Below are 72,089 nucleotides of genomic sequence, written 5' to 3'. Positions count from 1 at the left end.
GATTTCGTGAATGCAGATACTATGTTTATATGGGGGAAAAAGGAGGTTTCGGGTCCCGTGTCCGACTGAACATATTGGAGAGTAAAAAATATTAAAAACATTAATTCTGTACTGTATACTTAAATAACAACTAAATTGTAATTAAATTGTATAATAATACATGTAGATAACTAAAATGAAACAAGAAGAGAAAGTCAAAGTGTCCTCTCGGGGGTCGTCCACATTGGTGGAAGTGCTGCCACACTTTCCCTAATTGCCTTCGAATTTTTTCTTCATAAATCTGACTGTTGACTCGTTTACCATGTAATGGCGGCCAACAGCAGATGCACAGTAACCACGAGCAAGTCTATAAAACAACTCATCTCTTTTTTCCACCTTTTCCTCTTGCCATCACTTCCTTTACCCACTTGAGGCTGACTCCATTATCTAAATAAATAAAAAACACCACCATGAGACAAAAACAGGGGAGAGAGGCATGGGGAAACAAAGACGGGGAGTCAGACAAATATATATGGAGATGTAGTTCTGGCAGGTATTTATAATTGATTGAAATATTGTATTTGTTTTGGTATGATTGCTTTGTTAACTACAATCACAGAAGCCAAGGTTATTGTCCACATTCTTAGATATATAACATGTGTAATGTAGGATTCTGGAGACAGTAACTGTAGAGGCACCTTTATTTATATTACTCGTACTCACTAGACGACTCACTAAGCATATAATGTAACGCTGACCGTCAAGCTCGACGGCGCTAACTGACTGGATAGCTGGCTGACTATTCAGCAGTGGTGACATCGGGCAAGGACGGCAGCGATGACGGCGGCGGCGAGGACGACTTCCACAGCGAGACGACCCTGATTCCCACGAACATCCCCGAGCTCCCTCTCTCGCCCCCTTTTATGCTTCCAGCGGGGCCTGGCCCTGCCTTGGCCACGGCCCCTTTCTCGACCCTTCTAGCAGGTTCTGGAAGCTCACAGATGGATCCCTTCCATGAACCTGAGCCCAGTTCTTATCCCTTCCATGACCCTTGCCCCAGTTCTTCCTCTTGGGTGAGAACACCCGCAATTGCTACTTCTGGCAGCCAGTCGGTACTGCAACACTACACATGTAACGCATGGATTTGTTACACTGTTCAACCACACACACAGACACATTTTAATCAAAACAAGTCCCTTATTTGTCAAAAAAAATCAGAGTACCAGTCATCAAATATGCAACTGACACTTGGTCCAAAGAATACGTGATACTGTAATAGAAATACATGAATGGCTAAATTCAGAATTTAGGTTAATAAGGCATAACCCAGTGCATAATGACATAAAATACAAACAGTGCAACAAAGGAAATCAGCTTTCAGTCTGTATCAGACGGTCTCTGACGCTAGTGTTGAGAAGGTGACATGGCAGGCGTTTAGAAACCTGCTGTGCCGGTGAATGTAAAGTCGTCACACAGTGTCTTTCGAACAACACAACAGCCAGGTGCTTGGTGCAGCTGGTGACTTGCCAGGTGTGGTGGGGTATTGACGATGCGTAGAACGATGAAATTGTACTTCTTTCTCGAATGTCAGGTGTTGTCGGGCTTTGACGATGGGTAGCACGATTGTTTTCCTTCAGTATCCAACGTATAGAGGTGTCTTCACCATGATAATTATTAACAGGCTTGTTGGTTTACAGTAACTTTTTTAAGCTCATGTGATTCATGGCATGTGACCTTGCAGCTCAGTTTTGAGCAATGCCTTTCCTTCTCCAAGACTTCTTCTGCAACACTCACTTTAAGTCTTCTTAATTTCACTTGCCATATGTATGGGCTCAATATAAATTGACAACTGCAAATGTTAAACTTTGCTTTAAAAATCTCCACTGTTTTTACCACTATACCTCTGAGTGGTTACTCAGCATTTCAGCCATTCTCGTGCATGGAATGACTTCTGTTGAGAGCAACCTCACATGCACGGGAGCACATGCTATCCAGCTAACATAAACATCGGGTTGCCCCTGGCTCTCTGGCCCCTCTCTGGGCTCCGGGCACCCCGGCCCTCCTCTTCTCCTCTCCTCCCTTTATCTTCTCCTTCTCTAACGTAGCCCACTAATATACTAATTGTATGAATGGACCAGTGTATAAGAATTAATAGTGTATTTATTATCCGATTCATGCTCTCTCTTGTGAAACAATGGACATCTTATAAATTTAGCCAGACTTCCACAGCTTGGTCATCAATCCATCTTACTTTTTCGGAGATAAGGGAAGTTTATTTATGTTTGGCCTGGAGTTTCAGACCTCGCAAACTTAATAGGGCCTCCCCAGCCAGCCCATAAATCTAATGAAGTACTTTGGAGGAGGAGGTGTCTCCGGCACATGAGTCAACCTCCAGACCTCCCTACAGTGGTATCATTGTTACATCGGTCTCAAGTAAAGTTAGATTCCTGTCAATGGTACCAAGTTTCTTTACCAAAATAACATACAGGAAATGCGCATGTTTGTGTCCTCTGGTCTAACACCATTTGAGACGAGGCTCAAAATAAAGCTGTCTCTGGTATGGACCAATCAGTTTCAAGGACAATGCATATATTAGAGTATTTTTTTGTTTGCATTCTGACCACAAGCATTGTGGTTAATGCAGACATGATTCCTTGTAAAAGGTATCAGTTTGGTGTTTTAATATCTTAACACCTGTTTTGTTTCCAGAAAAAAGGGCAAAAACCTATTATAATACAGGAAATACTCAAACACCCATTAATTAATCATTTGTGGTGCTGCTCTCTTCTCCCCATGTGACTCCCCAGACCCTGGCTCGAAGAGGCAGCGCAAAAGGATGCTCTGTGCCATAAGACTAGAAGCTGAGCGCCAGATACGGGAGCTTGAGATGATCCTGCTGGATCGTTGTGCACAGCAGCAGGCCAAGTATCAGCAGGAGCTGCTGGAATTCCAGAACAGCACCGAGCTGAAGAGCTTCATCATCCACCACCAGCAGCAAAAGGCAGAAGAGCAGCAGCAGGCAGAAGTCAACGCTAGTAATGAGGATGTGCAGCAGACATGCCAAAATAGCAAGAAGGTTGAGAACGAGATGGAGGAGATGGAGAAAGTGGGGGAGAGAAATTGTATGAAGAGAAAACGTGGGAGTAGGAAGAAACATAAGAACAAGAAGAAAGTTCTGGAGGAGACGGTGAAAGAAGAGGTGGCTGAGAGAGAGGGGAGTGATGGAAAGCCCATGCAGGAAATGGTGGAGGTTGGGATGATTGAGGTAGAGATGATTGAGACAGTGGCTTTGGAGGATGTGATGAAGGAGGTAGAGTTGAATAAGGTAGAGGTGTTAGAAGGAGATGGCAAGCGGGAATTAGCGAATGAGGCAGAGGTAGTGGTGATTGAGGTAGAAGCAATGGCAAAGCAGGAAGTGGTGGAAGAGATAGCGGCCAATGTCATAGATGGGATTGAGAGAGATGCAAAACAGGTATTAGCAGAAGAGATAGAGCCAAATGAGGTAGATGGGAATGAGGGAATAGCCAATCAGGAAGTGGCAAAGAAAGTTGCGAATGTTGTGGAGACAAAGAAAGAGGGAGAGGATTGTGTTCAGAGGAAACGTAGGAATAGGAAGCTACGAAGGACTAAGATTAACGTTCTGGAAGTAGAAGAGATGAAGGAAAACGAGATTGAGAGAGAAGGGAATGATGGAGAGCCCAAGAAGGAAGTGTCGAGTGAGGTAGCGGTGATAGATGCAGTGGCCACGCAGAAATTTGTGAAAGAGGTAGTGGTCAATGTCCTAGAAGGGATTGAGAGAGATGCCAAGGATGACTTAGGGAAAGAGGTAGAGGCAAGTGAGGTAGATGGGAATGAGGGAATAGCCAAACAGGAAGTGGCTAAGAAAGTTGACAATGTTGTGGAGACAAAGAAAGAGGGAGAGGATTGTGTTCAGAGGAAACGTAGGAATAGGAAGCTACGAAGGACTGAGATGGAAGTTCGCGAAGTAGAAGAGATGAAGGAAAACGAGATTGAGGGTGAGGGGAATGATGGAGAGGCCAGGAAGGAAGTGGTGAAAGAGGTAGTGGCCAATGTCGTAGAAGGGATTGGGAGAGATACAAAGCAGGAATTGGTGAAACAGGTAGAGGCAATTCAGGTCGACACGATTGAAGAAAAGGCCTTGCAGGTCTTGATCAATGAGGTAGATACGAATGAGGTAAAGGCCAAACAGGAAATGGCAAAAAAAGTTGAGAACGTGGTGGAGGAGATAAAACAGGAAGGGGCAAAGGAGGTTGAGGCATATGTAGTAGATGCCATCCAGGAAGTGGCAAAAGAGGTAGAGGAAATTGAGGGAGAGTCCAAGCAGGAGGTGGTTACGGAGGTGGAGCCGAATGAGTTAGAGGCGAATGAGGTAGAAGTGACTGAGGTAGAAGTGGAGGTAGGGGCTATTGAGGTGGAGGAGAGTGAGGCGATTTTGGTAGAGGCGAATGGTGTAGAGGCAATAGAGCTAGAGGCAAAAGAAGTAGGAGCTATTGAGTCAGAGGCAAATGAGGTAGAGCTGAAGGAGGTCGACATGATTGAAGACGATACAAAGCAAGTGGTGAATGAGGAAGGGGGATGCGAGCAACCTTGGAGGGCAGACATTGTTCAGGAAGAGAAGAAAGAGATTAAGCACATCCCATCTTCTAAGGGAGAGAGAAAGAACAGTTTCTGGCGTTGGGCAATTTGGAGCTTCCTGGGCTGCACACGGCAGCTGGAGAACGATGAGGAAGAGGAGAATGAACGAGGAGACAGAGGGAAGGAGCGCCAAGACCAGGAGCTGGGAAACAAGAAGAAAGAAAAATGGTGGAGACTCCGCAGAGGGAGAAACTAGCGTGTTCTCCCAGACATAGACATTGAGACGTGGTTGGATGGACATGTATATCTATGTATGTATATATTTTAAGTTGTAATAAAAAGTACTTATGTTTCTTGAACTTGACTTCTGATACAAAAGATGTATTACCGAAGCGATCAACAGAAGGTGTCTACAGGATTAACTGCACTTGTGGCAAATGATATGTTGGGCAAACAGGACGAATGATCAGCACGAGACTAAAAGAACATCAGAGAAATATTAAATACACGCGTGCCAACAAGAACACTCAATTGATTTTGATAATGTTGAAATTCTGTACAAAACTAGCTACTACTGGCCAATACTAATTAGAGAATCTATCGAAATTGAAAGAAATAAAAATAATTTTAACCGTTTGGATAGCTACCGACTTAGTGCTGCGTGTAAGCAAATCGTCAAACAATGCATTGTTTAAATGCATGCCTATACAGGGTACCATACTTCAATAGGGATTACTGTTGGTACTGCTATTTTAATACAATGGACAGGAAGGATACGATCAAAGGGCTCGCATAATGTGCATGCATAATGCACGTTGGCTCATTAATCCCTCACCCCCCCACTTTGCGCAAGAGCGCAGAAGTGTGGTCACCACATCTATGCCTCTTTGTAACGAACGTCGTACTCAGATTGTAAATGTTGTGGCTTGACTCTCCAACACCAGTGTGCTATACTAGTGACGAATTGGCATGTTCTATTTACGTGACAACCCTTACTTGTTGGCTGTGTCGAGTGGTGCCGGGTTTTAACGACATTTATATATTTACGCAATCTAACCCAAAAAAAGACCCTCTTATGGAGCTATTCAGTAATCGATGTATTGATGATGACAATGCACCATGGTCCCCAGTCTCATATTGAACCCGAAACTCACGCAGTCTGTGCACTCCCAGCAGATAGCGACAGCGCAAAAGGGAGCGCGTCACCAGCGGTCAGTAACTCACTGGTTCGTTCATTCAGTGTTTTATCTGTTCATCAATTTATAGGTCAATTAAATGATGTATTTGTCAATTAATTCATTAATTAGGCACTTAATCCATTTACTCATATATTCATTAATTCAGAAAATAATGTATCGCTTCTCTCCGTCTCCTTCCATGCATCAAGTTGACGCTGAGGAGGGGGGAGGAGGCACCTCGCCCCCCTATGTGGAGTGACGTCACCCGCTAATTATTATCAATGGAGGGGGGTGTCCATTTGGAGGACGTCACCTGCTCATGATTATTAATGAGGGGGGGGGGTTCATGTAGAGGATGTAACCTGTTTATGATTATATTATATGGGTCTTTCAGTAAAGCCACGTAGATAGAAATATTATTTAAAATGTCACGACGTTTTGATCGCATCACAAGCAAACGTCTTCTGATGAGAGAGAGAAAGCTGCTGAGACAAGGTCTTATATAGGCCTGAGATGAGTGCATCAAGGTAGGTGGGTGGAGCTAGAGATGGTCCAACCACAGAGGCTGGGGCAGTGGCCTTTGTATTGTGAGAGATTAGCCTGTTCATGATTATTAATGAGGGGGGCTGCTCGACGTGGAGTGACGTCACACACGGGACACATAGACATTCTTGGCTCAGTAGTAAATTTGGCATACAGTACAGCACATATTTATATTGTGATGTGTCTATTTTTGGTTGCCGTGTACGTAATGTCATTATTTAGGTAAAGCTTAAGTATTGAATATAACACTTTTGGCTTTTACTGCACTTTCCAAAAATGTAACCACCTCGATATCCAAGGGACTCCTTATAAAGGCGTCAGGGTCGGGATCAAACCCTCGGCCTCCTCCATACCAGGCGAGGTAGTTAACATCTCCTAGCCACCGAGCTGATTCTGTCTCTGTGGCAATGATTGTCCATGCTTCACACAAGCAAATACTGTAGAAGCATAACTCGCTTTTATGTCTCCACATAAATCAGAATTCGATGTTTTGAATCCATCAGCCTAATGGCTTTTCCCACCAACATTACCCAGCAGCATTAGTTTTAAGCAATATAATTATACCGGCTTCCATTTGGGTTTCATTAGTTAGGCTTGTTAAACTAATGTTGCTTGTTATCCAAAAAGAGAGCCGGCCATTTGCGCCAGTTTCACAGTCTAAATTTATCAGACTTTAAATAATAATTTCCCATTATCCAATTGGTTAAAACCACAGAGCAGCATTGCCCTTGATGTGAAACCATGGCAAACTCTACTACCCGTTTGTGAAACATATTGCCTTCGTGAGAGCCTTGCATTGTAGGAATGGTGCAAATACGTCTGGTAATGATTTCATCTAATTAGATCTGAGGAAGAGTCATTACTATAAATCTTGACTTAAAGCTTTCGTGACTGCAGGAATTCATATTCTTTGGTTCTTTCGGTAAAGTCACGTAGATAGGTTCAAATTAATACAAATAAAATAAACTATGACCTTTTGATCACAACACAAGCAATCGTCATCAGGAGGAAGAAAGAGGGGGAAAACTGTTGAGGCAGACTGTTTTAAAGGTTTAAAATGGGTGTAGCCCAAGGGTCATAAACGATGTGGGCGGGGCTAGTGATGTTAATGTGAAAAATTTGCACATTAATGTAAGATTGGAGAGCGGCCTCCAGAGGGCGCGGAGGTGGCTATGTTAATGTGAGAGATTGGCATGTTAATGTAAGATTGCAGAGCCGCTGCCACTTCGAGGTCAGAATGCGGAGGTGGCTATGTTGGTGTGAAAATTTTTTCACCTGTTAATGTAAAATTGGAGAGCCGAACCCACGGGGAAAATAAAAACTAACATCAGAAGGTGGCAGGATGAGAACATCACAGCCAGTTATGACTTAAACTGGTTGATGACATCCTTCCAATGATTGCTGAGTTTGTAACTCTCGGTTGAAATTGTGTCCGTGTCTGTATATGTGGATGGCTTCATAAACGAATCTTTGTTGATAGCCAGTCGGCTTACAAAGTACCTTCATCTTAGAGAAATTAATTGGCACGTGAGCCAACCGCATTAAAACAATGATCAGCCAAGGCTAACGTGTTGGTCCTACCATGTTTCAAATCTGCCTCATGCTCACGAACACAGTCCAAGACATTGTTGCTTAGTTTCCCCAATGTAACTACTGCCGCAGACACGGCTTAAGTTCGTAGACTCCCGGGTATTGCATATCAGGGAACCTATCCTTCACATATGGAATCAGATCATGAGTTTTATGTACTGTGTTAAATTAAGCTTGGATCTTGTGTTTGTTCAATATTTTGGAAATCTTTTTGGTGACCCCTGCTATGTATAGCAAGATGATAGTTTTGATTGGGTCCTCAGATGGTTCTTTCCCAACGGTTGGGGTGATAGCTTTACGGATGGTGTGGTCCGAATATCCATCTTGAGAGCTTGGTGCACGTGTTTCAGTTCACTGGCTAGGTGATGAATACAAAGCCGTAATTTTCACAGCCCCGATGTTCTATGTAATTTTTGTTGTGACTGAAAGGACGTACATTATATAAGCGATATAGTTTGAAGAGTCGTGATGATTAGAAGGCTCGTGTAGGAGCTAATGTTGACCAAACTGTCGATGAGTTCCCTGCACCCAAGTATACAAACGGGAAAATGTGGAGCTCCATCTGCAGTTGGAGATGATGCGTCGATAGCTCAAGGAGCTGGAGAAAGCCACGGACACAGTCTTCACCAACACCACCACTGCCTCCAACGCCGCACTGGCCGCCACATGCAGCTCTGCCACCACCACCAGGGATGCTGCTGGGAGATGCATCGACACTCCCACCCCGACTGCTTCTGGCGTATCATTCACCCCCACCACCATGGCGCTTGATGTTGGCAGATCCAACGCTGCCACCCCAGCAGCTGCTGGCAGCTTCCTCACTGCCACCACCACCCCGGTTCCTCTCTACAACTGGGCCATCACCACCTACATGAGAGTCGGCGCTGCGCTGTGACGACGTGGCTCCATGCCTGCTTTGCGTTGCCGTGAGGACCGCGTGCCTGTCGACCGTTGTCCCCAGAACTGCCCGCACCGAATGCAAGCTCGTCTTGTTCATATGGCAATGCTTGCTTCCCGCGTTTGTCAAATACAAAGCAGAGCTGACTCCCGGCCACAATCTCTCTCGCATATATATGGAGTTTAATATTTTGACCACTTCGTGGTAAACACGTTACCTGTGTGCGGCGATGCTGGATGCTTTGCCACGGAATGAACACGGTACCATGGTCACGCGCATTACGGGGTGGGGGGGGGGTGCACACAGGATTTGTCCAGGTTCGCCGGCGCTCAGCGGCGGCTGGCGCGGCATCCCGGCCCCATTTATTGGACAATTGCTATTCAAGTATAATAGATCCCTGAACCTAACTGCCAATCAATCTCGGTTAATCAATGGGTTTTTTTCTCCCGTAGTATGTATCAACACTTACATCTTTGTCGGAGGGAGCGCGATGCGGTTTTAAACTGACTCTATTATGCAATATGTAACGAGTGGAGGAATCACGCCTACAATTATCATCGTTTTAAAGACACGCTTAACCCCCAAATCCAATAAACTCCTGCTTTGCACTTTGAACTCTGCGCTTCAATGCCTCCATCGCGTTCACAGAGACCACAATGCGATTTCTGTGGTTTCTGAATCTCGGGCATTCACACAAATCACTAAATATGGTTAAACATCAAAGAGGCTTATCGCGTGTCCAACGACGGTGGGTGTTGACTTTTAGAGGCTGTGTAGGACAAGAGGGCAGTCAATGCGTCAGACTTTCATGCTTATAACGCACTCGCTTAGCAGAAAATCAAGTCAACTAACCACCAGTCCGGAAATCTTTTTAAAAGCACTAATTTAATGGGTTTTGGCTATTTATTTTCTAACTTTCATCATTATTGTGAGCTTAATTACTTGTTATTTCATCAATAGTGAGGAAATAAAATATTTAAGACATTCCAACACACAAGTCTAAAAATATCCAGAAGCCACTGGATAGGGAAGGGGTAGACTGTGCTGCCTTCTGCACCGCACATCCAAGATCTGGGACTCCTCGGGTTTTCCATCTGACCAGCCCTTTGACGAAATGACTTGGTGATAATGCATTGGCAGTGGTGCACAAGCACAAATAAAACAAAACAAAAATAAACTAAAACTAACATTCAACAATACCGCCTTATCATCTTGTTTCACTCAAATGTGGCTAAGAAACTAGGGAATGCAATTCGAATTAAAAAGCATCAATTGATGGCCAAGAGATGCTGCTGCTGTGAGGATGACTGGAGTTTGCGTGATGATGGTTTATTCTCCTTGACACCGGATCAGCAAGGTGTCATGGTTCACTTGTGGCAGTTGCACCGCCTGTACGCGATCACGGCTGGGGGGAGACTCAACCGTCGACACGGCCACCCGGGCCCCACGTTTTCCGTGAGGCACCACGGGGGCCAGAGGGCCTCCCCGACGGCCAGGGCCTCCGCACGGTCAGCGTGGGCAGAGGCCGACTAGTGGCTTGACGAGAACACGAACAAATATTCGAGCACGCGTTTCGCTTTGGCCGCAATTTGCATTAATTTGGCTCCGAGCGGCTCAACCAGCCTGCAAGCTGGCAGATTCAATCACCTCCAAGATCTAAACATGGCAAATCGCATGTTAATCAGGAGCATAATGGCACAGGGATTGAGAATCTAATTTGTATGTTGAATGGCGGTACAGGACTCTCTATACGAGAGCGAGCGAATAACGTGCGGAGGCGCGTTACAAGTGGACATGATTAGTATCATCCAACAAAGACCAGCATGGTGAAGTATGGTCAAACTAAACCTTACGTGCAACAACACAACATGGAGACATTTTCATCCAGCAGTGGAAAACGTAGAACTTACAGTAACCAAGACAACAGAGGATGCATGGAAAATAAATCGGTTTACTTTTGTATATGAATGCGTAGAACTCATGACGTGTATATACAAAGTCTCTAAGACATCAATTCGCTTAAATCTTTGTCACTGCCCCATGAGTTGAGAATTATTGTCCAAGTATATACGTAAGCAAATTTACGACCATTTACAAAATAATTTGCAAACGTGTCAATGTTTTTGTCATAAATTATATTTGCACGTCTAAAGGACAAGAGAAGCTCTAACGAAATTTAATTGTGCATTTAAAAACAAACCTTTCAGTTTGTTGACAAAACCGACATCTTTTTTATTCACATTTAAACCGACCACGATTAAAACAGCAACAGCTCGGGGAATTTCATATTCACTTTGTTCTATGCAGCTGACCCCTGCCCCTTCATAACATAAACGGCTCCTCCCAAGAATAAGTAAACCTAACATGCCTTGCAGGAAATCCTCTCGCGATGAAAACATTACATTGGCTATCTATCACGTGACTCGTGCAGGTATCACCATGTACAATTACACTTTGTGACTGTGAGAGTGGAGAGACAGCCTACGAAGCTGTTGTTTGTATTCCCCACAGAGTTTTGCCTTCCGAGTGGCCGCCCTCATGGCCCATTCCTGCAGGCCAAGTCTGGCACAATTGCAGGTTTTGAACTTTAGATAAGTGGTGGCCGATCGGTAGAGTCACTTAGAAGGGTAATTATAAAACAATAAAATTATCACGACGTTTCGATTGCAACACAACACCTGATATGAATGCTTGTGTTGCAATCGAAACCTCGTGAGAATTTTTTGTTATATTGTTTTATTATTTTATTATTTCCCTTCTACATGACTTTACCGAAAGAACCAAGAAGATGACAAGGAGAGTGTGAAGTAGATGCTCTTGCAATCCAACACTGTCAACAAAAAAAGTACGTTTGACAATGCGAGAGGATGATGAAGATATATGGCATTGTTGCTAATCCTGATGTTGTCGCTGCTTTTGCTGCTAATGATGACGATGTTACTGCTGCTGATGATGATGCTGCTGATGCTACTGCTGTTTTTTTTATCATGTAACTGCTGCTGATGTAACACTAGATGTAGAAATGCATTGTATGCTAAAATTAAGTTTATGCTAAATTTAGGAATAAAAAGAAAAAGGGAAACAGGGAGTTTCGGTTCAATTTTGCGCTAACGTGCAGTCATTAACCCACACAAGGCTCCAGGCTAAAGTGATCTCCAGTGAAGTTCTCTGGCTCTGTGCATGCACAACAACCTTAACTCTCGACAACAAAGTAAGTTTTACCGTACGAGATGATGACCGTCATGATCAGGATACTGTAATGACATTGCTGCTGCTGCTGCTGTTGACATTGATGTTGTTTCTGATGACGATGATGTGGCTGCTGCTATTGCTGCTGTCGCACTAATTGTAGAAATTCAATAAATGCAGTAATCGATTAACGTTTTTATAACTGTATGACAAGTATGAGTTTTAATTCACTTTTGCACAACATTCCTCCGACTAACGTGCAGTCTTTTCCCCACGCAAGGCTCCAGGGTTAAAGCCACTGGTAAAAACAAGTCAACAGTCAAAGTTCTGCTCTCAACAACAAAGTAAGTTTTACAATGCGAGATGATGATTGTGATGATCCGAGTAATGACATTGCTGCGTGTGTGCGTGCACACATGTTATTTGTCCATACTTCACCACACTGGTTGGAGAACGTGGGGAGCACAGACACGAACCCCCTGCATAGCTTATTTGATATTAAGCTCTTGTTTAAAGTTCACGTTATTTAATTGGGCGAGAAACTCAAGAGACCAGGATAGATAAGAGTCTCAATTACAATGGTGACCTGGGAGTCTACCAGTAGCGGGAGATGATTGCTGCTACGTTGCAATCGTGCCACTTGAGTTATATTCGCTGTCATTTTAGAATTTGGAAAAATGTTGACCGTGACGTCGGCACACGATAGCCGTCTCTTGCGAATGATGTCACGGGATCTTTCACGTCTCACTGTCAATCGGACGGCGCACAGCATTATTACTCCGGTTATTGCACCCGCGGTAATAACCAGGGCGGCTGCTGGAGATCGAACCGCGAACCCTCTGCAATGTGTAGCGAGTCCACCGCGTGAGCGCCACCACAGAAGAGATGTTAGCAGTAAAAGAACTGTGACTTTTAGACATCACGTAGGGGGGTAAAACCCGACGGTCCTCCGCACACACCTCTGAGCCGCACTCGAACTTTAGTCCGTTTGCGAAATACCTGTGCACATAACAAGTTGTTTTGTTTAATAAGAGCATCAGAGTCCCGTATATTAAGACCATTACATAACGTGAAGGATATTGCGACCAACGTTACGATTAATAATTAATAAAATATAATAAAATTTTCCATGGCGATGATGTTGGTGCTTTTGCCACTGCTGCCATTTCATGTCCAACTATACCTGTCAACCCATTCGGTTTACTCGTGTTCTTGTACAGGGAAATTTAGTTTTCAGGTCCATACAGCGTTCAGCCATTTCAATACGGGCAAAAAAAAGTGTTTTGTTTATTTGTTTGCGTTTCTCCCTTGTGATAGGATTTTTTAGGATGCACGTTTAGATATATAAGGGCACGGGGTGACCAATAAGGTCTGAATTGGTCTGTAATAATGTAGGCAATGATAAGGAGTTGCAGGTATTTCCGAGTGATATCTGAGCTGGCCCTGACAGCCCCCTCAATCCCCCTTACCAACCCGCACTGATCAGAGTGGTGTCACATGGTCAAACAACTCCCAAGACTGACAACGTGTAGCGATACCTTCATCCAGTAGTGGACTGGCAAAGAACTGAATACTATTTTGATTATTTTATGACCATTGCTACGATTAAATTATAACAGGCTTTGTATAGGATACCGTTTCTGGCAATGATCTTTCTTGTCCGAAACTTGTGTGTGTATTTATATACTGTATAGTGATCCAGCATTGATAGTCAACATGGTGATATATAATTTATTAGTTTACACGTGTGTATCACTGCCAAGGCGATTATTTGTTTATTTTGTATTGTTCACGCAGTGTCTGCAGCAATCAAGACGAGTGCTTCGCTTCGCTTCGGCACCGCTTGGAGAGATGCCGTGGATGCCACAAACAAGTGGCTTGAGGAGAGGGGGGCTACAGTGCTTGAGCTGCAGAATGTCGTGAAGGCATTGAACGAGATGGAGAAAGACGTGACCCTCGTTAAAACCTCAGGCACATCTGTCAGCATTATCGGCGGCGGTTTGGCATTGGCAAGTGCCTTCACCATGGGTGCCACCCCGCTCATTTTTGGCATCGCTGGAGCCGTGATGGGTGTGGCGGGTACGCTAGTCTCGAGTGGAAGTGATTTGAGCAAGCATTTAAAAGAGAAAGCCAACCTTGAGAAAGTGCATGAAGTTGTTCAAAAGGATAGAGAACAACTGATCCGTATGGCACAGTCATTAAACGATTTGAATTCCATGTACGAGGACAGTGGTGTAGATGATTTAAGAGTTAAAGCCTTTAGGAAAGCCTTGCATCAGCTTTTCTTTAACTGTGGAGGGGACCCTCAATCACATAGAGACACCACCAAACTCATTAACTACATCGTCAACGTGACCTGTCCCTCATCTGAAGACTCAAATGTAGTCTCTAAAGACTGCCACGATCCTGCAGCCGGTAAGATACTATCAGTCATGAGTAAAGTGACTAAAAATGCACAAAGCATCAAAAAGAGTTCGACTGAATTGGTCAAAATATCAAGGGGTGGAGCAAATATGGCCAAAGCTGGCGTCAAAGTTGCGAAAGGGGCAAACGTAGGGACTCGGGCAGCTATGGCAGGTGTACGTGCAGCAAAGACTGTAAGGGTTTCAACAAAGGTAGCGACTACCAGCACTCGCGTGGCCGGAGCTGTGACCAAATCTGCGAGCAAAGTTGGAGTTGTATCTTTACTGATGATCGCCTATGATGTCAAAGTCCTGGTCGATTTATGCGATAAGCTGCACAGTGGGAGCGTGTCTGAGTTGGCACAGGAATTAGAGCAAAATATCACGCACTTCACACGGTGTTTGAGAGATGTCACCACTTTTCGAGATGCACTCGTTGAGGCATCAAAACAGGCATCATGGGCACGGTGAATAAAGCCATTCTGATCATCGTCATCATCAGCAGCCACGATACATCTACTGCTGGATAAACAGCTCCCCAAGCTTTCCGCATCCCACAAGGTCCTGGAACAATTAATCTCGCTCCTGCACATGATCTAATTTTTTCGCTCCATGTCTGCAGTGGATGTTCTCTCGGACGTGTGCCCTGCTTTGGCTGAAGGATCTATTTCTCGATCACTGCCCATAAAGTCATTATCATATATTATAAAATCCAGAAAAATTCTGGCTGAAGTTAATAATAAACCCAAAGGTCGATCTGTATTCATAATCTCTCCTCATAGGGCATTTTACATCTCTATTGCTAGTTCCCAACACATTCACCAATAACAATGTGGCCTTAAAAGTAAACAATAGGTGAAGATTCAGGCAATTGTCCTTTTCATAGCACATAAAAAGGGCCCTTTCTAATTAGTTTCGAATTGGAACGTGACGGTAATGTGTGGGTGATGATGATTGTGGCTGTTTAAAATTGATTTATATATGATGATGATGATCAGTGTGGACCAATGCTGGGCTTCCATCTGCACTTGTCATGAGTCTCCATGGCAATGGAAGCTCAGCTTCATGAGCAGGAAACCCACGTGACGCCATTACTTCTCTTTTGCCGAGTATGAGTCATAAGATCACGGGTCAAAACGAAAATTATTCTTAAAAAACGTAAATTTACGTTTTGCAAGGAAAATCAATCACATGTACTGAAAGGAAACGATAGAATTTACAACAATAAAAAAATCATGATAATTCAGTGTAACCATTTTTTTTTGTTCCTGGGTAGTAAGTGTTATTTCCTAATTGCTTATGTCTCAAAAGTATAGAAAACGTCTAATATTCTCCACAAACTTTGCTTTTGTGACCGGGACATTGATATTTAAAAATGTACCTATTTTCAATGAGAAAACGTGTGAATTTGTGTCTTTTATTCACACAAAGTCCTGGTCACAAAAGCAACGTTTGTGGGGAATAATAGCCATTTTCTATACTTTTTAGGCATAAGCAATAAAAAAAATAACACGTAGTACCCAGGAACAAAAATTGTGTTACATAGTGAATTTATAATTTAAAATATATTTCAAAAATCATTATTAAACAAGGACGTGATTTAGTAACCGGAGCATTATTCACATTTACCAAGGCTATGTAGTGTAGTGGGTAGCTTGGTTGTCTCTAAAGCAGCCCAGTAATCATGTAATGTCGGGCAAACGTTGGCGTGTGGATTAAACAACGTTTACTAGGAGGCAAAACCCGGGTTGATGGTTACACCGGTGTCTTCGAAGAACGTTAAAGCCAGGAGGTGCTGCCATGTTTGGATCTCGAATGAGGTGAATATTCCGGACGTCCACGTTGTTCGCAAGCATTCACCTGAGAAAAGAAAAACTGAATGTGCGGTGAAGATGGGACAGGGAACAAGGCGCCTAACGGATGTGCGACAGTACAGAGCCCCATGCGGAAAGCTGGCGATGATTTATCAGAAACCTGGGGAAGGTAGATGGGAGAGACCTGAAGGGGCAAGGAGAAAACTGGCAAAAAGAAATAAAAAGGCAGAGGAAAAATAAAAGAGAGGCACGCTTCTTATAAAATATTATTATCACAAGTAGAGAACCCGTTGCTCTACAACGTGATATAAGAAATCGCTGTTATTTACATACTCACAATCCTGTACTCAGAGCACTCATAGTAATCTGCTTTGAATGTAATAATAAAATGCCAAGGTAATGCGTATTGTGTGTGTGGGTTTTAATATACATATTAAAACTTGATTTGGAGCTTTCGTGACTGCAGGAATTACTCTTTGGTTCTTTCGATAAAGTCACGTAGAAAAATAAATTAATTAAATAATAGCATACGACGTTTCGATTGCAACAAAAGCAATCATGATCGGTACAAATCAATGAGAAAACAAACCTAGTAAACTTAGAAATATAATGCAAAACAGCACGGAGTCGGCTAACATAACAGGAAGGATGTTGACTGTTATGTTAGCCGACTCTCCGTGTTGTTTTGCATTATATTTCTTAATTTACTAGGCTTGTTTTCTCTTTCATTTGTACCTGATGACGATTGCTTGTGTTGCAATCGAAAAGTCGTATGCTATTATTTAATTTCTTTTTTCTTTGTACGTGACTTTACCGAACACATTGGAATGTGTTCGTGACTTTACACACACACACATTGGAATTTTTAGAGCAGGTTGGCAGCAAATGGGTAACTTTGGCACAAAACAAAGAACGCCATCAGGGTGGTATCTTGTGGAGCCAGAGCCTGTGGTTGGTCATTTCCTTCGGTGAAGTAGATGCGTTGACCATTTTGGAGTTGAACTGGCAAATGGAAAACTAAATTTCGATTTAAAGCTTTCGTGACTGCAGGGATTCATCTTCTTGGTTCTTTCGGTAAAGTCACGTAGAAGGGAAGTAATAAAATAATAAAAATAAAACATAATAAAATTATTCTCACGAGGTTTTGGCCACAACGCAAGCAGCCGTCCTCAGGTGAAAACCTCGACGGACCTGGTTTTCACCTGAGGACGGCTGCTTGCGTTGTGGCCGAAACGTCGTGAGAATCATTTTATTATGTTTTATTTTTATTATTTTATTACTTCCCTTCTACGTGATTGTACCGAAAGAACCAAGAAGATAAATGGAAGACTGTGGGGAAACGCTCATGATTGGGGGAGACAAGAATTATCCAAATGGCCTCATTGCTGCTGATTTATCTTCCTTGAACAAAAAGTGTAACCTCCTCCACACTTTGCCCCTCTTTTTGTAAGGCAAAGACAGGCATGTCAGAGCCGTTGTGGATGTATTTGCAAACATTTGATGGCTTGCACAGAATTGCAGAATTCCACATGAATGTGGGGCTCGAAGATCTTGCACAGAAGAGGGCAGTAGGGAACGATCCACTGGTTGTCAACCTTCATGTCAAAGTTAGTGGCAGGTCTGAGCGTTGTTTAAAATCCACCATGCTCAGTATTTCTGCGACAATATGGAGGATAGGCATCATGGCCTGACTGAGTGTCTTTCAAGAAGTTGCGTGGATACTTCTTGGTACACCTGCGGTCTTGCATACATGGCGAAATAGGATTGAACTGCTCACATGGGCCATGGACCATTTGCTTGCAGACCACATCAAATAGGGCAGGGTCTTGATGGGGTCAGGTATCTCAGCACTGACAAATGTGTCATTGTCACTTGCATAAATTATTTCTGTCATCAATAGCAAAATGTGAGCATGAGGAAGAGCATGTTTTTGCCACTCAATGGTGTGCAAGCTACATGTTGTCTTTCCAAAGACACCGCCTTCCTTAGTCGGAATAAGCCTCATGAGTTCATCAACTTTGAGTTTGAAGACCCTTGCAATGATGTCATGTGTGTCTGTTGCCTTTTGGTTTGGAGAACGCTCAACCTGGATCTCCTTTCATTGAGGAATGCAATATTGGCTGATGTACGTCATGGCATCCTGATTCTTCTCATGCATGTATCTTGGTGGAGCTGTGAAGGATGAAGGCAAAATAACTAATCAGCCCACATCCTGAGCGTTTGCATGTACGTCAGCATTGATAGTGTCCCTGGGATGAGCATACTGTTCTATACGCAGGCATTTTTGATTAAGTTGAATGTAAAGAAGGCGCTCACTCTGAAATTTGACATACTCATGGACAACATACTTAGTTGTAGTGGTTGGCGCAACGTAATATGTGGTTTCCTCCTTCTGTGTCCATGATCATGAAGGAATATAAGACTTTAGAGGAGACAGTTTTGTGAGGATGTCTTTGTCGTGTAGTTTTGGTAATTTGAGGAATCAGGACGTGGTATCCATCTTGGACTTGTCACAGTATAATGAGGTATTGTAGGGCATCATATGCTCTGCTTGTGTCAGGAAATCGTTTGATGGTGTTGTCTTGGTATCGAAGCACAATGTCTCATACCGACTGTGGTGGTACCTGCTTTGACTAAAGCAGTGCACACCGACTGTGGTGGTTCCTGCTATCACTACAGCAGTGCATTCAGACTGTGCTGGTACCTGCTATGATTACAGCAGTGAAAACCGACTGTGGTGGTACCTGCTATGATTACAGCAGTGCATACTGTGGCGGTACCTGCTTTCACTACAGCAGTGGATACTGACTGTCATGGTACCTGCTATGATAACAGCAGTGCACAGTGACTGTGCTGGTACCTGCTATGATTACAGCAGTGCATACTGCTGTGGTGGTACCTGCTATGATTACAGCAGTGCATACTGACTGTGGTGATACCTGCTATGATTACAGCAGTGCATATTGTGGTGGTACCTGCTATGATTACAGCAGTGCATACTGCTGTGGTGGTACCTGCTATGATTACAGCAGTGCATACTGACTGTGGTGGTACCTGCTATGATTACAGCAGTGCACAGTGACTGTGCTGGTACCTGCTATGATTACAGCAGTGCATACTGCTGTGGTGGTACCTGCTATGATTACAGCAGTGCAAACTGCTGTGGTGGTACCTGCTATGATTACAGCAGTGCATACTGACTGTGGTGGTACCTGCTATGATTACAGCAGTGCATACTAACTGTGGTGGTACCTGTTATGATTACAGCAGTGCATATTGTGGTGGTACCTGCTATGATTACAGCAGTGCATACTGACTGTGGTGGTACCTGCTATTACAGCAGTGCATACTGCTGTGGTGGTACCTGCTATGATTACAGCAGTGCATACTGACTGTGGTAATACCTGCTATGATTACAGCAGTGCATATTGTGGTGGTACCTGCTATGATTACAGCAGTGCATACTGCTGTGGTGGTACCTGCTATGATTACAGCAGTGCATACTGACTGTGGTGGTACCTGCTATGATTACAGCAGTGCATACTGCTGTGGTGGTACCTGCTATGATTACAGCAGTGCAAACTGCTGTGGTGGTACCTGCTATGATTACAGCAGTGCATACTGACTGTGGTGGTATCTGCTATGATTACAGCAGTGCATACTGTGGTGTGGTACCTGCTATGATTACAGCAGTGCATACTGTAATGGGACCTGCTATCACTACAGCAGTGCATACCAACTGTGGTGGTACCTGCTATTACAGCAGTGTATACTGCTGTGGTGGTACCTGCTATGATTACAGCAGTGCATACTGACTGTGGTGATACCTGCTATGATTACAGCAGTGCATATTGTGGTGGTACCTGCTATGATTACAGCAGTGCATACTGCTGTGGTGGTACCTGCTATGATTACAGCAGTGCATACTGACTGTGGTGGTACCTGCTATGATTACAGCAGTGCATACTGCTGTGGTGGTACCTGCTATGATTACAGCAGTGCATACTGACTGTGGTGGTACCTGCTATGATTACAGCAGTGCATACTGACTGTGGTGGTATCTGCTATGATTACAGCAGTGCATACTGTGGTGTGGTACCTGCTATGATTACAGCAGTGCATACTGTAATGGGACCTGCTATCACTACAGCAGTGCATACCAACTGTGGTGGTACCTGCTATCACTACAGTAGTATATGCTGACTCTATCTATCTTATACTAGCTGTACTACCCGGCTTCGCCCGGGACTTGTATCTACCACGGCCGGCAGCCTTTGTCTCCCCAGTGGCGATGTTAATTCGCTACAGTAGTTAAGTTACTCGTTTGAGGCAGAGTCTACCTAGGGGAGGTTCAAATAATCGTCACCGGTGGTGGCCGTGAGCGGGAATCGAACTGGGTTTGCCGGGTTGGTAGCGCAGCGTAGCGTTAAGCACTACACCCACCGCTCCTCACACACCACACACGCACAGACACACACACAGACACACACACAGACACACGCAGACACACACAGACAGAAACACACACACAGACAGCACGCTAACCACTACACTACCGCTCCCCACACACCACACACGCACACACACAGACACACACACAGACACACACACAGACACACACACACAGACACACACACAGGCAGCACGCTAAGCACTCCACTACCGTTCCCCCTACACAACACACGCGCGCGCGTCCATAGGTACACATACACGCGCTTGCTGCAGACACACACGACTTTCAGGGTGCATACGGCAGTAAACGACTGAAATAATAAAGCGGCAATGCTGTGTAAGGAACGCCTTAGACCCGCATTATACATTTGTGTAATGCGAGCGTAAACACACAAACACACACAAACACATACACAATACACACACACATACATGCAGACACACAGACAGACACATAACACACATACATACACACACATACAAACACAGAAACACATACACACACATACATAGACACACACATACATACACACGAACACATCCACAGACGTACATACACACATACATACAGGCACGCAGACATACACATAAACACATACAAAAAAACCCACATACATACACACACACATACATACACACAAACACATGCACACACATACATACACACATGCATACAGACACACAGACATACACATAAACACATACACACATACACATGACCCGGCTTCGCCCGGGACTTGGATCCACCACGGCGGCAAAACCGACATACATACACACACAGACATACACACAAACACATACACACACATACATACACACATGCATACAGACACACAGACATACACATAAACACATACACATGACCCGGCTTCGCCCGGGACTTGGATCCACCACGGCGGCAAAACCGACATACATACACACACAGACATACACACAAACACATACACACACATACAAACACACATGCATACAGACACACAGACATACACATAAACACATACACATGACCCGGCTTCGCCCGGGACTTGGATCTACCACGCCCAGCCGCCTTTGTCTCCCAAGTGCCGATGTTAATACGCCACACCAGTTACTCGTTTGAGGCTGAGTGGACCTAGGGGAGGTTCAAATAATCGTCACCGGTGGTGGCCGTGAGCGGGAATGGAACTGGGTTCGCCGGGTTGGTAGCGCAGCGTAGCGTTAAGCACTACACCCACCGCTCCTCACACACCACACACGCACAGACACACACACAGACACACGCAGACACACACAGACAGACACAGACACACACACACACAGACACAGACAGCACGCTAAGCACTACACTACCGTTCCCCCTACACAACACACGCGCGCGCGTCCATAGGTACACATACACGCGCTTGCTGCAGACACACACGACTTTCAGGGTGCGTAAGGCAGTAAACGACTGAAATAATAAAGCGGCAATGCTGTGCGAGGAACGCCTTAGACCAGCAACACATTTGTGTAATGCGAGCGTAAACACACAAACACATACAAACACATACACACACATACATACACACACATACACACAAACACATACACACAGACATACACATACACACAAACACACACATACATGCACACAAACACATACACAATACACACACACATACATGCAGACACAGACAGACACATAACACACATACATACACACACATACACACACATACATAGACACACACATACATAGACACACACATACATACACACAAGCACATGCACACACGTACATACACACATACATAGAGACACGCAGACATACACATAAAGACATAAAAAAAAACCCACATACATACACACACACATACACACAAACACATACATACACATACATACACACATACATAGAGACACACAGACATACACATAAACACAAACACACATACACATGACCCGGCTTCGCCCGGGACTTGGATCCACGATGCCCCGCCGCCTTTGTCTCCCCAGTGACGATGTTCACACACGACAGCAGTTACGCTTTTGAGGCTGAGTGGACCTAGGGGAGGGCCAGGTCCGTTTCAAATAATCGTCTGCGGTGGTGGGCGTGAGTTGGAATCGAACTGGGGTCGCTCAAGCAGCTTAATGACTGTTTGTACAAAGAACATATAAAGAATCGATGATAATAACCAGGCAAGAGTCCACATTATAGACTGCCAGTACACGCACTCAGCTTCATAAGCAGGCTAGAGTGTACATGATAGAGTGGCAGTACGCTCACCGAGCTTAATAAGCAGGCTACAGTGTACATGATAGACTTGCAGTACGCTCACCCAGCTTAATGAGTATTTGTACAGTGAACATTAAAGTAATCGATTGTTGGCGCGTTGGGTTTAAAAGTAATATTAATAGCACACATTGTGGTGGGGGTGTAGTGAAGAGTAGGAAAAACTTTGATGAATTTACCTCAGAGTGGCGTGGTGGGTGTCGAGGCCTAGTAGCGTGCAAAGCCTGCGGCCTCGCCTAAAATTGTCGGCTTGGAAGAGGCAGGGTACGGGTGGCGTTCCTTCCCCCCCCCCTAGCGCTCCAACAATACTGTGTAATGGCTATTATTTAATTAAATACGGAGCTTATGAAAGTGGCGAAGGCGTGGCTAGCCGTTGGCAGGGGCAACCGCCGTCCAATGAAACTGCAGCCCTTGACGAAGGCGTGGCTAGCCGTTGCCAGGTCCAATGAAAGCGGCGAAGGCGTGGCTAGCCGTTGCCAGGGGCAACCGCCGTCCAATGAAAGTGCGTATGGGCCAAAGTCCACACACACACACACAGACAGACAGACATGAACGATTTTATATATATAGATATAAAAGGAAAATTTGTGAATATGTGTGTCTGTTCGAAATGTTTAGCATACTTGCCGACATGCAACCAACTTATATAAAACGGGAATAGGCCGATTCTAAAGGAATCTACAACCTTCGATTCCTTTGCGTGGTTTAAAGAATCGAATCTTGGCACGCTTGGGTTTTATTTATTTTTAATTAATGAGTATTCTTTTTATTTGTATGTTATGTTTTTAAGTTTTCAGAGGTATTAAAATATATTTTTCCTCCGGGCAACGCCGGGTATTTCCCGCGAGTAGCAGTATATATCGCCTCTATAGCACAAAGTACTCACCTGACTGATTGACGTGGTGAGGCCCAGTCGCGTGCAGAGCATCGGCCTCGCCTAGATTTTCCAGCTGGCCAAGGCTGGGGGCTGGACCACTACCCCCCACCCCCACCCCCCCACCCCCCCCCGCGCTACGATAATCCAGTCGAAGCGCTATCATTTTAGTATCTACCGACCCTATAATAGTAAGTGCACACATTGGGGTGGGGGGGATAGAAGAGGACGTGACACCATTGATTAATTTATCTCAGCGTTGCGTGTTATTTTTGTTTGCATTTTGAACGTGAATGAGAAATCCCCCCCACCCTCCAGCGACAGTGTGTGTGCATTGCCAGGGGCAACTCCTGTCAGCGTTTTGCGCATGCGCAATAGCGTGCTTTGTCGCGTGCCGGGCGGCAAAAGTAAATAAATAAAAAGAAATCACGCAAAAACGCGATTTTTAACTACTTTAATGTTGACGGATGGGAAAACGGAATAGCCTTTTCCCACCGTGGGGCTTAGGGCGTGCTGCCCGGCAATTTTTTTCGACGTGAATCCCACCGTCCAAGAGCCAAATCCCTCACAAGCGCACGTACACAGACGGACAGACAGAGGGACAGACAGACAAAGAAAGCCTTTTATAGGTAAGACTAGCGGTAAATACCCGGCCTTGCCTGGGCGAAAAAGGCAGACACACACGTGGACTTACACACACACATCGGCTCACACACACAAATGGACGTGTACAGCAATCCACGATGATGGCACAGCTATCAGCATGGCAGTACTACGTATCAGTAAATAGCGTGACGTGAACAATCGAAGCAATGGAAATGCAAAGAAGAAAGAAGCTGAAATAAGTGTAAATTAAAGAGCAGCAGTATGCACAGGTAAGATGACAAGCAGGCTACAGTCTAGATTATAGACTGCCAGTACGCCGACTCAATGACATTAGCATTGCTACAGTCGATATTAAAAGCTGGCAATACGGGCAGCAGCTTAAAAAGCAGGATACAGTCGACATGAAAGGCTGGCAGTACACTGAGTGAGGTAAAGAAGCAGGCACCAGATTATAGACTGGCATACACTCATAATAGGCAAATGCAAAATGAGCAGTGTAGAGAATAGAGTGGCAGTGCACTGACATTAATTAATGAGCAGGCAGCAGGCCACAGCACAGATTGGCAGTAGACCATCGCAGCGTAAAAAAAAAGACAGCTAAAAAAGGGAATATTTAGCAACGTAATATTGACATGTAATATTTCTGCACACAAACATTATTATAGTAATATTTGGCAACTTATTAGTTTCATAATAGTAAACAATGAAGCTGAGTTCTTATCTGCACACAAATATAATTATTGTAAAATTTGCCAACGTATTTGTTTGATAATAGTAAACAATGAACCTGAGTTCTTATCTGCACACAAACATTATTATTGTAATGTTTGGCAACTAATTTGTTTCATAATAGTAAACAATGAAGCTGAGTTCTTATCTGCACGCAAACATTATCTTTGTAATATGTTTAAACTGATTTGTTTAATAATAGTAAACAATAAACCTGAGTTCTTAGCGAAAAATAAAATAAAATTGTAGTTTACATTGCCTTGGTGAGGCCTAGTCCCATGCAGAGCCCGCAGCCTAACGTAGATTGTCCAGCCGGAGAAGGTGAGACATTGGCAGGCTGAGGGCTGGGCCGCTATCACCCCCCACCATCCCCCTGCCTGAGCTATAAGAATACTACAAAAAGACTATGTAAGCGCTAGAATATCAGCATGTAGTGAGCTGATAGTAGTAAGTGCACACATTGGAGTGGGGGGGGGGGAAGAGGACGTGACACTTTGATGAATTAACCGTCAGGGTTGCGTGTATGGTTTGTTGCATTTTGAACGCGAAGGAGAAGGTTTATTTAAAACAGAAATGAATATGCAAAGGAAAACTATTTTTTAAGGGAAAATTAAGTGTGGGTCACAAGACATCTGGACCACCCTGCACAGTTCTGAATTTAAAAAAAATATCTATTTAAAAAAAACTTTTTTTAAAACACGCTTTTTTCTTTTTTATGATAGAATATAATATTGGCATCAGTATGACATAAAACTTAATTTGGAGCTTTCGTGACAGCAGGAATTATTCTTTGGTTCTTTCGATAAAGTCACGTATAAAGATAAAATAATAAATTAAATTAAATACTAGCATACGACGTTTCGATTGCAACACAAGCAATCATCATCAGGTATAAATTAAATAGAAACACAAATCTAGTATACTTAGAAATGTAATGTAATACAACAGAGAGTTGGATAACATAAGTCAACACCCTGTTATGTTATCCGACTCTGTTGTATTACATTACATTTCTAAGTATACTAGATTTGTGTTTCTATTTAATTTATACCTGATGATGATTGCTTGTGTTGCAATCGAAACGTCGTATGCTAGTATTTAATTTAATTTATTATTTTATCTTTATACGTGACTTTACCGAAAGAACCAAATAATAGTATGACATAAGTATATCAAGTTTGCAGTCGATACAACATTGGGAAGTGTGTAAATTTTGAATTACAAGATTTGAGGATACGACAGACAGTGAGTTAAATAAAAGCGTGTAATAAAAAAATAATAAAAAGCTGCTGATAATGTTCAATTACGTAACGCCATTTCTTTCTGTGGAGGTTAGGTTCCGATTTGTTATTTTTGCGTATGTTGGCAGCAATATGTTCAGACGATAAAATGCCAAGCAGTGAGGGAGGTAAGGGGCCGTCCATAAATGACGTCACGCCATTTTAGACGATCTTTGACCCCCCCCCCCATCGTCACACGGTGTCACGAAAAGTCAGACCCCCCCTCAAATATGACGTCACAAAGCTCTGCCCCCCCCCCCCAAACAAAAAATGCTTCAAATCGCTTTAAACTATTGTCATTGTAGTGCGTATTTAATATGCCGCTGCACTCTGATGTTGTAGGGCAAAACATTTATTAAAAAGTCTATTTAATTAAATAGAACGTGTTGTCTATATTTATTTAAAGTTGCGCATTTTGATGTGACGTCACATTTCTCACCCCCCCCCCTCCCCGTCACACATCGTCACAAATGTCTGCCCCCCCCCCCCCCCCAGGTGCGTGACGTCATTTATGGACGGCCCCTAAGCTGTGGGCACGACGGGAGGGCTTCAGGAGAGAATCATTTGTGTGATTGTATATTTGCTGGTTAATACGTTGTTGTTATATGGGTGAGTAAGTGAACCCATAGGGGTTACCCGTATTATTGTACAGGGCGTACAGCCGTTTAAATACATGCAAAAATAAATATTATTTTTGTGTATTCTAGATTTATTTTTGTCTATTCTAGATATATTTTTGTCTATTCTAGATTTATTTTTGTCTATTCTAGATTTATTTTTGTCTGTTTTTGTTTCTGCCTTGTGATGGAACTTTGTAGGATGAACGTTGAGATTTATAAGGGCACCGGGTGACCAATAATGTCTGAGTTGGTCTATAATAAGGTAGGGCACTGATAGGGGCTTGACATGTATGTTATTATGGATTAATAAAGCAGACAAACAAATGTCTACATTTTTTAAATAACTCATTAAATAAATAATTATTTTAGGTTATCAAATCGATTCCCCGAATCTACTGTTATTATATCTGCGCTTCGATTCCCGTAGGGCTCTGAAGCAGAATCGATGACGCTGCGATTCCTTCACTGAATCGATTCCTCCACCCACCACCACCACCACACACACGAGGTCGTTTTGTGTGGCCCCGCAAAAACCTCGATGCTCAAGTCCAGGACTTTCGTGAAGAAGAACCGCTCCGGCGGGGTCATGAAGGTGGTGAGGGAGCACTACCTGAGGGACGACATCGGCTGTGGCTGGGCCCTTTGCGTCGAGTGCGCGGCCTTAGCCGCCAAGGCCGCGCCGCGGGCCCAGGAGCCGGCGGAGGGAGCAGGCCCCGCCGGGCTGTTGCAGGCCCGGCCCGGGGCGCGCAGCGGCCTCTGTGACGGTGGCGCCCACGTCGTGATCCCGGACAGCAACGTGGTGCTGCACCAGGTGAGGGCGAGGTGGCAGCGGGCGCTAAACGCTCGCCCGTTCACTCACCCGTTCACTTACTCGTTCACTCACCTGTTAATTCACCCGTTCACTCACCCACTCAACGCATAGGGAAGAGTTGATTCACTCGCGCGCCCAACTCATTCACTTAATTCCAACTCGCTGCACTTACTGACTCGTTTACAAACTCGCCACCAACTCGCTCGCTCACCAACGTATTCGCTCAACCACCAAACTCACCCACTCACCCGAATGAGCGACTCGCCAATCAATTAACTCAATCCATTCACAAACTTGCTCCCCAACTGGCTCGCTCACAAACTCACCCCTTCGCTCAGTTCAGTCAACCACCAACTCACTCAAATCACCCAAACCACCAACTCACTCAAACCACCAAATCGCTCAAACCACCAACTCACTCAAACCACCATCTCACTCAAACCACCAACTCACTCAAACCACCATCTCACTCAAACCACCAACTCACTCAAACCACCAATTCACTCAAACCACCAAATCGCTCAAACCACCAACTCACTCAAACCACCATCTCACTCAAACCACCAACTCACTCAAACCACCAAATCGCTCAAACCACCAACTCACTCAAACCACCATCTCACTCAAACCACCATCTCACTCAAACCACCAACTCACTCAAACCACCAACTCACTCAAACCACCAACTCACTCAAACCACCAACTCACTCAAACACCACTCACTCAAACCACCATCTCACTCAACCACCATCTCACTCAAACCACCAACTCACTCAAATCACCATCTCACTCAAACCACCATCTCACTCAAACCACCAACTCACTCAAACCACCAATTCACTCAAACCACCAAATCGCTCAAACCACCAACTCACTCAAACCACCATCTCACTCAAACCACCATCTCACTCAAACCACCAACTCACTCAAACCACCAACTCACTCAAACCACCAACTCACTCAAACCACCAACTCACTCAAACCACCAACTCACTCAAACCACCAACTCACTCAAACCACCAACTCACTCAAACCACCAACTCACTCAAACCACCAACTCACTCAAACCACCAACTCACTCAAACCACCAACTCACTCAAACCACCATCTCACTCAAACCACCATCTCACTCAAACCACCAACTCACTCAAATCACCATCTCACTCAAACCACCATCTCACTCAAACCACCAACTCACTCAAACCACCAATTCACTCAAACCACCAAATCGCTCAAACCACCAACTCACTCAAACCACCATCTCACTCAAACGACCATCTCACTCAAACCACCAACTCACTCAAACCACCAACTCACTCAAACCACCAACTCACTCAAACCACCAACTCACTCAAACCACCAACTCACTCAAACCACCAACTCACTCAAACCACCAACTCACTCAAACCACCAACTCACTCAAACCACCATCTCACTCAAACCACCATCTCACTCAAACCACCAACTCACTCAAATCACCATCTCACTCAAACCACCATCTCACTCAAACCACCAACTCACTCAAACCACCATCTCACTCAAACCACCAACTCACTCAAACCACCATCTCACTCAAACCACCAACTCACTCAAACCACCAACTCACTCAAACCACCAACTCACTCAAACCACCAACTCACTCACACCATCTCACTCAAACCACCATCTCACTCTCAAACCACCAACTCACTCAAACCACCATCTCACTCAAACCACCAACTCACTCAAACCACCAACTCACTCAAACCACCAACTCACTCAAACCACCACTCACTCACACCATCTCACTCAAACCACCAACTCACTCTCAAACCACCAACTCACTCAAACCACCATCTCACTCAAACCACCAACTCACTCAAACCACCAACTCACTCAAACCACCATCTCACTCAAACCACCATCTCACTCAAACCACCAACTCACTCAAACCACCATCTCACTCAAACCACCAACTCACTCAAACCACCATCTCACTCAAACCACCAACTCACTCAAACCACCATCTCACTCAAACCACCATCTCACTCAAACCACCAACTCACTCACACCATCTCACTCAAACCACCATCTCACTCAAACCACCAACTCACTCACACCATCTCACTCAAACCACCATCTCACTCAAACCACCAACTCACTCACACCATCTCACTCAAACCACCATCTCACTCAAACCACCAACTCACTCAAACCACCAACTCACTCAAACCACCATCTCAAGCCACCAACTCATCAAACCACCACTCAAACCACCAACTCACTCAAACCACCAACTCACTCACAAACCACCACCTCACTCAAACCACCAACTCACTCAAACCACCAACTCACTCAAACCACCAACTCACTCAAACCACCAACTCACTCAAACCACCAACTCACTCAAACCACCAACTCACTCAAACCACCATCTCACTCAAACCACCAACTCACTCAAACCACCAACTCACTCAAACCACCATCTCACTCAAACCACCATCTCATTCAAACCACCATCTCACTCAAACCACCAACTCACTCAAACCACCAACTCACTCAAACCACCAACTCACTCTCAAACCACCATCTCACTCAAACCACCAACTCACTCAAACCACCATCTCACTCTAACCACCACTCACTCAAACCACCAACTCACTCAAACCACCAACTCACTCAAACCACCAACTCACTCAAACCACCACTCACTCAAACCACTATCTCACTCAAACCACCAACTCACTCAAACCATCATCTCACTCAAACCACCAACTCACTCAAACCACCATCTCACTCAAACCACCAACTCACTCAAACCACCAACTCACTCAAACCACCATCTTACTCAAACCACCAACTCACTCAAACCACCAAATCACTCAAACCACCATCTCACTCAAACCACCAACTCACTCAAACCACCATCTCAATCAAACCACCAACTCACTCAAACCACCAACTCACTCAAACCACCAAATCACTCAAACCAACATCTCACTCAAACCACCAACTCACTCAAACCACCAGCTCACTCAAACCACCATCTCAATCAAACCACCAACTCACTCAAACCACCAACTCACTCAAACCACCATCTCACTCAAACCACCAACTCACTCAAACCACCATCTCACTCAAACCACCATTTCACTCAAACCACCATCTCACGCACTCACCCGATGAGCGACTCACTCGGCTGAGTGCACTTGCACACTCACCAGGGGTTTACTCATCAGATGTAAAAGGTTGAAGGTTAAGGTCCAGACAGTCCTGAAAATGTCTTGGCTCACGCCACTGCAAGTGGAAGGGACTCCAACTAGAGGGAAGCTCCCTTCTGGTGGATATGTTGTTGAGCCGGACGTTTGGATAATGTGGGAGTAACCCACATTTTACCCCACCACACGAACTGCCGATGGACTACCCATTGACACTGCTGAGTGGACAATGGCAGGGCCTGTAAGGGGGGGATTTAAGAAACGTTTTAATCACCTGCCGCGCTTGGAGGACGAACCGGCGGCATTAGGGTTGCAAGCCCAGTATGATAACCGTCACATTCTGGCAGCATCATTATCTGAATATTTATCCTGGATCAATCCGATGAGCTATAAAGCTCTTTTTCACAGATGTCCAGCACTACTTAATTCATCATTTGGATGAGGGGTTCCTGAACCAGGTGAGAGACAGATTTTTCCTCCTCTACCAGGTGAGGTCGGGCAATTTTACTTCTCACTTCACCTACCTCACCTCAACAGGTAAGGTAGGAAAATCATTGCTCCTGAACTCGGTGAGAGCCCAACCAGGTGTGACCTGTGGTGCATAAGGGGACCACACCAATGATAAAAAAAATACTAAACTATTTTTATTTATTTACCAAGGCTACATCTATAAAAGCAGCCACTATGCCTGACCAGTGTTACTCATTTCCACTGTTACCTATTATTATGTTCAGTGTGCGGAACCACCACAATGTGATATACCCCTGCTACAACTTTATCACCTTAGTTCTCATCTGATCTCCGATGCTAAGCAGAGTTAAGCCTGGGCTTGCCCCGAGCTACAGACGTGTGACTGTCAGGTGACCAGGGGATGGCAGTGCTGAGTGTTATCTTCAACTGCAAGCCGAATGTGACGAGTTGTCGACTGACAGGCAAAGCGGTACCAGCTCAGTGCTCAGACCTCTTGAGACACACACCCACATTACGACCATATGATATAATAATGTTTAGTTTTAGGTGGAGCGACGTTCATGCAAATTGCATGAACAATATCACTGCAGCCAAGCGGTAAGCCAGCACCAACAATTGCCCAAGCTCTATATACCAATATATATCGGCCAATTTATGCGTGTTTATTCATGTGGGGGGGGGCAACACTTTATCCCATACAGAAGGGACAGATAATATTAGTCCACATTTTGCTCTACTGCCATCTGGCATAACTAGGGTATGGCACTTCCTGCATGCTCACGAGAAGGAAGTTTCGCAACATTTGTGTGATCCACGAACCCTCGCCTCAACGGTGCTGGATTACAGGCGTGCACCACCGCCGCCCGGCTAATGAATGCGCCCCTCGTGTGTACGTTTGCGTGTGTGCCTGCTTCTCAGATTGACCTGCTGGAGGACCCGTGCCTGCTTAACGTGGTGATTCTGCAGACCGTGTTGCAGGAGATCCGCCATCGTTCCGCTCCCGTCTACAAGAGACTCCGCGACATCATCTCAACTCCGCAGAAACACTTCTACGCCTTCACCAATGAGCACCATCGGTAGGCGCAGCTCTCCCACCGGTCCTAGGCATCTCGCCAATCCAGTGTGCACGGCACACAAATTGACGCCTCCTTACTTCTGAACTGTGGCACTTGGTGGCGCAAAGTCTTGGTGGGACGGTTTCCCGATGGCACCAGGGCCAGCGGAGTTGGTGGCATAGTGGCGTTGTGCATAAGGCTGCCCCTGTCCAGATGGCCAAGGATTGGTAGCTGATTTTTTGGCCAGGGCTGAAATTAATTGCACTCCTTTCATTGAATTGTGGCACTCCGTGGGTGGGGTTTGAATTGTATGTTTGTTGAACTTCCTTCACACAGTACATAGCCAACTGTGCTACGTACAGTTGAGATAATAAACTGTGCATCTGATTTGGCTGGTGGGACTGAACACCCCCGTGGCTTGAGTTACTTAGCGGAAAGGCGTTTTGTAAATGTAATTTATAATTATTAAATACATTTTTTGTCATTAAAACTGGATTCCTGAAGGTGTTTCCAGCACTCGGAAGGAAACCTCAGACATAATGCTTAACAACTCACGGATCTACATGCTTTACACTTCTCGCACAGCTGTGCTCATTTTACTGCCCCAGAAGAGGTACGATTTTCCTAGTCGACCTCTTAAGCGCCATTTCAACTCCACAACTTTGTTACTTTGACTCGCGTGCAAGTGATTACACAGCAACGCCCAGTGTGATTGTCTAACAGCGCTGTAACTTGATTGTCGTGTGTCTCAGAGACACGTACGTGGAGCAGGAGAAGGGGGAGTCTTCCAATGACCGTAACGACCGAGCCATCCGCGTGGCCGCCCGCTGGTACAACCAGCACCTGGCCAAGACATCGGAGGAGTCCGGGCGCAATGAAAATGGCGATCCGCCCACAGTGCTGCTCGTGACGAATGACCGCGAGAACCGGGAGAAGGCGCGTGCTGAGGGGTTGCAAGCGTACACCGGTATGTGAGCAGTTCCGGCGCCGCCGCTTTATACGACGGGAACATGCAGTGGTTTTCTCAAGAGATGAGAGGGCTCATTTCGGGCCAAGTAAACCTAGAAGAGGGCCAAACTACAGTATCACCATTCATATCTTACTGGCCACCAATGCTAACTCTTGTCACTCTGCTTTGCACATGTAACAGCCCTCTTTGTCAATCCGCTGCTGGGTGTCGGCCTCGTTCTGTGCGAGGTTGTGCGAGGTTGTTTGACTGTACGAATGTGCGTTCACACTTCGCGTTTTGGCTTTAACACGGTTTTACCTTTTTATGGAAAGTTTTTAGATTTTAACGTTCAACCGCGCTCGCTACATTGCAAGTGTGCAGTGAACATGCAGTGGTTTTCTCAAGAGATGAGAGGGCTCATTTCGGGCCAAGTAAACCTAGAAGAGGGCCAAACTACAGTATCACCATTCATATCTTACTGGCCACCAATGCTAACTCTTGTCACTCTGCTTTGCACATGTAACAGCCCTCTTTGTCAATCCGCTGCTGGGTGTCGGCCTCGTTCTGTGCGAGGTTGTGCGAGGTTGTTTGACTGTACGAATGTGCGTTCACACTTCGCGTTTTGGCTTTAACACGGTTTTACCTTTTTATGGAAAGTTTTTAGATTTTAACGTTCAACCGCGCTCGCTACATTGCAAGTGTAGCGCGTGGTCACGGACTACTTTTTTGAGCGGCGTCGGTGTTAGCAGTGTTGTTGGATGATGCTTGAAGCTGTCGTACTGATGTATGCTGTGATACCCGGCGTGCCTTCCTCTTCCTCAGTATTTGTTCCAGCAGGATCTTTGTGCGGAGCGTCATCTCGCTCCCTTATCTTTTTCGCTCACCATATCTCTCACTTGAGATTTAAATAAGGGAGTGCCATACTTAGCATGTTGATAGAGATATTATATAAACACAACACATTTAAAAATCAACATGTAAAACAGTGTACTATACTATCAAAAACAATTAAATTACGGGCTGGAACGGCACCCCCACCTTTACCGTTATTAGTTATGGGAAAATTACTCCCGCTGAACGCGAATTAGTTTCACTTGGCAATTGTCAGGAACGCAACCCCCGTGTTAAGCGAGGACTTGCTGTATTTCACCACTCTGGTCAGTGCGGGTTGGTGACAACGATAGCACGGAACAAAACAATGGATATTGCTTCACCACCCTATGCTGCCCACCATAGCCTATAACAATCTGCTGCGGTTGACTTTACCAAAGGCTCCTTTATAATACTCCAATGGCATGAAAACAATACAATGATAATATCCGAGTGGATGGGTGCCTCGGAAAGAACGATTTGCCCCCCACCTTCGCGATTAAATGAATACCATGGCTCGGGGCCGTGATCCCATTTAAGGATCCCTCTCTTTAACAGTGGTAAATGTAGTGCCTCTTGTTAAACAGTGCTTCAGTTAAACAGGAAAATGAATAAATCCAGCAGGCGTGACTTGAAAAATAATAAATTTACATTTTTGGTGGCACTCTAAATCGTCCAGTAAACCGTGTCGCTGATTATAATTTCTGCGTTTATCTGCGCGTGTCTGTGTACCCCCAGTGGAGGAATATGTGCGCAGCTTGCTGGACAACCCTGAGTTGATTGACCGTCTGGCACTGGCCTCGGAGCAGGTGAGACTCCGTATGCGTGCATCAGCACTGCCCCCCCTTATTTTAATGGTGCGGGCCTGTACCCTTGTCCGACCCCTCACGTCCGCGCTGCATCCAGCTGCCTCATTGAAGAAAGGAACACTTGCCTTGCGCCGAGTACGACGTTTCGCTGGTTGTAATCGCCAGCGAAACGGCATACTCGAATTGTAAGTGTTGTGGGTTTACTCTCCAATACACTGGCATGCTGCAGTAGTAACTAATTGACACGTTTTGTTTTACGTAACAAACCTTTCTAATTGGCTGTACCGGGTTAACGACACACATTTACGCGATCTTACCCAAAAAACCTTTATTATGGATAATATTGGTCGCGAAAGAATACGTATTAAACAGCTCCCTTTTAGAACGTCTCATCCTCACCAGCCATGGTCAATCAATAAAATAAATCCTAGATTTATTACGTGGCATATTTAGCAAAAAGCAGAGACGGAAGCGTGGAACTTTAGATGTAGCTCTATGATATCCGCTTTTGTGGAACGTTCTCTAACATGGATGGCCGTACTGCTCTGAGATAAATCAGACTGGATCCTTCGTCTCGTTACGTGATGGCGGTTGCAAAATTGCTGTTGACGCGTGCATGTGCCGTGCGTGTGCTGTGTACGCGCGCAGGATGTGGTGGAGTCCCGGGTAATCTTCCCCGAACATCTCCCGCTGTCCCAGCTGCAGCAAGGTGTGCGCTCCGGCCGGTTTGTCCAGGGAACCTTCCTTGCGAGTCGGGAGAATTACCTGGAGGGGACTCTGAGGGTGCGAGGGGACGGTGACAGTGATAAAGAGGTACGAGTTTCACAAGCCTGCATCTGGTGGGAACAATGCTGTTTGATCGTATCTGTGTGAGTTTTAAAAACTAATTTATAATGAAGCAGTGGCATAGCGTTCTTGGCATGAGCAGTAGCTCTTAACCTTTACTGCAAGGCTGCAGTAAAGGTTAAGAGCTACTGGGCTAAAATATTTGTACAGTAGTACCTCAGTATACGTCGATAATTCGTTTCAGAAGGTAGGACTTATACTGAAAATGACATATACCAAAATATTTTTTCCCTTAAGAAATAAAGGGAAAGGAAATAATCCGTTCCAGAGTATAGAAATGTTATTTTATATGGCATATTATACATTAATGGGGTTGTATAAAATAATTTAGACACTACTTATTACTAAAATGCATACATAAATTAAAATAAATGCATAAGTAAATTAAAATAAATTGAAATCAAAATCAAATTTTACATCAATTTACCTTGCTCAGAGGAGTTGAATGAATTCGCAAAAAATTCACGTTAAAATGACACAAAACTCGTGAAAATTCACAGAGTTATTGCAAGGGTTGTGCACTGAACGAGATCTACAGGCAGACTGAGGAGCGGCGCTTTGTTTCAGTCGTGAATAGGATATACGCGGGTACGCGGTGACTCATCCCGACCCATACAAGTTCTAGCAAGCGCGTCGTATCCCAAGCAAGACGTCGTATCCCAAGACATTTTTCTCTCTCGTCAAAACACGACGTATACCAAATTCGACGTATTCCAAAGCGGTCGTATACCGAGGTATGACTATGTTGAACGTCTTTTGCACCCCACGTAGCCTACCGTGCTAATTGGGTCCTGGTGCATTTGCACTGCCTGCACACTCGATAGCTACGCCACCACAACCACAGTATATATGTGAATTGTGACTACTTTGTTAACAAAATGAATGGTCTGTTAATTAACGTTACAAAATGTAACGTTAATTAACAATTAGGTACAGTCCAGAAATTGCCTGCTTGAACATATGTTCCTGAAAAACATTGGTTTCAGAAGTTTCATGGGCCCATAGTCCTACATTTTTAATTGTTTATTCGTGGTATTAAAACTCTTGTATATGTTCCTCTCTAACAGCACTTGGCCCAGCAGTCTGTAAAAGCTATACGGGGGATCTTTTTTTGTCTGCGTGCAGGTGTTGATCCAGGGGCTGCAGCATTTAAACCGCGCGATGCATGACGACGTCGTGTGCGTGGAGATGTTCCCCGAGGAGCGCTGGGTGGCCCCCTCCTCGCTGGTCCTGCACGATGAGGGCATCTCAGGGGACGTTGCAGAAGAGAAGGAGGAAGATGTGGTGGTGAGTGGAGCGTCAACACTGCCGAACCAGAATCAAACTCTGACACCTGCGTTGTGCGTGTCTCTCTCCCCGTGGTCGCATGGATTTTTCTCTAGGTCCTCTGGTTTTTCCCTCCACAGTTACAATCGGACATGCATTTAGAGTATTTGGCTGCTATCAATTTCAAATGTGATAAGACACTTAATTGAACGATTATTTTGTGGCCAGGTCACTTAAAAAGAGCTATATAGCTCAGGGTCCTTACCTGGTAAAGTTAAAATAGTTTATAGTTTTTAAATAGTTTTGGTATAGTTTAAACAAAGAATAACAACAAAGACTCAACCACTTCAAGAGAGACCTTAAACATAATGAACACCGTGTGACCGGACCGCAATCCACATTAGAGATGCTGTTAGCTTGATTTTGCGTTTCTTAAATGACATTACATTACTTCAAAATCAAGTCAGGAGTGCTAATCATTTCGTATTATTTTTGTACATATGTACGTAGGGATTATTTGACCATACTTCGGTGCGGGTTGGTGAGGGGGGCATAGAAGGACAGGACAACAGTTCATTTTTCTGTACTGCGCTCTGCTGCCGGCCATTTTGGCGCAGAGCCTATACCACCTGTTATGCATATCCAGGTTCAAACACAGCTTCGCTTCCACGGTCTGAGCACCCTTTTGATGTTTATTTTATTTAACTTAATGAGAAACCAAGAGATCAGGACACATTATTTGCGAGAGTGACCTGGGTCACAGGGTGGCCTCTATATTGAAAACTAATTTCTTCAGAACTGCTTTTTGTATTTAGATTGGTGTCCTTGCCTCGCACCTCTAATTATCATGGTTGGCTGTGTACGGTGCGAAATAAGTTCTACATGCATACATACCACAGTGACAAAAAGCGAAACATAAATAAAGTGCAGCAATGAAGTTAATTGAAATTGGCACAAAAAACAACCGTGGTTTGTGAAAAGTCGACAATATTGCACAAACATAAACAAGTGTTAGATAATAAATTGCTTGTAGTGCAAGTTGGCTTGGGCAGATTATTTATAGACTGATCATTGCATAGTTATACTTATAAAAACGTTACGTTAACATTAAACACATATAGGGTGACTGATGTGCTAAGTAGGTAAGAGAAAATGTCAATCACAATTGCAAGTGAAATCATAAAGAATCGAGAGATTAAGCATCAAATTGTGAATTCGATGGGAGGGTAACTTTTGTAGATAATATTGGTCGCGAAAGTCTCCGCGTTTTTTTTTTAAACGTGTGGTGTCTGATGGGCGTGTTTCGGTTGATTCTATCAATCGCCAGAACTCTTTTAACTTATCAGTATTTACTGTGATCTTTTGTCATTTTAACAAAGTGTCAGTCTCATTGACACTCATGAGACACAGCATGAAACCACATCTGCAGGTTAAGCGCTATTGTTTTGGATTGCTCCTTCCCCTTCAAGCCAAATTGTATTGTGTTACTCAGTGAGCTGGTAAGAAAATATTTCTTTCATTATTTCAGTGTGTGAGAGAGACGCTACTGTGGTGAGTGCTCATTTGAGTTTGAGTTGTCATCTCCCGGTGCTATCCCAGCTGCTGCTGTCGTCGCTCTTGCTTAGATTACGCAACACGATGTTTGTCCTTTGTTTTGGTTTCCAGCTGCAAGCCGGAAGTGGGAAGATGCGTCGGCCCACTGGCAAAGTGGTCGGGATCATCAAGCGGAACTCGAGGCCGCTGTGCGGCATGCTCATGCCCAGCCCAATCAAGGAGGTGGGCTTATCTGCATATGTGTGTGTACGTGTGGGGAGCGGTGATGTAGCGGTTAGCGTGCTGCGCTGCGAATCCTGGGACCCGAGTTCGATTATATTTATCGCTCAACCAATAAACAGTGGCAAATGTCTGAACCTGTCTTGAGGCCTTCCCTAGGTCGACTCGGCCATAAATGAGTATCTGATGTGGCATGTAAATATCAGCACTTTGGAGACAAAGGCGGTCGGGCATGGTTCTGGCCGTACCCACCCCGTCGTTTGCCATACCAGCTTTAATAGGTGTGTGCTGACGGCAGTCGCCCAAACAGTTTGTTGAATGCCTTACTGGGGGCTCTTTGTGCGTGCTGCAGGCCACCCGCCACCTGTTCACGCCCGCGGACCGCCGCATGCCACGAGTGCGGGTGGAGACAAGACAAGCGGCGGCCCTGCAGGCCCACCGCATCGTGGTGGCCATCGATGGCTGGCTGCGACACTCCCGCTACCCGAACGTACGACTGCACCGTGACGCCCCGCACGCCGTGACACCTCACCCGTCCGTCCCATGGTCGGCATCTTGGGGCCCATCCCTCTGTCACTTGACGCGCGGCCACGCAGCTCTGTATGCAATACAGCCATCGAAACCAAAACACGAACGGTGACATGGTGAATTGGAAGTCAAGGTGGATGAGCTGGCACCACTGTGATTCTTAGTTTGAAAGCATGGCAAACTCACCTGTGATTCAACCTAGGTTATTAAGGTGTTGTAAGTTGATAGTCTCAGCCCAGTCACCAATAACTGCACCAAAAACGATATTAAATTTGGTTGTGCACTTGGATTGTTTAATTTCCATCTCTGAGAAAATTACTGTTTTTGACTGCCATGTGATGAACATTACTTTGATTGGCAGAGTCGTTGGAAAAGCACTGTCCCCCTACAATTTGGACCGCATTTCACTTCAATGGATCTTAGACGTAGCTCTGTTATGTCTGCTCCTGTTCGTCGTCCTTGACCACGAAGGGTGGTATAGATTGCGTGTCTTGTGTGATACCATTAACACAATGAGAAAAAAACTGGGGAAAAGTAAAATTTATTCAATCTTGATTTGAAGCTTTCGTGACTACCTGAATCCATACTCTTTGGTTCTTTCGGTAAAGTCACGTAGGTAGAAAATAAAATAAATCACGACGTTTCGATCGCAACACAAGCGGTCGTCATTAGGCGGAAAAAGTATAATCCAGCAGTGGAACTGCTGAACTAACGAGAGAGCTGCTACAACAAGGCTATATATGTGGCAATGGGCAAGCAAGCGGGGTCTGAGCTGTTCCACTGCTGTATTATATTTTTTTCGCCTGAGGACGACCGCTTGTGTTGCGATCGAAACGTCGCGATTTATTTTATTTTATACCTACGTGACTTTACCTAAAGAACCAAAGAGTATGTAAATATATTGTTAAGATGTATTCTTTGGGTTGTATCTTTGTTTAAACAGATGCCGGTTAATATTCTACATCATGAACATTAGGTACAAGGTTGGCATTGTGGTTGTGCTCTTCATACCTATTTGCCACTGCACAACCGAGCGGCACCATGACTGGCACGGTTTAGTAGGCTGCAGGTTGTTTATCCACTGCAGAAGCGGATCCATGCCACGGACGTCAATGCTTTGAACAAGTCTAGGCACGTGCAGATGACGCTGTGGCGCCACGTCCTCGTGGCGTATCGACTGCCGTCACACAATTAACGCGTCGTTAGCACCGCCCCTGGCCCTGCTCGGCCCCCGGATAGATTTGGATGCCTTGTGGGGTCAGCATACCCTGGTTTGGTTCCGGTTCGACACCGCAAAAAGCCAGTGGGTGACCACAGACACCTCGAGAGCTCTGCGCTGTCTGAGCTCCAATGTACCAGTGGAAAAGGGATACCGGTGACCATTGGCCACGTATGTACATATGCATGTTGAACTTCTTTGGCACCTTACGTAGACAACCATACTAATCGTAGGTGTGCTTGTGCAGGGCCATTTTGTGCGGTCTCTGGGCGAATGTGGGGATAAGGAGACGGAGACCGAGGTGCTGCTGCTGGAGCACGACGTGCCACACCAGCCCTTCAGCCAGGCCGTACTTGCCTGCCTGCCCTCTCCCACATTCAGCATCACAGCAGAGGTACGCATGAGACGAGTTAAATTCTTACGCCTGCGGTGCGTTGGTGTGTTTGGTCGTGCATGTGAGAATCCTTTACTTCTTTATTACAAGGCCCGCAGGCCACTGATGGCCCCTGGTGGCCTTTGGTGTGGCCCATGATGTGCGGCCCCCGACGTATAGGCCCTCGACAATAGACAAATGTGAAAACATCATCGTGCTGTCAAACCTCAATGGTTTCAAGATGTTTGGCTTGCGTAGAATACCTTCTAGAGGGCCTCTCTGGAGCTCCCTCGAGTCGAGGACCTGCCGCTGCACTGGGATGAACGAGAAGCCACAGGGCTCACTTTTACCGCAGACCGTATATAGAAAAGCTGTCGACCTGAAAGTTAAGTCGATGGCTCAGACACATCATCGTAAGAAGAGAGGAAATTCACATCCGGTGGAAGGAAGGCGACGGACTTATGGAAGCACCAGGGCGGAGACCCGAGAGGCAGGCCTTGAGTGATGCGGATCAAAGTGGTGAGCCAGGATGTGGAGGACTCTGCAGTGGCTTTGGAGATGGTCCAGTACAGAAATGAATGGAGCAAGGGGACTACAGACTTTTCTCCTATAACGCTGTACTTGCGTTCCTGAAGAACACCGAATTGTGAAAAAATCGCATATTAAATAATATAATATAGGGTAAAGCACAGTCCGCGATAACACGTGAGATGCGTACGCAGGTACGTGAGTAGCATCTAGAAGCATCCAGCAGCATCCCGCCTTGTGTGATGCTACACCGAGGCAACCGTACAACTGCTTATTCTGCCTCGCACAACGCAGTTCTGTTCACTCAATCACCTTTTATCCAATTCGCATCCATGTTATGAAAAAAATGTGTTCCCTAATGCTTTCATCGCATTATATCTAATTCACGATATGAAAACATGCGGAGTTATAGGAGAACGGACTGTACTTTCAAAATATTCAGTCGCCTATTGAGAAGATAGAACGTCATTAGAATGAAGTTGGTTTATCCATGTATGTTTGTTGTAAGGCAGCGTTTTGTTGAACCTGGTGCTGTGTGTGTCCCGTACAAGGACCAGGCTGGCAGGGAGGACCTTCGTGCGTTGTCTATCTGCAGTGTGGATCCTCCAGGCTGCACAGACATCGACGATGCCCTACACTGCAGACCGCTCGACAATGGGAACACCGAGGTATTCCTTTGGTGGTGGTTATCGTGGTCGCAGTCGCGGTAATTCGTGCCTATTCCTTTCATGGTTTTGTCAGTGCTAGCGGAGGTGACAAGGGGAGTTTAGTGGCACGATGATAAGTGCACTGCACATTCATCCTTTCAAGCTGGGTTAGATTCCCAGTCATGGCTAACACCGGTACAGAGTGATATCTAAAAAACTGCCCAAGTTCTCCCCTTCACCACCTGCATTGACCATCGTAATAAAGCAAGGTCAAATGACAATCGCGACCCATTACGGCATTGAGAAGTCCTCATTCTGCAGTGGATTGACAAAGTGGTGGACAATATTCCTGTTATTAAGTTTCCAAACATTGTTGCCTTAGTGGCCGTATTCTTGGTCTCGGCTTCGCTCAGGACTGACTTCAACACGGCTCGGTTCTGGCTTGATCTGCTCCGTTGCCTCCAAAGATGCATGAGTGGCTCAGCTATGCCATGACTCGGGCTCAGCTCACGGAAATTTTTAGCGTGGCTGGGAGCATGCAGAGAGATACGAGGAGACACAAGGAACACACACAGAGGCTCAGGGCTGGAACCATGCTCGGAGGCGGCTCGAGTTTTAAGCGTTGCTTCGATGTGGCTTATTTAGAATTAGAATCAGAATATTTATACTGGATGAATCCGATGAGCTATAAAGCTATTTTTCACATGTCCAGTAGAGGCGGGTAAGAACGTTACAACAACAAACAGGACAAAAACATAATAGTAGTGCAAAGTACAAGAAAGTGAAACACATTACCCATACACATACAAATAAATCTAAACCATCCCCATCCTACCAAGCAAAGCCCACTGAGGTATTAATTTATTTTTGAAAAGTGACCTGGCCACAAATGAATAGCTCAACATAGTGACCCATCATTTGGACATTTATAGCAACCAAAATAATAGAAATAATCTCAATGCATGTTGCGCTAAAGCCAAACCTGAGCCAAGCCATGGCTAAGACCCCACTTCACTGGCCGAATGCCTGGCTCACAATGAATGCACCAGGTAGTAATGGGTGTGCATTTCATTTCACATTCTTGTGCTTTGGTTGGAGTGGCTATGGTGGAGGTTTTGCATGCATGCATGTGTAGTGAGCGACTTCCGACACACGTCTATTTGAAGGCTTCTTATTTATTCAGAGCACACAGGGCGATACACTTCATAATTCGGCTACACCCAGGCTGTCCAAACACGCAGCCCATCTCCGTCCTACGCTATGCTGGCTGGTTGATGATCGTAGCGGCGGCGACGGAGCTGGTCTTGCAGAAGAACAGCCATGTGGTCGAAAACGAAGAGATGACGACGGTAGCGACGCAACCGGGACCCAGACCCCACACTAAGGAGCCCCGAAGCTCTGGTTTGGTGCTCCTTATATCTGCCTGGAGTGGCCAAGCTCCACCTCTGGCCATGCCCCCTGTTCTAGACCCTTCAGGATGGTTCTCGGAGCTTCTCGACTGACTCCGCCCTTGACCTTTACCCCTGATACGCCCCTTCATAATAAGGCATTATGTAATGCAGCTATAACCGTAATTACCCTTACAGGCCAGCAGGTATCATCCTGTCATTACACATGCATGCATGGGAGGGTGGTGACGGTGCATGAACGTGTGTTCTAGGTCGGGGTACACATCGCCGATGTGAGCTACTTTATCCGGCCGGGGAATGCCTTGGACGAGGAGGCATCTCTGCGTGGTACCACAGTTTACCTGTGTGAGAAGGTGAGATGTGGATTTCATCTTACCACAATATAAAGTGTTTTACGACCCGCCGATTTTTCTCCTTTCATTCTTAACTTTATGACATGATGTAAAATATTACGATGTAACGATTATCGCGGTACCAGTTTCACCACAACTTTGTAATTGTATTTCACATTTTCACTCTATTTTTTTGTGTGCTTTTCAGTACTTCCCGTATGAATAAAGATAACTTAAAAATGAATTAGAATTAAAAAAAATGTTCAACAATGCTAAATATCTCTCATGATGTTTTAAATTAGGTGATTTTTGTGGATTTCTTATCATATGATGTACCGTGACCTCATGAGCGGCAGGCTATCGGTGCATTGGTAACACTCGTGCCTCGCAGCAAGGAGACGCTGGGTTTGATTACTCAACTCGTGTGCCTTTTCGCTTGCAGTTTGTTTGTTCTCCCCACTGTTAGTGAATGGGTTGCCTCTGGAATCACCAGGTTTCCTCTAAATAAAACCCATACAATCTTAACTGGCATTCGCGAAAACATCCCCTTACTGAACAGTTACCTGCAGGTGACTTAATCATGTGTGGGTTTGGTTGCAAAACACTCGTTGAGTTGGTGCATATGTATTTGCCAGATTGTGTTTATTGACAGAGAAGTGGTTGCGTTTATGTGTTTGTGCACCTGCAGAGGATTGATATGGTGCCAGAGTTATTGAGCTCAAACCTGTGTTCCTTGAGATCCAACGTCGACCGGTGAGATGCACCAACAACCGTGAACACGCGAGTTCGCACATTGCAACCCATACGCAGCAGCTAACGTGCGTTGTTGCCAGGTGCACATGTAATCCCATGATGCTTGGCACTGTTAAAGTGTCATTGTACAGATCCACACAAGCATGTGTACATACATAAGCAGCCAAACCAGGATGGCGCAATGGTAACACTTGTGTCTCACAGAAAGAATGGCCTAGGATTGATGCCCAACTCTGTTGCCTTTCCATGTAGATTTTGTATGTTCTCGCCCTATTCTGCATGGGTTGACTCCAGGTTATCAGGTTTCCTCTCATCGCTAAGATAAACGTGTTATTATTACTATGATCCTTAACCAAGGAATGCCTCACTGAATCTCATAACTTGGGAAGGGTACTGCAAAGCTTTTGCAGTCGGGAACAATGGTTGCTACGTATATATTCCAGTTGAGTAATTTGTAACAACCTAAACCGGTATTTGGCCAAACATCCCGCTGCTGAAAGAATGACTTGACTACCAAAAACTTGGCAAGACCCTCCTGAAAAAGAGTCTCGAGACTTTGCGAGGCTTTCCTGAGTGAACACCCTGCACCGCTCCAATGTCGACGACTCCGCAACTCGTCGGTGAATGGCGACGGTGCATGTGCTGTGCGCGTGCAGGCTGGCGTTCTCCTGCATATGGGAGATGACTCCAAAGGCTGAGATCGTGAGCACACGTTTTACCAAGAGCATCATCAATTCCAAGGTGATTTCCCCCCCCACAGACGTTCAGTTTTTGTAAAACTCTCGTTTGCTGTGTATTGTATCGGTGCTTTGCTATGTTAGTGCAGTTGAGGTTTCTGGATGGCTGAGAGGTCAGAGCATTGAGCTTGCACCTCTGGGTTCACAAGTGTAGCAAGATGAACAGGGTTCACAAGTGGTAGTATGTATGTTGAACTTCTTTCGCACCGTACGTAGCCAACAGTGCTAATAGGAGGTGCGAGGAAGGACATGAAAGTAGTGAGTTGATGGTCTCTCCCCAGTCAACAATCGCTTCAGAAAACACAGGTTTTTAGGTTAGATCGTGTAAATATGTAAATGTATCATTAAACCCACCCCCACCCGACACAGCCAACTAGTAAGGGTTGTCACGTAAACATAAGATGCCAATTCGTCACGAGTACAGCACACCGGTGTGTTTGAGAGCCAAGCCACAACATTTACAATCCGAGTATGACGTATTATTTGTTGCGGTTGCACCCGAATCAAGAGCTGAATGGCTCACAGGATTATTCTAAATAAATGAAACTGAAAACGTTTCGCGAGTTATTACAACTAGCTTCATCAGGCGACAGCCAGATTCATCAATCCTCCCCCAACTTTGCACAAGAAGAGTGCACAAGTGTTGTCATCATATCTACGCCTCTATATAAGGAACGAAACAGGTGGACTTCTCCACAAATCTGGCTGTCGCCTGAGGAAGCTAGTTGTAATTACTGGCAAAACATCATACTCCGATTGTAAATGTTGTGGCTTGGATCTCCAACACACCGGTGTGCTGTACCAGTGACGAATTGGCATGTTCTGTTTATGTGACAACCCTTACTAATCGACTGTGTCGGGTGGTGGCGGGTTTAACGACACAATTATATATTTACGTGATCAAACCCAAAAAACCTATATTATCGATGATATTGGTCGCGAAAGCCTACGTGTTAAACTCGCACAAAAGACCACCAAATTACATTGCACTAAATTTGGTTAAATTCCAGCTTTGAGAATTAAAAATATATAAATTCTACTGTCTGTGGGTGAGCGTAACCCTCTGGTCATCGGGAGACACATAGACATCTGTTGAGTTCTGGCTTTGTCTTGGATCAGGCGTGGGCATTGTGTGATTGCGAGGACCCCACGGTTCACCCATTGTCTGTTCATCGTATCCCCGCAGGCGTCTCTGACGTACGCAGAGGCCCAGCTGATGATGGACGACGCTGGGCGGAAGGACGCGGTCACCAGCAGCCTGCGTGGCCTCAACTCCCTTGCCAAGATCCTCAAGCAGAGGCGCATTCAAAACGGGTAACTCATTATAATAATAGGTTTTTTACCCTTTTTTTGGCAACACAACTGACACCTTTTTACAAGGAATCATTTTTGCATTAACCACAATACGTGGGGTCAAAATGTAAAAAAAACACAACTCTGAAAATGTATGCACTGTCCTTGAAATTTATTGGTCCACACCAGAGACAGCTTTTCTTAGAGCCCAGTCTTACATGGTGTTGGACCAGATGATGCCAAAAGGCGCACAATTCAAAGACAACGCACCATCTGAGTATGAGGGCTCGGGGTAAGCATTTACATCATGAGGCCTCCTTTGCCAGTAGCAAAATATAATAATAGGATTTTTACCCTTTTTTCTGGCAACAAAACTGACACCTTTTTACAAGGAATCATGTTTGCATTAACCACAATACCTGCGGTCAGAATGCAAACTCATTGTCAAGATCCTCATCCGCTCCACCGCCTTTGGAGCGCTGAGCAGTATTAACGGGTGCCCCACATTTAGTCAATCGGCAGGTCGCGTGTGGCGCGGTAAAGTGTGGTTACTCCCGTGTCATCTAAGACATCCGGCCAGCATGGAAGAGGAGGGAAAATACATTGAGAGGGACTGTAGAAGGGTGTCTCTCGAGGGCCCCCTCTTATGGGAGCCCCCTTCTTCTAGCAGTGGCTTGAGCAAACAATCACAAGGCTGCACCTGTAGCTTTTTTTGACCCCATGATGCATGAGGCTTTTGGTGAATACCATGCACAAACAAGTGTTACAGGCATACTCTTTGGTTCTTTCGGTAAAGTCACGTAGGTATAAATTAAACTAAATTAAATCACGACGTTTCGGGCGCAACACAAGCGTCCGTCATCAGGTGGGACAACCACAGCAAGAAACAATTGCTGATGTGGGCAAAAAGGGCTGCTGTAACAAGAGGCTATATAGTTAAGAGAGGGGGGAGGAGCAATGGGGGGAGAGATAGAGAGGGGGGGGTGTGGGGTAGGGGGAGGGGATTGCTGCGAGCAAAAACGTTTAGAGGACGAGCAGACAAAATGCCAGGGGTGGGGGGGGGAGTGGACGGGGCTGGGAGTGGGAGGCTGTAGAAACTGGAGATGCAGAAATGCAGGTAACACCATAAAGCAGTTAAGGTTTTACCTGGTTAATAACATCCTTCTAGATTGAAGTGTTACAGGCTGCTGCGGGGCTGCATTGTGGGCAAGAGAGGACAATGCAGTAACATCAATTGTCTTACTCTACATTATGCTCCCATGCGTGTGCTCCCCCACCTTTGCCAACGCGTACTGACCACCACTGTTAAGTACGGTAAAACCACCCCACGACCCGCATGACATGGGGCGGCCCTCATCCAGCAGTGGATTGACTAACGAGCTGTACATGTACAACTCAAATATCTGAGTTTGTGAAGTGTCTTATATTAAGATTCTGTGTTGTTTTGGCTGGACATGCATAATCGCTGATGGCCCTTCTCCTCCCGTAGGGCGTTGACTCTGGCATCCCCTGAGGTCCGATTCCACATGGACAGCGAAACCCACGACCCGATCGACCTGCAGACCAAGGAACTCAAGTGAGTCTCGTCTGCAATCCGACTGCAATCTGACTTGTGCAGATCTCTCTATTAGAATCAGAATATATATTTCTACTGGAAGAATCCGATGAGCTTTCGAGCTCTTTTTTTCACAGATGTCCAGTTGGGGCATGTCACAACGTTACAACAACAAACAATACAAGCACACGTTAGGATTGAAAAGTATTGGAAGGTTAAAAAAAGAACTTAAACAAATATACAAAAAAAACTAAACTTTTTATTTACCAAGTAAAACCCTGACCACAAATGATAGCTGAACAAAGTGGCTTATCACGTGGGAAGTTTATTATCAGCAAAATAATATAAGATAAAGATACTTGACCCTTGTGGTTGATGTGCTGTGGTGGCGGAAACTGGTGCGTGTACACAGGGAGACCAACTCGATGGTGGAGGAGTTCATGTTGCTCGCCAACATCTCCGTGGCGGAGCGCATCGTAGACGAATTCCCCGAGTGTGCGCTGCTCCGACGCCACCCGGCGCCTCCGCCTTCCAACTACGACATCTTGGTGAAGGCGGCGAAATCAAAGGTAGAGTAGAACCTCTTTTAACGACCACCCCTGTTAACTAATCACTTAACGACGGGCCTCCATAGAGCCCAATGTGTAGTGTATGGTTGTGTAGGGTTTCCATAGCGCCCAATGCGTTCTGCGTTCGCTTACTGACCATTCCCCTGTTAACGACAGGCTGTTGTAGGTATAGTAAATATAAATTAATGCATATATTAACCGGTTTTTAAAATGTGTTTATAATGTCGTTAGTATTAATATCCATTGTTTAAATATTAGAAAGTACGTTTTTTGGGTGAAAAAGGGAAACTTTAGATGCTATCAGAACGAATTAAGCATTTAACACGCATTTCCTTTCCTTGCTTAATGGCCAAATCACTTAATGCTCGGTTTCGTGGAACCAATTACCGTCTTTAATAGGGGTTCTACTGTATCTAGATTGCTATTAACTTTTCTTTAATATCATCCTCCTCGTAAGGAATTTCAGAGGTCGCCGGGTGGATCAAATTTGTTTTCAGGTTTTTTGGTTTAACCGGGTGAGAACTCAAGAGACCATGATAGTCTCATTTGCAAGGGTCACCTGGGTCACCCTATGGCTCAGAGATTACAGCTGGGATCCCGGCTTCAAAATTCAGCAGCCGCATTGAACAAACTGCGTTATCAAATATAGGGAGTTGAAGGACTCGGCTCGTTTCCTAGCCACTCCACAGAAATAAGCAAAAAACCATGTAGTACTGTATTTAATTTTAGATCAATTCCAGCACTGAAATGTTGAAATATCAGGTTGACTTATTGTGATGAACATTATGCTCAAAATGGGTGGGAATGTGCTACCCACGACTGTGAAGCAGAGGTGTCTTGAAGCGATCTCAGTATTGGTCTGAGTGAGCAATTGCAGGGCTGCACCTGTACATTTGTCTTGAGATGTAGCCGTATAGTTTTCACTCGCCCTTCGAAGCAGAACAACTCAAAGGTGTGATGAACCACAAACAAAGCTGGAAGGCAGCCAGGCACTGTGCCAGCGCGAACATTTGCCCAAGCTCCACAGTGCTCTATGTATTAAGATATTTTCAGCCAATGAAAAAGCATTTATACATATGGGAGGAAACCAGAGCACTCTGAGAACATCCACATCAGGCGGGTGGGTGAGCAACTCACTGTCCCCGTACAGATGTAGATTAATCCACTTGCTGTACTGCCTTCTCCTGGCAAGCCAGGATATGGAAACCTTAATGCCCACAGGAAGTGCGCTGAATAACATTTTCTTTCCAATCCACCACAACCCTTGCTGCTTCTCCAGCACTGAACGACAAGCCACGTGCGGGAAAGTCACCTCACAAACAACGGTGTGCCCGATTTTTTGCGCAGGACATCGAGATTCAGGTGGACTCGGCGAAGGCGTTGGCCGAGTCCCTGGACCGGGCGGCGGTGCCGGGTGCGCCACCATACCTCAACACTTTGCTGCGCATCCTGGCCACACGCTGCATGATGCAGGCCATCTACTTCTGCTCCGGCATGGAGCCCGACACCCACCACTACGGGCTCGCCACCGCCATCTACACCCACTTCACGTCGCCCATTCGCCGGTGACGTGCTCTGGCACCAGGCACACGCTTGAAATCGACCTTCGCGATTATTGAGGGGACTATGTTGTTGTCTTGCTGTGGTCTGGGACTGTGCTGCCTTTCCCAAGTTTAGGAATTTATTTATTATTGAAATACTTATGCAATGTTAACTTGCGAATGAAGTTCAACATACAACTTATATATCTTTTTTCTATTATTTACTTTTAGTGATTTGTTTACCTTTCCTATTCTTAGCACTCCTATCATCTACCTACTGGGCATCTGTCAAAAAGAGCTTTTATCGCGAATCGGATTTCTCCAGGATAAAGATTCAGATTTTGACTTATTTTTCTAAAAGGTCCTATAAACGGGAAGTTTGGCCAACTCCTTAAATGGTTGTTTGGCTTGTGTTGGAGAAAAACTAGAGGATCCGGAGAACGCATACAAGGAGGGTGACAGTGTTCCACGTACAGAATCAAGAATCCATTGCCGTGTTGCAGCGGCGGCCAAAAGTGAATCGCAATCCTGCCATGGATCACTAACGATTTAATAAGAACACAGATATGAGCAGGCAGCAATTTGCGTCACATCTGATAACAAATAAAAAAATAAACAAAGAATTAAATTCATGCATTAACAAAGATAACTTCCACCAACAGATGGTGCTAGAACGTGGTATGTCCAGAGTACTGTATTCTATCACAGCGTTAAATCCATCTGAGTCATTGTTTGCGTAGCTTTCTAGTGGATCGCGAAGCCCGCTGAGATCCATCAGAATGAATCGCGGTGCTTGGTGGATTAATACCGCTGCTCCGTTGGCATCTCGTGGCCATACCGCAGCCTGTATCTACTGTAAACAATTGCATTTTCAGATTAAATCATCAGATTAAATAGAGGATACTACAAATGTGAATATTGTTGTTGTCTTCCTGTACCGTTGCAGATATTCGGATGTGATTGTGCACCGGCTGCTGGCCGTGTGCGTGGGCGCCGACCCCACGTACCCGGCGCTCACTGACAAGCAGAAGCAGCAGCAGCTCTGCAACAACCTCAACTACCGCCACAAGATGGCGCAGTACGCCCAACGCTCGTCTGTGGCTTTCCACACGCAGGTGGGAGGCGGAAGTGTGGTCCACGTGGAGCTTGCACGGCATGTGCTTAGGCACCTGACGATGCGTCTATTCGGCTCTTGAAAACCATTTTTAAGGTCACGAAAGCAGGCATCATATTATGCGTGTAGTAAGAATCAATTGTTTTCTATTCGCATGCTTACTTGTGGTGACGTGGCTGTACTGGTTCGCTACACTTTACATTGCTTTTCAGCATTCTTCTGGGTTTGCTGAAAAACCTAGTCACTTGGCACATTTGCCCATGATGTGACAACTTTATTTGATTTTCTCCGTCAGGTGATGGAGGATTATAGTCAATTCAATTGACATTGTACCTTCACGATTGAACCCAAAATAATCCCCATGACATGATGCCAATAGCACAACTGGAATAAATTAGCGGGGGGATGCAGAAAAATACCTTTAATTTAGTTTAGTAATAATGGGCTTCGTAAGTGATGCACGTGTGCGCGTGTGTCTGCTCTCGGCCACGTAGCGGTGATTAACGGCTGTTGTTTTTGTGGTCTCAGTTGTTCTTCAAGAGCAAGGGAGTGGTGAGCGAAGAGGGCTTCGTGCTGTTTGTGCGCAAGAACGCCGTGGTGGTGCTCATTCCCAAGTACGGCTTGGAGGGGACGGTTTTCTTTGAATCCAAAGATCTGAAGCTCAACGTTACCTTCGACGAGGAGGTGGGGCACGTGTTCACTTAACCGGGAGGCATTGGCATTCCCCGAACGGCTGAATTCTGCATTTAAACCCAGGACTGCATGTGGTACTGGCTTAATGCACTGGGACACAAGCCCCCTGACCATCTCTCTACGATTCGGTTTCTATCAGACACACAGACACTTGGTTTAAGGTGGAAGAACGCAGTGAGATACGAAGCTCCGTTTTTTTTGCCGTTTGGCAGTGTGGACTATTACAGAGGAAGTTACACCAGTGGATACATTAAATGATGTAAATGCATTTCAAATATAAAATGGTCACAATTAAATATGCTTTGGAAATAACTGCCAAGACGTAGCCCGTAATTGTCGCGGCGAGGGCATCACATTAAAAAAATACAGTAAAATCCCTCAGATCCCGAAGAATTATAGAGAAAATCTAACGCTGTAAACAATGAGAAACTGAAATGGCAGAAAAGTACTTGCAGAATAAAAGCAAATGAGGGAAATAGTAGTTGATGCAAAAAGTGACCTCCTAGATGGCAAAAAGCACATTTGTGACCATTGGATCCGGTCATTCTCAGCATGCCTTGCAATGCCGCATGACGTTGTAACTCTACGTGGATATATGCACACAGCCTAATTTGGACCAGAAGCTCAAACGGGTCAACATTTGCAGCCATATTTTAGGTATGTTCTTAGCTGCAATTGTACACTCCATATAACCTAAGTGTGGTTGCATCTACTCCTTAATGACTGCCAAATAAGGCTTTAAAATTCCTTGGCTGGCCCGCAAATCACGATCCCTCGGTTGGTTTGGTCATTGCAGCCATCGGTTTCTCACGCCTGGTTTTAAGGTCGCGGTGAGGTGGCCCAGCGGTATTGCATTTGCCGTGTGTTGTGGAGGTTTGCGTTTCAAACTCGGTGGCCGCTCCGGTTAATACTGTGGTGTGTATTAAGCGTAAAATATGTACAGGCCGTCCGCTTTGACGGTGGACGTTTAAAGATCCTGTAACGTTATTCGTGTGCCAGCGTCATGGTCCAAGGTTGGCACGTAGCAGTGACCTTGAATGCAAACGTTTTGAGAATCAGTGAGGCTTTTCTGAGTGACCCATGTAATTGTATGCATAATAACGTTGGGTTTACGTCAATCCGTGCTTGTGTGCGTGTGCAGGGCACTTAGCAGAGAGCAGTCAGCGGTAGTGTAGCGGTTAGCGCCCTGCGCTATGATCCCGCCGACTTGGATTCGATTCCTTCGCACGGTCAACACCAGTGATGATTATCTGAACTGGTCCTGGGCCTCCCCTAGGTCGACTCGGAACTCAATTGAGTACCTGGTGCGGTGTGTAAACATCGGCACTGGGGAGACAAAGGCGGCCGGGCATGGCGCTGGCGACCCACCCCCTTGTGTGCCGTGCTGGCCTTCATCGGTACTCCTCGCCAACAGCACTTGCCCCAACAGTCTGTTAAGGCTACGCGGGAGATATTTGTCTTTGTGTTTTGTGTAGGGTCCCACGCTGTGCGTGCAGGGCATCGTGCTGAACATGTTCGACCGCGTGTGCGTGCGCGTGTCGCTGGATTCGTCCAACCTGCAGCACCAGCGGATCCGCATGCACCTCGTCCGCCCGGAGGTACTCACCGCGTGGCGCGACACGCAACCTTGGAATACCACACCATGCTGCTGCTGCTGCTGCGGCAGCAATAGTGCACAAAAAACAAACGCTCGCCGCATCGGAACGTCAGCGGGCCGATACGCACGCTTCCTTCCTAAATGGAAAATTAATGACACAAGCCACAGCATTTCGATTGTTGCCATGCAACCCAAACTGTGGAACCGTATAGTAAGCCCATAGAGAGACATGAGAGATACATAGGCGATACAGAGAGACCCATTATGATGCCTAGAGATTCAGAGACTCGTACAGATACATAGCGGTGCATTAAAGACAAGCTACTGTACGATTGTGGCCATGCAACCCAAACTATGGACCACATTGTCTACCACTGTAGTCTGCGTTCCTTCAATGGAGGGGTGGCATGATGACACAAAATCACTCCTGAGGCTCTCCTGTGGCTATCAGACCCATAAATTGGCATGTAGCTCCTGAACGTAATACCCTTATAACACAGAAATTAAAAAGAAACTCCGGTCTTGGATGGAAAAATTATATGTATAGCTTGCATTTTGGGCTGCAGTCTGTTGTCCTATAACTCCTATAACTGGCATATTGGATATAACGCGATGATGATGAATGTATGAGGGAACACATTTTTTGTATAACGCGGATGCGAATTAGATATAACTCGGTTGAATGAATGGAACTAAATCGCGCGAGCAGGAATAAGCGGTTGTAACGGCTGCCTCGGCGTAGCATCACACAAGGCTGGATGCTGCTGGATGCTTTTAGATGCTACCCACGTTCCTTAGTCTTTGTTCATTATGATTAGCTTTTATTGCATTTTGCATGCTGTGTAAAGTGTCAGTATAGCTGTCATTATTGTTATTATCGGCTTTTACTGTATTTCGATTTTTTTGTATCTATACTTGAGTATAGTTATTTACGTCCAGTGCTTTTTGAGATATTTCGATATGCAAGGTGCTGTATAAAATACAGATTTTTATTATGGCCCTAGTTCATTGCACAAGAAAGACTTATTTAAATGATCGTTTGGGGCGGTGTTATTGATGAATGCGAGTTCTCAAAATACCAAGCTAAGTCAGGGTGTGGTGCCTTGGTATATATCAGATTTCTTAACAAAATTCCATGAGTCTGTTGTGCGTGGGTTTTCTCTGGATTCTCTGGTTTCCTCCCATATCTAAAAATAAGCATGTGTTGAAACTGGTATTGAGGTAGTTTATGTATCGCCATGGGCGGCAGAGTGGCACATTGGTAACCCCTTACGCCTTGCAGCAAGAAAACTGGGTCTGATTCCTAACTAGGATGTGTTTCCGCGTGGAGTTATCTTCTCTTCCCCTGTTCATCAAGAGTGCGAGTGTGATGGAGTGTGTGAGTGAGTTAGTGTGAGTGTGTGAAGATTGTATGTTTTCCCCCTGTTCTGGGTCTCCTCCGCTTCCTCTAGTTTCTTACAATAAAAAAAACCCAATGCAATGTATCTGGTATTGGGCAAAACATCCCAATACTGAAAAATCACCTGCAAATTACTCAATTGGGACTACACAGCGACGGCAAAAATTTCGCAAGACCCTTCTGAAGAAGAGTCTTGAGACTTGGCGACGTTTTTCAGTGTTAATAAGTGTAATAATAACGTATCACTTGTGTTGTAAATACTCGCATGTGTGTGTGAGAGTGGTGGTGTAGCGGTTAGCACGCTGCGCTATGAACCCGGTAACCCAATTCTCGCTCACCGCCAACACCAGTGAGGATTATCTGAACTGCTGTTTTGTCTACCCTAGGTCAACTTTTTCTTAAATGAGTACATGGTGCAGTGTGTAAACATCAGCACTGGGGAGAGGTGCTGGCCAACTTACCCCCACGTGGGCCATGCCGGCTAACAGCAGCACAGTCTGTTAAAGGCTTATTTGGGTGACCATGTTTGTTGTCCGTTTGTGCCGTCTGTGTGTCCGTTGTCACAGATTCCAGGCTACAACCCTCCGGAGTCCACCCCATGGGGCTCGCCTTCTCCCCGGCCTAAAAAACCCAGGCAGCACTAGTGCATCGTGGATGCGTGTGCACTGCGGTGTCAACAAGATGTAGGAGGAGGTGCATGAGTGGGCATACACTCTGGGTTTTACATCTGCAGAGTTAATTAAGTGTACATTGTGCTCGCAAGCAGAGGTGAACAATTGATAAAAAATCAGTGGCGGTTATGAGAAACGCTACCCTGAAGTAATGGACGATTTGCACTCTGAACTTGCAATCCAGAGGTCGCCGGTTCGTTCTCCTGTCGCAGCGGTTGAAATAATAGCGCAATTTTTTAAAATTTACAATTTTTACCTTGCCAACCAGTACAAACAGCCAATTCAGGTGTGTAAGCATCAAGATGTATGAATAGTTTAGGACTGCTTATGCCCCACTTTTTTGCCAGCCAAGACACTGTGACCCCCTTGTGATGAAGGTGATTTCACAAAAATATTGGTTACTGAATCAGTGGTGTTTATTGACTAATGCAGCAGTGTCCGACCCACAAAGCATTGTGATCCATTCTGGTATATCTCAACATGTTCCGTGATCCACCGGCAAGATATGACCAACAGTTACTGACTAATAGAACACTATATACATGCCAAGTGCTAGTGCGATCTATTGGTTTACAATATATTGTTAATCTATTAATTCTATGAGATCTCTTTTACCAGTGGCAAAATATAATAGTAGGTTTTTACCCTTTTAACTGGTACAAAAAAGGTGTCAGTTTTGTACCAGTTAAAAGGGTAAAAACCTACTATTAATCTATTAATTCTTAGACGGGGATTTTGTTTTGCCATCTGCTATAACAAGAATTGCTTCATATTAGAGGTGTTTATGCTTATTTCCTGAGATCAACAAACAATCTTTTGCGATCATCCACCCATGGATCGTGATTCACATATCGACTTCCACTGATCTAACAGTTGAAAACCAGTTTAACACGTAGGCTTTCACGACCAATATCATCCATAACACAGGTTTTTTGGGTTAGATCGCGTAAATATATATGTCTGTAAACCCGCCACCACCCGACACAGCCAATTCCTAAGATTTGTCACATTAACAGAACATGCCAATTCGTTACTAGTGAAAAGGAGTCGGAGAATGGTTAAAGCACTTCTTTATGTCTCCAACGCACAGCAACACTCGTTCCAAAACCAACCCCGAACCCACGTCTCACAGCCCCTTTTAACCCCTCCATCTCCGCCCTGGTTCCCAATACACATCCGCGTCGGGCACGCCTGGTCCGGGTGACGTCACTGCCCTTTAACCCCTGACCCCTGTCCAGCGCATTCCCGTGCGTGTTATAGTGAGAGCGGAGATGTCGTGTCTGCGTGGTGCGTGTCCGTGAGGGTGGCTCGCAGATCCCTTACACTAGTAACAGAGCAAAGCCACAATATTTACAATCCGAGTACGATGTTTCGCCAGTAATTACAACTAGATTCATCAGGCGACAGCCAGATTCGTGGAGAATCTTTGTTCATTAATGCGCATGCATAATGTATGTTGATTAACATATAAATAACCCAATCGGCAATGGATACCCATAATCTTAAGCTTTCATTAATCCCCCCCCCCCCCCCAATTCACGAAAGAAGTGCTCACAAGTGATGCCATCACATCTACCTCTCTTTAAGGAACGAAAAAAATCTGGCTGTCGCCTGATGAAGCTAGTTATTGGCGAAACGTACTTAGATTGTAAATGTTGTGGCTTTGCTCTCCAACAAACTGGTGTACTGTACTAGTAACGAATTGACATGTTACATGACAAACCTTAATAATTGGCTGTCGGGTGGTGGTGGGTTTAACAACACATTTAAACGATCTAACCCATAAACCTGTATTATAGTTGAAAACCTACAATTGTGCCAGGTTTGGCCTGTCGGAGTGGGCCATTAGGGCGGCCACTCGGAGGGCAAAGCTCTGGGGAATCCGAGCAAGAGCTACGAAGTATGATTGTGCATGGTGATACCCGCACAGGTCACGTGATGGATGGCAAATGGAATTTTTTTTTTATCGCGAGAGGATTCCCTGCAAGGGATGTTAGGTTACTTATTCTTATGTGGAGCCATTTACTGTATGAAGGGGCAGCGGTCAGCCACATAGAACAGAGTATAAAATTCCCCGAGCTGTCGCTGTTTAAATCGTCGGTTTAACAGAGAATTTCACTTCAGGTTTTTTACACAGCTGCCCCCCCCCCCCAATTGGACTCTGTGCAACCACACAAGGAATGTTTTTGGAAAAAAAAATGTCGGTGTCAGAAAATGTAAAAGTTTAATCGTTTACAAATGCACATTTCGTTAGAGCTGTTATTGTCTTTTAGACATGCAAAATTAATTTATGACAAAATATTGACACGTTTTCAAATTGTTTCATAAATGGTCGTAACCTTGCTCACGTATATACTTGGGCAATAATTCTGAGCTCCTGGAGTAGTTTCAGTTTTTTCAGTTTTTTTCAGTTTTATTGTGTATAGCTCTGTGAGCCATTCGGCTCTTGAATCGGGTGCAACCGCAACAAACAAAAACATGAACAAAAAAACATCTTGAAGCGACTATGTGCAAACAGAAAATCCAAGAAAAGACAGCAAAATATTGCAGAAAAATTACCGTACACCAACGCTGTGTGCAAAAATCCCAGTGGGATGCAAGTCAAACAACAACAACCACAAGACAACTTGATAAAGATTTAAGCGAGTTGATGTCTTGGCGACTTTGTGTAAATGTGTTTAACATTTTTTAGCTGAATCGTATATTTACAAGCATGTACACGTCATGAGTTATACGCGTTTATATACAAAATGAAACCGATTTATTTTCCAAGCATCCTTTGTTGTTTTGGTTACTATAAGTTACGTTTTCGACTGCTGGATGAACATCTCGCCACGTGTTGGACGTCAGGTTTAGTTTGACTATACTTCACCATGCTGGTCATTGTTGGATGATACTAATAATATCCACTTGTAAGGCACAGCACCAAGCCCAGGCGGTGAGCCAGCTCCAAAATCCCGAAGGCACTGAAGTTCTCGATTTATTACATAAAAAACACATTAGGTGAAACAACGTAAATCGAAATCAATTTTGCCATTAAATTAAGGGGCCGTCCATAAATGACGTCACACTATTTTTGACCCCTCGTCACACGGCGTCACAAAAAGTCAGACCTCTCCCCAAATACGACGTTATAAGAATTCAATATTTATTTAAAGTTGCGCATTTTGATGTGACGTCACATTTCTCCCCCCCCCCCTTCCCTCGTCACATCGTCACAAATGTCTGACCCCCCCCCCCCCCCAGGTGCGTGACATCATTTATGGACGGCCCCAAAACTACACCACCACTACCTACAATAACCCAATTTTTCATTTCAAAGTATCAAGGCTATGTCCACATTTGTAATTGCTGTAAATAAGATAAGATAGTACTCTTTAAAACGCGCATAGATCTTTCTGGTCTTGGTTACTGGTGGGTCCTTCCTGCAACGGATATATGCGATGAAGTAACGATGCCGACAGGATTTAATCATCCCTGTCAGCAATCTCGCGGTAGTAGAGGAAAGATGGTGGAAGAGCAGCCAGGCTCTCCTGAATAACTGTCTAGCTTGGTCAATCAATAGCCTTTCTGGTTTCATTTTCACGCCGTCTATTTAGTAAAACAATCCTGAGGATTGCGAGGATTTAAACTTCTCATGAAGGTTAGCTAAGCTCCCCTCCAGCCCATGTTATTATGTGGGGGGGAAGATCAGCGACGGAGTTAATCCGGATAAATTCCTCTATCTCTTTCCTCATCTCAATCGTATATTCCACATCCAGAAGCTGCCTATCTAGGGACCAGAATCATCTTCTTGGTTTTTTTCGGTAAAGTCACGTAGAAGGGAAGTAATAAAATAATAAAAATAAATTTTTTATTACGTAGAAGGGAAGTAATAAAATAATAAAAATAACATTTTTATTATTTTATTACTTCCCTTCTACGTGACTTTACCGAAAAAACCAAGAAGATGAATCCCTGCAGTCACGAAAGCTTTAAATCGAAATTTAGGGACCAGAAGTTACTCGCTCCCTCATTGGGGTTTAAGATGTGCCGAATTATTATTGGGGCACGGTCGAAAAGCTGCATGTCCAGGATCTTTACCTTCATGAGCTTAGAAATGAAGTCGATTATGGATAGCGTCCTGTGCACCTGAGAGATATGGGTAATGTACTTTTTCGTCGGGTTTAGGTGTTGGGACAATTTCAGCCAGGAGAAGTCTGCGTGCCGTTTTGATCCGAGGTAGTTGCATGTGATTTTTCAAAAGCAGGGTCCAGGACCAAATTCCAGTCCCCTCCCATAATAACCTCCCCTACTCTTCTCGATCAGGGAAATCGCAATTGCGGTGTTGATGGGGGTGGGTTATACACAATCAGTCGTGTGATAGCTCTGCCCTGTAATTTTTTCGCAAGAAAAACATTTAATGCTCTTATTTTACAAAGATGGCTACACCTCTGCTGCCCGAAGTATTTGTGGCATGGAATACCTCACTGGCCCTGGGCATCCCCCCCCCACCTCCGGGTTGTGGCCGGGACGCCTCACCAGCCTCTGCTGTGCGCCAGCGAACCTGGACAAGCCCTGTGTGCAACTATTCACCGCCCCCCCCCCCCCCCCCCCCCATAATGCTCATGACCGCAGTGCCGTGTTCATTCTGTGAAGGGATGAGGAAGAGGGAAAAGCATCCAGCGTCGCCACACGCAGGCAACGTGTTTATCACACCGGTCAAAATATAAAAATCCATGTATATGTAGTGGGTTCCACATAGACTGGAGACGTCTTTAGAGACAACACGGTGTATTTGTAACTACGAACATAACTCCCCTTAGCTCCCACTATCTATGGAGGTACAGCCTCTGGGGTAGCGTGCCCTCGCATTTGTCAAACCTGGCTCTCAGCCCTCCGGCTATCTGTGCCCTAGGGGAGGCTAACTGACCCGACCCAGCCAAGGTATGGGTCCTGACCACTGGTCCGAGCTCGGCCCGGCCCTGACAAGGACGTCGGGCTCGAGGTCCCAGGGTCCTAGCTAGGGAGGCTACTCTGACCCGACCCAGCCAAGGTACGGGTCCTGACCACTGGTCCGTGCTCGGCCCCGGCCCTTATAAGGACGTCGGTCCGAGCTAGGCTGGTCTTCTGTTTTTCGTCTTCGGAGCACTGCCCTGAGTTGTCCCAGAGGTGCCCCTTTTATACACCTCTCGGGCGCTCTTTACCCCAGGTACCGCCCCCTCTCTGGAACCTTCCAGGGGGCTCTGGAAGAACCCCCCAACCCCTTACCTGGGGTCTGGGGGGGAGAACCCGGCCGCTCAATAGTCCGGCTTTCTCTGTCCTTCCCCAGCTCAGGGTGGCACCCCCTGTGCCCGCAACTACAGGTAAGTATATATACCGACGGTATACGATGTGCATTGACGACGCTACATCTATGCCAGAGAGGTTGGTTTTGAAAAACGTGGGAAGCAAGCATTGCCATACGAATGAGTTGAGCTCGCGTTCGATGCGGGCAGTCGTGAGGACGACCGTCGACAGGCACGCGTGGAGCCACGCCATGGTCACAGCACAGCACCGACTTTCGTGTAGGTGATGATGGCCCAGTTGTAGAAAGGAATGCCAGAGGTTCGAGCAGAGGTAGCCGAATGTAGGATAGAGCATCTTGAGGAGTGTTGCCCTCGACCCCCTCCGGGAGGCCGTATGGTTTACTTGGCATGCCCGTCCCTTAGAGTCCAGTCTGATGTAAGCCTCCTCTGGTTCCAGCAGCCTGGCTTCGTGGATCTTCATTGCACCGCTCTGCTCGTCTAGCATAGTCTGAAGGGTCATATGTGGCTGCCTCCTGATTTTCCACTCTCCTGCAAACCTTACTCGACACAGATACAGGCAGAAAGTCCCCTTGGCCTAGCCATGAGGTCAGGCTCGAGTTGCTTACTGAGGACCCTACAACTAAGCAGGCTGCGGATCGCCCTAAGAAGCTCCAAAGTAGAAAACCAGCCTTCCACAGCCCCCTATAAAGTTCCCGAGGCCAGGTAGAAAAATAAGAAAACTATCAAACAGGTAAGCGAGTGGTTATGTTGGGTCGAAAAAGGTAATTTTCTAATGTAGGGGTTGGAGCAGTCATTGCTGCTGACTCGGCCATGAGGTCACTGGAACTCGTTTGATTAACACTTTTAAAATAAAAAATCACGACGCGTACTGAACATATTTTTCCGAATGGGTTTTACCACCACCATGATGACACAGTGGCAAGGTTGGCAAATCGCAGTGCAGCTGCTGGCTGAATCATATGAATAAATATAATCAAATCTTGAAATATCCTGTATGTACCCAGGAGAGCCATATTGAGTCTCGAGACTCTTATTAGCTCCGTGCTGCATTAAGATGTTTGGACAATTTCAAGCATCAGGGTTCGGCACGTAGGAGGAAACCGGAGAAACGCACAAATATTGGGAAGCAGGCTTGGCGGTAGAAGTCAGTGCAGAAAATTTGGCCCCACACCTATCACTGTAACGAATCAATGTTCTACGGGGGCATTCTAAGCGAGGACTGATTGTATTAAAATATACTTTGATCTACGAATCGTAATGTATCAATAACGTTAACGTGGAGCATAACCCATGGAGAGAACTGATTATCTGTGTGCTGATGATGGTAGTGATGATCTCGTAATGGCTGTTCACTTCGAGGAGTGGGAGAGTCTGATGGTGAACTTGGATCGTGCCAATGAGAGGTAGGGCCTTACCATTCGCCCTACCAAATCAAAGCAGTACCTGCCTTGATATTTTGTATATCTTCAAGTACTCCACCCCCCTCAACTCCGCATGCTAGGTAGTTGTGGAAAGAGTGGAGGTGTTCCCATACCTGGGCAGTTTGACCAGCTCCGATTTCAGAGCAGAGGTCTTACTCTGAATTAGTTCAGTTGGATAACCTTTTTTTCAGCTGCATAGCGCTGTATAAAAGTTACATGGCCTATCACTTCATACGAAGCTCTGGTTCTTTTCTTCCAAACTTGTCCTCTCCCTCCCAGCTATGCCCTCTCGAAAGCAACATGTGACCTTTGTTTTGGCGTGACAAACACCATTGAAAGCAAAACACCGAAAGTGTAATGACTACACGTAATGCAATAATCTCAATAAATTTCTCAACGGGTATTGACTATGAAGTCCCAGGAATGGTGGAGGTGGATCAGCCTGCAGACCCACAGGTGGCAGCGGTGGATTGGCCTGCAGACGCAGGGGTGGTGGTGGTGGATCGGCCTGCAGACGAAGGGGTGTCGGCGGTGGGTCGGCCTACTATAATGAGCCAAGCATGTCTATGTGTCCCGCGTGTGACGTCACTCCACGTCGAGCTGCCCCCCTTATTAATAATCATGAACAGGCTAATCTCTCACAATACAAAGGCCACTACCCCAGCCTCTGTGGTTGGATCATCTCTAGCTCCACCCACCTACCTTGAGGCACTCATCTCAGGCCTATATAAGACCTTGTCTCAGCAGCTTTTTCTCTCACCTGAAGACGATTGCTTGTGTTGCGATTGAAACGCCGTGATTTTTTTTCTATCTACGTGGCTTTACCGAAAGACCCATATTATATAATCATGAACAGGTTACGTCCTCTACATGAACCCCCCTCATTAATAATCATGAGCAGGTGACGTCCTCCAAATGGACACCCCCCTCCATTGATGATTAGCGGGTGACGTCACTTCACATGGGGGGACGAAGTGCCTCCTCCCCCCTCCTCAGCGTCAACTTATCACTACAAAGGCAGAACCCTCACGTCACGCGATCTCCATAACGCTTTTGAGACATCGAAGTAAAATGGATGTCATGATGAACAATGGATTATAACCTTTAAATGAAATAAGTCTGTGTCACCGCGGCCTTACAAATTTCACACGAATGGATGCAATGAATATCACTTCGCAGTCTGCTTTTCGCTTTCCAGTTTCAGATTTACAGCAATACACCTGTCCTTGGATGAGCAAAAGCTAGTAAGCAAATACTCGTCAAAAGCGGGTGTGTGTTTTGTAAGCAGGTTAGTGCGGTGTGCTACGAACCTGGCGAACCGAGTTCAATTCCCGTTCAGTGCCTACACAAGTGACGATTATGCAAACTGGTCATGGGCCTTCCCTATGTCGATTCAGCCTAAAATGAGTACCTGATGCAATGTGTAGACATCGCCACTCGGGAGATAAAGGCACCCGGGCTTGGTGCTGGCCATCCACTCGTGCCGTGCCGGAATTCATAGGTGCTTGCAAACAGCAGTTCCCCCAAAAGTCTGTTGATAGGCTATACGGGAAGTCTATATCCGCGAGATTCTTGCCTTAGAAAAGTGCGAGGTGCGACTATCTCGCATCCCTCGCCCGCTACCCACCACGATATCACAATGATACGGTACTTGTACAGTCTACCCGCTAAAGGCCAAAACTAATACCCATGATAAGTAAATTGATATATAGAGCTTGCCGGCGATAGGTCTAAACCACGAACTATGAACTCGCGATATTCAAGGGTCTCCCATATTTGGAGTTTGCATGTTCTCCCCGTGGTCACGTATCCTTTTCTCCTTCTCCAGGTGCTCCGGTTTTATTCTCCACATTTAAAAACATGCGTTGAGATATTGACTGCTATAAGTTTTCACATAAGCCACCTCGTTGAGCAATCATATGTGGCCAGGCTGCTTCTGGAAAAGAGCTATATAGCTCAGTGGGCCTTATCTGTTCAAATCAAAATAGGTCGCTTACAGGAGCTGAATGGATTTTAACATCACAGGGACGCGAGGAATCGCAGCATGGCTTTATCCAGCAGTGGATTGATCCTGATTTATGTTTTGCAAATAGTGCAATTTAGCGTGCACTTCCAAATGGTGTTTAGAGTGTCTGTTTAATCAAATACACTTGTTTACATACGAGAGAAAAAAATGTGTGTACTAGTGTGTCACGAAGCACCTCTCTTACTCCCCAAATGCATTACAATTTTATGAAAAGCATATTTGAGCAATTTTCAATCCACAGCTGGACGAAGGCCTTTCCACATCATGTCCGTCGGTGTTTTATAACCATGTATCACCACGCTGCTCAGTGCAGGTTAGTGGAGAGAAGGGAGGACACGATATCACTCACAACTGATGTTAGCCATGGCTTGGAACAGCCATCCCTGGTAATGGAGAATCGGGCCAACTTCGCCGGGCCCTATGCTGTGGGTGGACCCTGTGCTTTGATGTTGCGGTGTCAAATATAATACTTCCGGTTTAAATCTTGACTTAAAGCTTTTGTGACTAGTAATTCATATTATTTGGGTCTTTTGGTAAAGTCACGTAGATAGGTTCAAAGAAAATAACAAAAAACTACGACGTTTCGATCACAACAAACGCGATCGTTATCAGAAGGAAAGAGGAAAGCTGCTGAATGCAGACTGTTTTATAAGGTGTTGTTCTAATGTCATAAACGAAGTGGGCGGGGCTAGGGATGTTAATGTGAGAAATTAGCATGTTAATGTAAGATCGCAGAGCCACCGCGATGTAAAGGTCGGCATCCGTATTTAGTCACGTTGGTGCGAGAAATTCAACCTGTTAATGTGAAATCGGAGAGCCGAAGCCACGGGAAAAAATAAAATTTACATCGAAAGGTGGCAGGAAGCATCACAGCCAGTTATGACTTAAGCTGGTTGATTCCAATGATTGCTAAGTTTGTACCCATATTCTCGGTTGAAATTGTGTGCGTCTGTATATATGGATGGCTTCATGAACGGATCTTTGTTGATAACCAGTGGGTTTGCAAGTACTTTCGTCTTAGAGAAATCTATTTCGTGAGCCCACCGCATTAAAAGAATGATCAGCCATGACCGAGGTATTGGTCCTTCCGTGTTTCAGATCTGCCTCATGTTCACGAACACGGTTTGAGACATATAGCTTAGTTTCCCCAATGTAACTACTGCCACAGACACAGATTAGTTTGTAGGCGCCGGGGTATTGCATATCAGGGATCACATCCTTCACAGATTTGATCAGATCACGAATTTTACGTACTGTGTTCAATCGACCTGGATCTTGCGTTTGATCATGATTTTGGAAATCTTTTTGGTGACCCCTGCTATGTATGAACCTATCTACGTGATTCCCGGTTTAGTTTGAAGGCTTCAGGAAGCTCACACGGTGAGATTTGCCCCAGGCCCCACACTCCCTATGGATGGCTGACTGGTTTATAGTACAGTGCACCAAATCAACGTTCCACCACCGTGGACATCGTTTTGTGTGTAGAGCTGCTGAACACGAATGAGAACTGAGCTGTGACTTCACGTACGACTTGATGCATGGAAGGAGACGGAGAGAAGCGATAGTTATTTTCTGAATTAATTAATATGAGTAAATGGATTAAGTGCCTAATTAATTGACAAATTAATAATTTAATTAATTTATAAATTGATGAACAGATGAAAGACGAAATGAACGAACCAGTGAGTTACTGAATGCTAGTGACACGCTCCCATTTGCGCTGTCGCTATCTGCTGGGAGTGCACAGACTGTGAGTTTTGGGTTCAATATGAGACTGGGGACCATGGTGCATTGTCATCATCAATACATCGATTACTGAATAGCTCCATAAGAGGGTATTTTTAATGGGGAAAATGTCAAAACTGGGTGGTTTTTAACTTTTGCCGACAAAACTGGATCCCAAATGTCAAACTGGGTGGTCTTGGAAAACGACAGGCAAAACAGGGTGGTGCTTTTTGATATGACAAAACTGGGTGATGTTCAATGTGGACAAATGTCAAAACTGGGTGAAGGTGTACGATTTAATGTATCATTTTGTACACGTTTAGGTCCTTGCGTTATTCATCCATATGTCGCCACAGATTTAGAGCGTTCCAAATGATGTTTCTCGTGGCTCATGTTCCATACCTTGCACCACAAACTTCCCGTTTGCATACTGGCACAGTGTGCCAGCTCGCTTACTTGCCGTTTGTATACTGGCACAGTGTGCCAGCTCGCTACTACAGTAACACTTACTTGCCATATGTATACTGGCACAGTGTGCCAGCTTGCAACTACAGTAACACTTTCAGCTCGCGAACATACACGAACTTGCCATTTGTATACTGGTACAGTGTGCCAGCTTGCATGCTACACCTACTACAGTAGAACAACGGTAGATAGTGTTTGCGTCGAGAAGTATGGTGCTGCACACTTAGAACAAAACATGTTTGTTACATATATATAACTACTTCGACGGGCAAGAGCGCTTGTTGTGGCCCTTGGCGCGACAGAAGGAGCACCGCGTGAGGCCCAATGGGCCACCTTCGCCACGGTTGCGAATCCGACGCTTCTTCGGGCGGCCAGCCTTCTTCTGGCGAGGAGGTGGCATCATGGTGTTGTCGCGTTGCAGCTCCTCGGCAATGGGCAGCTCGATACCAGCAACCGAGGTCCATGTCGTGTTGATGGCAGAGACTTGGTAACACACCGCACATGCGTCGTAGAGCTCGGGCATCCGCCCAAACGCCATGAGGGCACGAATGTAGTGCCGACACGGCAAGCCCATCTGCTTCATGTACCCGCACGTGCACGACCGAGAGCTGAGATCGACTCGGCGCTTGGCAGAGGCGTAGGCGTCTGGATCCTTGACGTATGCACGCGTCGAGGTACTCTCGTAGACCTTGTACCTCGGGGCCAACGCCTGCTGAGCGTCGATGAGTCCTTGAGCGTACGGCGTAATGACACGCCCTTCAGCGGCCCACTTCTCGGCGTCGCTACGGTGGGCAAAGGCCGTCGTCATCATGTCTTCCATGTGGTGCATGAGGAAGTGGAAGGGGTCCATCTCGCGAGCCGGCAGGGCCTCGCTGTTCGTGGACTCCACAAAGTTCGTCGTGCGCCAGCCGTACAATGGCATCGTGTGCAGGTGCGGGTAGAGCGCCCACGTGTGGGGGTCGATCTTGTTGTAGTACGTGGCCGCCGCAGGCAGAGCTACGCCCAAGCAGCCCAAGGAGCTGCGGAACGCGGCCTCGGAGGCGCACCCTTGGGCATCGTAGATGATGCCTTGGAGGTCGGGCGTGAACGCGGAGCCGATGTTGTCCACGCCGTTGCAGATCAAATGCCGCGTGCAGTGGATGAGCATGAGGTCCTTCCAGTCGGAGGCTAGGATGCCCGTGCCACGATCGCAGAAGACCGGCGTGCCGTCGAGCTCGATGTCGTTGGTCGTGCAGCAGTTGAGAAACCAGTCGTAGGCCGCTGCCGTCTCGGACGGCACCAGCGCCACGGCGAGAAGGACGTTGCGGTTGTTGCCGTCGCGCCCAACGAGGACGAGCATGGTTCCGTTGTAGGCGCGCGCCTTCATGTGCGACCCGTCGATGCCGACGACGCGTTGAAGACTTGGCTGCAACGAGCGTGCGATCGGGTTGCAGATGAACGCACCCCAGAAGATGCCCGCGTCTTCTCGCACACTGCAGGTCGTCGCGTTGAGCTTGCCGAACGTCTCCACCAGCGAGTTGATGAACCTGAAGCCTGCATGGGCCGCACTCTCGTTCGCCGCGATGCACGTGTCCTTGGCGCGGTACATCATCCGGGTCGGGACAATGAAGCGAGCAACGTCGGCGACCTGGGCAATGACAGTCGGTGCGGAGGTACGGGGGTTGGCGCGAAAGGCCGAACGGGCTGTCGTGTTCGCCTCCACTTGGCGCTGCGTGATCTTGGTAGTGCCCGTGCAGCCGTGGTGATCCGTGCACAGCGCCGAGACGCGGAAGCCACGTCGTTCCCCCGTGAGCTTCGTCAGCTTCACCTTGAAGGAACAAGGTGTTGAACTAGAGCAGACGATGGCAACGTGCCGTCCGCCGCTTCGCTTGAGGTCAAGGACCGCGCGCTTGCCTTGTTGCAAAGCAAAGTCTTGGATGCCGTGGATGGCCTCGCGGCGCGTGGTAAAAGTCTTCTTGGGGTGGAGGGTTGCCATTCGAATGTGAGCCGCTCCTCCACCTGTTTCGTGAAAAATGCTTGTGAAAAATCACGTTTCTACGTCTACTTTCAATTTTTCACGAGACAATATGTCTATTTTCATTGCCAGCAATTTGATTTTTCACACAATATTTCCGCCAATCACCGTAACGGTGGGCCAAAAGATTGACCAATCAACGAGATGCGCATTCGTTGGTTTGTTCCGCACCATTGGGACCATGGTCAGGAGCGTCAAGCAGGCTGGTCCATCTCCCAAGGACGTCGCCTTTGTCTCTGTCCTTGGTCGTTTGGCGGGCTATGGTCGAATGCATGGCAAATTTAAGGGTGTACAGTAGCGCGTAGCATCAACCAACAATCCAAAAGTTTGGTATTGACGCGAGTCACTAGTCTAGGTCATCACGCAAGGTGGCAGTGCGCCCGCCTGGTCGCAAGCCCGCCCCGAGCTCACTTCCGAGTCCGAGCCGTAGCTTGAAATGTTGGTCGTTGGGGTGCTGGCACACTGTGCCAGCGTACAAATATCAAGTGTGTGTAGTTATATGGTGCTGGCACACTGTGCCAGCATACTAATACCAAGTGTTTAGATGAATGGGGTGCTGGCACAGTGTGCCAGTATACAAATACCAAGTGTTTGGATGAATGGGGTGCTGGCACACTGTGCTAGTATACAATTATCAAGTGTATTTGACAAATGTCAAAACTGGGTGCACCCTGAGTGTCCAAAACTCAAGTTTTTGGCCACCCAGGGTGCACCCAGTTTTGACATTTGGGATCCAGTTTTGTCGGCAAAAGTTAAAAACCACCCAGTTTTGACATTTTCCCATTTTTAATGGGTTAGATCGCGTAAATATATAAATGTCGTTAAAACCTGGCACCACTTGACACAGCCAACTAGTAACGGTTGCCACATAAACAGAACATGCCAATTCGTCACTAGTACAGCAAACTGGTGTGTTGGGGAGCCAAGCCACAACATTTACAATCTGAGTACGACGTTTCACCAGTAATTACAACTCGCTTCATCAGGTGACAGCCAGATTTGTGTAGAAGTCCACGTGTTTCGTTCCTTATAAAGAGGCATATATGTGGTGACCACACTTCTGCGCTCTTGCACAAAGTGGGGGGGGGGGGGGGGGGGTGAAGGATTAATGAGCCAACGTACATTATGCATGCACATTATGCGAGCCCTTTGATCTTATCCTTCCTGTCCATTGTATTAAAATAGCAGTACCAACAGTAATCCCTATTGAAGTATGGTACCCTGATAGGCATGCATTTAAACAATGTATTATTTGACGATTTGCTTCCACGCAGCACTAAGTCGGTAGGTATCCAAACAGTTAAAATTATTTGTATTTCTTTCAATTTCGATAGATTATCTAATTAGTATTGGCCAGTAGTAGCTAGTTTTGCACAGAACTTCAACATTATCAAAATCAATTGAGTGTTCTTGTTGGCACGCGTGTATTTAATATTTCTCTGATGTTCTTTTAGTCTCGTGCTGATCATTCGTCCTGTTTGGCCAACATATCATTTGCCACAAGTGCAGTTAATCCTGTAGACACCTTCTGTTGATCGCTTCGGTAATACATCATTTGTACCAGAAGTCAAGTTCAAGAAACATAAGTACGTTTTTATTACAACTTAAAATATACATACAGATATAGATATACATGTCCATCCAACCACGTCTCAATGTCTATGTCTGGGAGAACACGCTAGTTTCTCCCTCTGTGGAGTCTCCACCAGTTTTCTTTCTTCTTGTTTCCCAGCTCCTGGTCTTGGCGCTCCTTCCCTCTGTCTCCTCCTCGTTCATTCTCCTCTTCCTCATCGTTCTCCAGCTGCCGTGTGCAGCCCAGGAAGCTCCAAATTGCCCAACGCCAGAAACTGTTCTTTCTCTCTCTCTTAGAAGATGGGATGTGCTTAATCTCTTTCTTCTCTTCCTGAACAATGTCTGCCCTCCAAGGTTGCTCGCATCTCCCTTCCTCATTCACCACTTGCTTTGTATCGTCTTCAATCATGTCGACCTCCTTCAGCTCTACCTCATTTGCCTCTGACTCAATAGCTCCTACTTCTTTTGCCTCTAGCTCTATTGCCTCTACACCATTCGCCTCTACCAAAATCGCCTCACTCTCCTCCACCTCAATAGCCCCTACCTCCACTTCTACCTCAGTCACTTCTACCTCATTCGCCTCTAACTCATTCGGCTCCACCTCCGTAACCACCTCCTGCTTGGACTCTCCCTCAATCTCCTCTACCTCTTTTGCCACTTCCTGGTTGGCATCTACCTCGACTGCCTCTACTTCATTCGCCTTGAGCTCAATCACTGCTACCTCCACTTCTACATCAATCACCTCTACCTCATTCGGCTCCACCTCTGTAACCACCTCCTGCTTGGACTCTCCCTCAATTTCCTCTACCTCTTTTGCCACTTCCTGGATGGCATCTACTACATATGCCTCAACCTCCTTTGCCCCTTCCTGTTTTATCTCCTCCACCACGTTCTCAACTTTTTTTGACATTTCCTGTTTGGCCTTTACCTCATTCGTATCTACCTCATTGATCAAGACCTGCAAGGCCTTTTCTTCAATCGTGTCGACCTGAATTGCCTCTACCTGTTTCACCAATTCCTGCTTTGTATCTCTCCCAATCCCTTCTACGACATTGGCCACTACCTCTTCACCACTTCCTTCCTGGCCTCTCCATCATTCCCCTCACCCTCAATCTCGTTTTCCTTCATCTCTTCTACTTCGCGAACTTCCATCTCAGTCCTTCGTAGCTTCCTATTCCTACGTTTCCTCTGAACACAATCCTCTCCCTCTTTCTTTGTCTCCACAACATTGTCAACTTTCTTAGCCACTTCCTGTTTGGCTATTCCCTCATTCCCATCTACCTCACTTGCCTCTACTTCTTTCCCTAAGTCCTCCTTGGCATCTCTCTCAATCCCTTCTAGGACATTGACCACTACCTCTTTCACAAATTCTGCGTGGCCACTGCATCTATCACCGCTACCTCACTCGCCACTTCCTTTTTGGGCTCTCCATCATTCCCTTCTCTCTCAATCTCGTTTTCCTTCATCTCTTCTACTTCCAGAACGTTAATCTTAGTCCTTCGTAGCTTCCTATTCCTACGTTTCCTCTGAACACAATCCTCTCCCTCTTTCTTTGTCTCCACAACATTCGCA

At 45.7% G+C, this 72,089-nt stretch overlaps 1 protein-coding gene across 1 annotated transcript; it reads left to right on the top strand.

Moving 5' to 3' along the window:
• Window positions 1-27,484: 27,484 nt before the first annotated feature.
• LOC133357692 (exosome complex exonuclease RRP44-like) lies at window positions 27,485-58,779 on the top strand. Its single transcript, XM_061575787.1, has 21 exons — window positions 27,485-27,812; window positions 32,399-32,556; window positions 33,288-33,502; window positions 35,093-35,163; window positions 35,812-35,976; window positions 37,135-37,296; window positions 38,941-39,051; window positions 39,401-39,538; window positions 41,043-41,189; window positions 42,248-42,364; window positions 44,004-44,105; window positions 44,773-44,837; window positions 45,494-45,578; window positions 46,761-46,888; window positions 48,357-48,443; window positions 48,835-48,991; window positions 50,339-50,556; window positions 51,479-51,647; window positions 52,175-52,330; window positions 53,815-53,937; window positions 55,902-58,779. Exons 1-21 carry the CDS (start codon window positions 27,540-27,542, stop codon window positions 55,977-55,979), a joined length of 2,925 nt encoding a protein of 974 aa, XP_061431771.1. The 5' UTR covers window positions 27,485-27,539; the 3' UTR covers window positions 55,980-58,779.
• The last annotated feature ends 13,310 nt before the right edge of the window (window positions 58,780-72,089 follow it).

This window comes from Lethenteron reissneri, chromosome 59, assembly GCF_015708825.2.
Source record: "Lethenteron reissneri isolate LAM-NWPU_2019-01 chromosome 59, ASM1570882v1, whole genome shotgun sequence".
In the NCBI taxonomy this organism is placed as follows: domain Eukaryota; kingdom Metazoa; phylum Chordata; class Hyperoartia; order Petromyzontiformes; family Petromyzontidae; genus Lethenteron; species Lethenteron reissneri.
The sequence above is the reverse complement of the archived record's forward strand: the minus strand, read 5'-3'. Positions and strand labels throughout refer to the sequence as shown.

What these genes read in the sequence shown, in the direction of transcription:
- LOC133357692 (XM_061575787.1), top strand. Translation starts at nt 27,540, where the DNA reads ATGCTCAAGTCCAGGACTTTCGTGAAGAAGAACCGCTCCGGCGGGGTC. An exon ending in GCAACGTGGTGCTGCACCAG is followed by an intron (nt 27,813 to 32,398) that starts GTGAGGGCGAGG and finishes CCTGCTTCTCAG; the next exon opens with ATTGACCTGCTGGAGGACCC. An exon ending in CAGAGGCGCATTCAAAACGG is followed by an intron (nt 46,889 to 48,356) that starts GTAACTCATTAT and finishes CTCCTCCCGTAG; the next exon opens with GGCGTTGACTCTGGCATCCC.